This window comes from Populus nigra, chromosome 1 (genome assembly GCF_951802175.1).
Source record: "Populus nigra chromosome 1, ddPopNigr1.1, whole genome shotgun sequence".
In the NCBI taxonomy this organism is placed as follows: Eukaryota; Viridiplantae; Streptophyta; class Magnoliopsida; order Malpighiales; family Salicaceae; genus Populus; species Populus nigra.
Window position 1 is genome coordinate 23,017,710 of NC_084852.1, and position 71,780 is coordinate 23,089,489.

General features: G+C 33.2%; 6 protein-coding genes across 10 annotated transcripts; 3 read left to right on the forward strand and 3 right to left on the reverse strand.

The window, feature by feature from the left end:
• Positions 1-2,255: 2,255 nt before the first annotated feature.
• On the reverse strand, positions 2,256-9,394 carry LOC133690669 (1-acyl-sn-glycerol-3-phosphate acyltransferase 3). 2 transcript variants are annotated; one of them, XM_062110919.1, is made up of 12 exons: positions 9,241-9,394; positions 9,036-9,134; positions 7,928-8,050; positions 7,293-7,332; positions 7,122-7,195; positions 6,457-6,516; positions 5,186-5,263; positions 4,941-5,099; positions 4,458-4,583; positions 3,518-3,610; positions 2,802-2,888; positions 2,256-2,710 (listed from the first exon to the last, which is right to left on the reverse strand). In XM_062110919.1, exons 2-12 carry the CDS (start codon positions 9,114-9,116, stop codon positions 2,483-2,485), a joined length of 1,149 nt encoding a protein of 382 aa, XP_061966903.1. In that variant the 5' UTR covers positions 9,117-9,134; positions 9,241-9,394; the 3' UTR covers positions 2,256-2,482. The 2 variants fall into 2 exon arrangements, with proteins under 2 accessions (XP_061966903.1, XP_061966909.1); XM_062110925.1 differs by lacking the exon at positions 9,241-9,394 and having other exon boundaries at positions 9,036-9,230.
• A 6,251-nt stretch (positions 9,395-15,645) lies between these two features.
• LOC133693154 (aldehyde dehydrogenase family 3 member F1-like) lies at positions 15,646-19,538 on the reverse strand. 4 transcript variants are annotated; one of them, XM_062114328.1, is made up of 11 exons: positions 19,123-19,538; positions 18,925-19,017; positions 18,611-18,679; positions 18,244-18,340; positions 17,917-18,123; positions 17,548-17,672; positions 17,331-17,435; positions 17,054-17,226; positions 16,636-16,726; positions 16,329-16,492; positions 15,646-16,179 (listed from the first exon to the last, which is right to left on the reverse strand). In XM_062114328.1, exons 1-11 carry the CDS (start codon positions 19,318-19,320, stop codon positions 16,077-16,079), a joined length of 1,425 nt encoding a protein of 474 aa, XP_061970312.1. In that variant the 5' UTR covers positions 19,321-19,538; the 3' UTR covers positions 15,646-16,076. The 4 variants fall into 4 exon arrangements, with proteins under 4 accessions (XP_061970312.1, XP_061970295.1, XP_061970317.1 ...); XM_062114311.1 differs by having other exon boundaries at positions 16,329-16,478; positions 19,123-19,533; XM_062114333.1 differs by having other exon boundaries at positions 16,329-16,478; positions 18,954-19,017; positions 19,123-19,532.
• A 9,952-nt stretch (positions 19,539-29,490) lies between these two features.
• On the reverse strand, positions 29,491-34,723 carry LOC133704990 (uncharacterized). The gene is made up of 10 exons (XM_062130077.1): positions 34,279-34,723; positions 34,114-34,188; positions 33,678-33,731; positions 33,329-33,407; positions 33,103-33,230; positions 32,334-32,417; positions 31,421-31,504; positions 30,811-30,962; positions 30,382-30,532; positions 29,491-30,179 (listed from the first exon to the last, which is right to left on the reverse strand). The coding sequence occupies exons 1-10, from the start codon at positions 34,642-34,644 to the stop codon at positions 29,814-29,816; spliced, it is 1,539 nt and encodes a 512-aa protein (XP_061986061.1). The 5' UTR covers positions 34,645-34,723; the 3' UTR covers positions 29,491-29,813.
• Positions 34,724-34,802: 79 nt separating this feature from the next.
• Positions 34,803-37,747, forward strand: LOC133704981 (nucleolar GTP-binding protein 1-like). The gene is made up of 3 exons (XM_062130066.1): positions 34,803-34,904; positions 35,137-37,194; positions 37,565-37,747. The coding sequence occupies exon 2, from the start codon at positions 35,155-35,157 to the stop codon at positions 37,183-37,185; it is 2,031 nt and encodes a 676-aa protein (XP_061986050.1). The 5' UTR covers positions 34,803-34,904; positions 35,137-35,154; the 3' UTR covers positions 37,186-37,194; positions 37,565-37,747.
• Positions 37,748-54,233: 16,486 nt separating this feature from the next.
• Positions 54,234-56,817, forward strand: LOC133700511 (transcription factor MYB46-like). Its single transcript, XM_062124067.1, has 2 exons — positions 54,234-54,764; positions 55,810-56,817. Exons 1-2 carry the CDS (start codon positions 54,487-54,489, stop codon positions 56,534-56,536), a joined length of 1,005 nt encoding a protein of 334 aa, XP_061980051.1. The 5' UTR covers positions 54,234-54,486; the 3' UTR covers positions 56,537-56,817.
• Positions 56,818-66,895: 10,078 nt separating this feature from the next.
• Positions 66,896-71,124, forward strand: LOC133680754 (dicarboxylate transporter 1, chloroplastic-like). Its single transcript, XM_062103735.1, has 3 exons — positions 66,896-68,172; positions 69,773-69,994; positions 70,240-71,124. Exons 1-3 carry the CDS (start codon positions 67,075-67,077, stop codon positions 70,600-70,602), a joined length of 1,683 nt encoding a protein of 560 aa, XP_061959719.1. The 5' UTR covers positions 66,896-67,074; the 3' UTR covers positions 70,603-71,124.
• The last annotated feature ends 656 nt before the right edge of the window (positions 71,125-71,780 follow it).

The window sequence follows — 71,780 nt, forward strand, 5'->3', positions numbered from 1 at the left end:
ATGTTTGAAAAAATCATTTCAAATATTAAAGAAAATTATCAGAAAAGAAAAATTTAAATTTAAATAATTAGCAAAAAAACCAAATAAAGAATGACAAACAAAAAGACTCGAGATTACTAGATCATTTTCAAAACCAAAAAAAAACTCCACAAAAAGCAAGCTAAAAAAAAGAACCTAGTCTTCAATTGAATAAATAGAGGAAGATGAAACCAAAAATAAAAAGTAGCTTAGACAAAGGGGAAAGAATCAAATGAACCTGAGCAAACATCCTAAATCTGGTCAAATATTAAAAACTCACAGCCCGTGAAATCTTAGATTCGAGTCCAATGAAGAAGTTTTTTATGAACCAATTTAAAAAACCTGTCAATGCAAAAAAAAAAAAAAAGAATTGGCAATTAAAAAAATAGGGATTAAATTTGATAAGAAATAAAAATCAAATGAGGGTGAAATCATAAAACAAAATCAATTTAAAAAATGATTTAAAACAAAAAACTAATAATCCAAAGACTAAGGACCAAATTTGAAAGATAAAAAATAATAATAAGGATGGAATTAAAAAGGCATACCAATTTTATATATTATTCAAGATAAAAAAATTCATAATTAAAAAAAGATCAAATTCATAATAACACTTATTTTCCACCCAAATTTGATCAATCTCATTTTCCTCATGATCTCAATTTCTCACTCATCCATATTTACACTTTCACATTCTTGTCATTTATAATGTTTATAACTATTTCCTTTTTCATTCAAATTTCCATTTTAAATCAACATCACTTCATACGATTTACTTATCTCTTAATTTAACCAAACTCAATATTCAAACATATGCTTAGCCGAATTCCTTAATTATAAAGGGAGTAAAATTTCCTTTAAGATTTTTCCATTCCTAAACCCTAGAACAAATCCAAGTAAACATATATATATTTCCCTACATTGACAAGGTCAAGACTCAAACCCTCCTCTTTTTAGTAATCTTGGCCAAAAACCATTGGAGAGGGTATGGAAGGATTTTTTTTTTTTTTAAGATTCGCATTTTTTTTCCATCCATTTACATTTATATTCATGCAATTTAACACAATTTTAATTAATTGTATAATTCTCCAATTTTCCCCAGTCACATCCTCTCAATCTTATTTCACGCTTATAAAAATCATTCAAACATGATTAAGCAATTCTCCCCTCTTTAGCATGAGGACTTGCCGACCATAAGAGAAGAAATTGAGTATTTATATACCCAAATTCTTATTATTTGCATATTTACCCCCCTATTTCATATTTCCCTTTTTGCCCCACTAGCTTTTTCTTTTTTACATACTTTATACCATAACACTTCTTTTATTCAATCTTACCCCTCCCATGTTAACTAAATTTCTTCTTCTTCATCTTCTTCTTCTTTAAATCTAACCCTATTTTACTTCTGGATTGGAAGAAAGAAATATTTCTCTCATTGTTACTCGGGTTAGGTTTTTAGCTTTTTCCTTTTTACATACTTTATACCATAACACTTTTCTTTTTTTTTCAATCTTACCCCTCCCATGTCAACTAAATTTCTTCTTCTTCTTCTTTAAACATAACCCGTATTTTACTTCTGGATTGGAAGAAAGAAATATTTTTCTTATTGCTACTCGGATTAGGTTTTTATCCGGGTTTTACAATTATAAATCTAAAAACATGTGTTGTGTCAAGGGAGCTGAGATCTTCCAAATACCATCCTAAAAGGTGGCTTTTGATGGCTAGAAAACTCCGCACATGTTGTTTGAATATGTAATGCAGGGTTGTCCATATGTTGCATCCACTAATACATTTGTTCTAAAAAATAATATTTGTTATATTTGAATTACTATAATATCCATAAGCAACCTCTAAAAATAGTATTATTATGTGCGTAAAATGATAAAAAAAGCGAATTACAATAAAATTAATGTAAAATGATAAAAAAAAAACCCTATGAGACAGTTATATTGTTTTTATCTCAAAAAACATCAAAATAATTACACTATTTTGAAATATCTGAAATGACTAAAATATCTATAAGTGAAAAGCATTATATTTTTTTATTTTAAAGTTGAAGTAGTAATTTTACATGCAAAAAAAATAACAAATCTAACTCTATATTTAAAAACAATTGTGTCATGGTGAAAAGACAATAATGCATCTAAAACCTGATTCAATGGGTTTTTTCAAGGATAAATTAATTAATTTATCTCTTACAATGAATAATAATATGTGTCACCAACGCATTCTCCTCATTGATAAAAGCAAAGATGAAGGGATCAAACTATATAAGAACAAGCCAGAGTTTTACAAATACAAGAAAACAGTTATATACAAAGAACACTATAAATTATTGCTTACCAAGTCCATGATCAAGTTACCATACACGGCAACAGATCATTTCTGAGCAGATGAAATCACTTTTCCCGTCTTTGTTTTCTTTCATTATTTTTTTTTGTGTGACAGGCTCCACATCCAACAATTATCTTGGAAGGAGCCTCTGCCTCGTTCCTTCCGATAATGTGAAATTGGTTGCGGGCGTAGAGCGCTCTGACTCCGATGATTGAATAAGAATTTGCATAATAATTGTCACGAGGAACAAAAAAGCAATTGAAAATGCAATGACTTCCCATGAGGCTAGGAATAATGACAGCCATTGGAATAACCTGACAGTGGCATAGGCAAGCAGACTTGACCAGAAAATCATAACCTGTTCAGATAAAACAACATGAACAGATGAGAAACAGAGAAAAATGAAAGCTGCAGCTAAATAAAACCACATTATTGTAGCATCTTCTTACAAACAAAGACTTCTTAGGTCGGCCAATGTCTTGAAGTTTCTTATCACTGAAGATGTCCTTGGAAAAATATTTCTCCAACACAGCATCCTGTTTTGATAAAATAAAAAAATGGAAACTTGAACATCCGGTTACATCTATGACAAGGGAAGTGAAAAGTGTCTGGTATATCTCCTTAGTGGCATGGGAACACTTGGAGTAATGTACAAAGTCAACTTGAGCAGGAAATGCAGTGGATTCAAATTTAAGGTGGTTGGTTTCAAGCTGTGAAATGGGAGTGTATGAAGTTCCCCGACACCATTTCCTGGGACAACTTTAGTTTACAAAACAAGTCTCCATTCAATAAAATGATTTTCCACCATCTATTTTCTCTTGATAGCTAAAAATTATTTATTAGCATTCGGTGCTCCTTGCTTTGCGTTTCAAAAAGATGATTTCAACCGAGTGTGCATTATGAAATGAGAAGTTGTATGGGAAACCCAAATCATGCCCGGCTGATTGTATTCGGGTGGTGTTAAATTACAAATTTAACAAGAAAAATAAAATCAAATTAGCTGATGAGCAACCTCTAAATGATAAAGCATATGGAAATGTTTTGCTATAGCTTTTTCTTTTATGAAAATCACACAGTAATATAGCATTAATCCTTCAGTGGAAAACATGTTTCAATTCTCAACTTTTAGATGAGAAAAACATATAATTGCAATTAACTTCCATACCTTGGTCACAAATGCATCTTTGCACCATTGAGCTATTCCATCGGCTGTTTCTGGAAGTTCCTGCATTGAATGTCGCTCCAAAAGCACCTTTATCTGTAAGAAAGGGACCACAAATTAGCCACTATCATGATTCAAGAATGAAACACAGAGGGTAATAGAGAAAGGGAGAGAAATTGCTGCGAGCTATAATCTTGTAGTAGTTGTCTTGTATTCTCCTCAATAATTAATATGTACATGTGTGTGTGTTAGACAACTAATCCTAGCTATCACCAATAGGCTTTGTATAATAGGCATGTGCCCAGAATTATGTTTGATCATATTGCTTTAATAGAGGGGATCCAATGGCAAATTCAGCATTCTGTTGGATCCAGCTTGAGGTGTCCAGAGTGGTTACAGGGTAGTCTGGCTAGTATTTATTCCTTCACTTGGTTTGGAGCATCTTAGGTTAGTTTGGCATTCCTAGCGGCTTTATTAATCATCCATCTTAGATGACCCTACAGCTGCAGGTTAAGTTATTGCACATCATGTTTGAAAATAAATGCATGTGCCAGCTTGGCTGGATATTCTTATCCAGCCCAGTCTAGCTAGACATGCTAGAAATTTTGATGCTCCAAGGGAAACAATTCTAAATTCAAGACAACAGAATCCAATCATTCCAACAGTCTGCGATTGTTTTTCAATCTAAATCATTAGCACATATTTTGAAGAAAATATGGAGATCACTCATTTCAATGACAAGTTGAAGCACATGTAAATATTTCCCAGAATATTTTATGAAACTGAAAAACCCAGTAATGACTAAAAAATCTGAAGGCAACTTTGGAAGTTTATAATTCAGAAATTTGTTAGACCTTTTTTTAGTGTTGTTATATGCAAAATGCAAAGCACAAGACATTCTATTTGCCCAGTATTATTATTTATTATGGTTTTGTTAGCCTACCACAGAGGATTGACCCCTGAATATTCTCAGGAATGTTGGTGCAGGCTGACTATTCGCAACAGCCACTGTTGCATCATAAATTGCTGGAACAAATGAACGCAAATGAGTTACTGCTGACACGAAACCCTGAAAGCAACACAACTCAATTATAAGTGGATACTTGACTGAAACCTCAAATTATACATGGCAATATCAGTCTGCTATGCATGTCTTGACTATAATTTTCTTAAGCAATGAACAGATTGGCGACAGACCACAGATTCTGGGTTTGACTAGAAGTGGTGTTTTTACTTTCAAAAAATGAAAAATCAAAGCACTTGCTAACTTTGGGATCATTTCTAGATTTCTGCAGGAAGATGCAAACAGGAGGTAAATACTAAATGCGACTCTACAAGCTTGGCTTGAAGGATCTACTATTATGACATGCAATCTGAAAAGTGCAAACTGCTACTTCACTTGACAAAATGCTCAACTATTATTCACCTTGGTACGTGGAATCAAAACATTTCTAGGAACAGGAATTCCTCTGGAAGCAGCAAATTCCTGTGCCGCTAGAAGTTTAGCCTGTGTGAAGCGAGTTCCCTCCACAAAAAGAGCCAGCCAAAAAGGCATCGGAAAATCTGCTAGCCGATCAAAACCTGACTGCAATGCCAAATCTCATATGATATAAATAAGAAAAACAGAGAAATTATATGAAATTCATGTGACATCCATTACAATATCCGTACCTGCAATATTCTTTCATCCTTACCCCAACTTCTTTCCAGAAACACATAATCAGAAAACCACATTGACCAGCCAATAATCTGTGTCAATTAAGATGAATGAAAATTCAATTCAACCTAAAAAGTTGGGATGCGATAGAAAGAAGGGAACGGTTTCCTAGAGAATTGCTCAAAGATTTGGTCATTTCGAAACTTCTATAGGAAAAAATAATGCCTCAATCTTGATCATAGATGATGATTATGAGTTAATAAATAAATAACGCATGCACATCAGTGTTTAAATTAAGGAATGGGAGAGGAGACCCATGGCTTTGAGGCCCAAGCAGAGCAGAGTCAAGACTTCTATTCCTATTGTATTAATTTGAGACAATTAGTTATCCCCCCACCTGATGTGAGTGTGTTAGCAAGCCACAAGTCAGAACATCACCGAGTTGCAAAACATATCGATGAGGGAAAATCACTTTTGTTTGGCTATACAGATATAGGCAAGGATGCATTTGGTAAAAAGAAGAAACATCATTGATAGAACAAATTATTTACAAATTGAGTTTGGGGAATAAGTGATCTTGTCAGCTAAAGAAACACCCTCGAAAGGCCTCTGAAGCATAAAGCCAAATTATGCATATACTAGCCTATTTCGTTACAATTGTTTGTGTTTGACTATTTCGTAAAAATACTAGCCTAGTTTTAGACGTGAAACAACTACTAAAAATCCTTGCATTCCCGTCCAAGCAAATACACCAAAACACTACTCTGAAAACAAAATGCCATAAAATCAAGCAATATTTTGGTGTTTCAGTTTCCAAAAGAAGAAGAAGAAGAGAAACAGCATTCAAATCTTTCACTTAGGAAAAGAACTTAAGTGGGATCAATGAAACTGCAGAAGTCACGACCCCTCTGAAGTTTTTCTAAGGTTCGGAATACTGAAATGACGAGACTTGAAAATTTGTTTCTACTTATCAAAAAAAAAAAAAAAATGTCTTTCCATTATTCCAATTAGCAAAGCACAATCAACATAAAACTAATATGTTTGAATTTAACAGCCATAACGGTTTTCTGTGCACACAAATTATATAGAATGGAGAATTCAACGAAACCACCTTTTCTAAATGCAGACAATGGCTTTAAAAACTCTAGTGTCAACTGCCCTGACTGCTAACAAATTTCAGCAACTGAGATAGATTGTTTTCTCTTAGTTATTATAGTAATATTATTACAAGGAATCATCTCATATCAAAGAGAATGAAGGAATGCTGGTTCAATTGAAAACTCACAGGCAGGACTTTAGCTTCTTTCTTCATGACAGCCAGTGCACTGCCAAGGCAACCTGAGCGCTGTTAAGAGTTCATATTCAATAAGAAAGGGTAAAAGTTAGAAAAAAGAAAAGCATCCGATGGAACTTAAAGAATCCCAAATGTCTTACTAGAATACTTTAAACAAGGCATAATAAATCACTATAATCACGGTCACAAAGATATCCACACACATTGCTGTTAATTATACAATACTCTGACCATACTGTTCCTGAAAGCTATCCCTGTATTTGGAAACTTTACCACTGAAATCATTCTTGGCCAACATTACAACAACTTCCCTTTCAAGACAAAAGAAAGGTTTTGCGACAACAGATCATTTTATTTGAGAGCAAATTATTTCAGGAGAGCAGAAAGGAAGTTACGTGGAAAATTATGAATCCTGCGACAGATAAGCCAATTTATTTCTTCCTAGAAGATTTAGATTACCATATTTATAGACTTGATGGACATGCAAATCAACCATTCATAGTAGGCGGCCAGAAGTATAAATGTTGGTGGAAAGAGACAGACTATTGATAATTATGCCCGTTGGTCTCCAGAAAGCAACGTACAGGAGTCACTATTTCACTCATACATGCAAAGAATACAAGTTTTATCTAATTGCTTCAAGCAGAATTCAGCACCTGAGCTAAGATCCATCCAACAAGCCAATCAAGGTCACTGTTGTGATTGCTAATGACAAGCGCATGTTCTTTACCTGGAAAGTTCTCAAATAAAAAATAATTCTGAACATGGGTTAAAAGTTAAGATTATACTATGGAAAGGAAAAGGGAAGAGAAACCTCAGGGTTACACCTAGCAATTCAAAAGTTTCATCTTCTGCATACACTTCAATCTGCATTGAGAAGTTCTAACTAGTTAGACCACAAAGGGGGAAACTCATCAGGCAAGTCGGGGAAAAAACTGCAGATTCATGGTTACATATAGAACAATCCGTAAGCACTCAATTGCAAATTTTCCAAGCCATCAAGAAAGTAGGTGGCAATGGAGTACATAAGAAAATTTGAACGATAATAAAATATTAACTCCCACAAATTATTCGCAGAATAAGAAATTAAAGAAATGCAAAAAAAAAAAAGGAACTTTCATCCCAGAGGTGCATGCCTTCTATTCTCTAATGACTTCAAGAGCATCAAGGGCATTGCATGAAAAAAAATGCCGGAGCTAATGCACATTACATGTTGAAAATCCTCTCTTTCTTTTCTTTTCTTCATTTTATTTTATTTTGTTTATTTTTTCTGTGGGTAAGTGGTGGTGGTGGTGCGGATTCTAATGGGGATACTCATGTCAATGACATGAGTTCCTGACTCTAGAAATTAAGGAGGTTTTCTTGGAACTTATTGTATGGATGATCTATGAATAACTGTCAGATAAGATGAGAATCAAAAGCTTAACACCATAAAAAGCAATTTAAAGAAGAATTTAAGCACCTTCAGATTTGCCCACCAATCAACGAGCACTATGAGCTCCAACCAAAGCAATTCTGCAACTATTTTGTTGATCCTTCTGTGCAGACTCTTGGACACGGGACGAACAAGGATGAAAAGAACTGCCTGCGAAGTGCAAGATATGAGTAAAAGCAAGAAATAGATTACGATAGCAAAAGGTTAAAAGATATCATTCATAGCTTTAATTTAACGGGGAAAAAAAACAAAAATTGTGTTTCTTATTTATGTTTTTATTTTCCCCTGACTCGTGACGGTGGTGCTTGGAGGTCGGGAGCTTGAGAAGGAAAACAAAATAGAGAAACATAGACCATGATAAAAATTCCATAAAGAAGTGAAAAACTAAACCCATGATTGACAGTCATATTCAAGACCAAGGATCCCTGTTTTTCAAATAAAAAGAAAAGCATTGGAATTTAAGGGGAAATAACTAGAGACATACATTATGAAGTGGAACAAAACCCATATAACCTTAGTAAATAGACAGAGTCATTAGAAAGATACCATGAGGCCAAACAAAATAAGTCACCTATACAAGATATTCATTCACCTCATTACAAGATCTGCAAGATCTTATTTTGTTTTTGCTGATTTAGGCAGTACAGAAAAAATCCCAGACCAGAGATCGTATGTTTCATTGCCAATGGGTTCATACGACTCTTCTTAATAAAGTTCTGAAACCAAAATCGTATACTGCAATAATGGGTAGAATAATCAGAGCCAATCAAACACGGAAGAAAGGCATTTTCCTTGGATGAACTAGATTTAGATATTGAACAATCAGAAACAAGAAAATTACAGGTGCGTGACCCAGAGTCATCAAAGATCACAGCTTTATATCCTTAATTGATTATGCGGCATTCCCAGAGGACACATTTAACTTGCAAAGGCGTATATTACCGTTTGCCTCAATTGGGGTGATACACATTATTTAGATCCGAACTTCTCCAGTATTGACAAATTCCCAAGTAACGCAAACTTGATAAATCCCAGAAAGACAAGAAAGCATCAAAGAAACATCCAAATAAAAACCAAGAAGCATAACCAACGACAAAGAAACCAAGAAAGTAAAGGGTGATTAATAATGAATGACCTGGATGAGATTAACAATGAGACCAGAGAGTATGAAAATGATTCCAACAGGGACAATAACGAGTACAGCTGGCCACGCCATTAATATTCCTCACCAAGCCTGCAATATGCAATGCCAACGCAGTGATGGAGCGAAAAAGAGAAGGAAAAGAAGGTGAGATGAAACATGAAAAACAAAATATGCGGTTTGTGTTTGAAGGAGATACCGATTTGACGCAGTTGCATGGAGTGGGATGGAAGGGAGACTTTCTTCGCTGTTGCCAGCATTTTTATATTTTAGCTCTCAAATTATAACATTCTCCCAGTACAAAGTCAGCTCGCTCTCTCTCCCTCTCTCCCTCTCTCTCCCTCTGTACATAAATAATTTTTCTTCCAAGTCCTTCATAAAAATTTAATTTCTCGAAGAAGAAAAATTATTAGCAATGTCACATTTCGATTGTGATTAGTAGTTTCACCTTTTTTCTTGCATCTTTTAATAAATAAAAAATACATTAATTATCACCCATGAATTTCTTATTTTTTTATCGACGAAAATATTTGCTCTCCTCATCAAACTAGTCACATCCCTCGTAATAATATAATTTTAGTTATTTAATTATCTGTATATGATCAATTGTTTATTGGCATAGTCTTGTTTGTGTGATCTTGTAATTGTTATAATTATGTGTATTTGAACAGAAATATACTTGTATCTATAAAAATTAATATTTAATCTAAATCTTGATATAAAAAATTATATACTTGTATCTATAATTTTTTTTTGTTAATTTTACCTTGACAAAGCTATGTTGAAGAGTTTTTTTTCTTCACCGTATGGGTCGTGATTGGTGCTAGCAACAACTTTTTTACCCTTTGAATGAAGCATTTTTAAATCCCATTTAAAGTGAAACTGCGTCCTGGAAATTATGGTTTAAAACAACTTACACCTTAGGAAAATGTACAAGGTTTCTGCAAGTTAAATATTACTAAGCATTCATGGCCATACCCAGCAATTAACAGCTTGCACTTTTGGCATTCAAGTGCATCACTCTCATCTTCAGTCGGTTTCTGCAGCCTTTTATTCAGCTCCTGCATACACTGCACCAGTCCAAGTGGTTTCAGCAGATAGTGACGTTACTAATTCCACAATAAGTTAGGCAGACTTCAGTTTTTTGCTGGTTGTTTCTTGTGTATTTCTCTGACTATCTTTTCATATTGCATATCTTTGTTGGTAACTTGGATCCTATTGTCACAGAAGAGGACTTGAGGCAAGCCTTTCTGCAGCTTGGGGAGATTGCCACTGTCAAGATTCCTGCTGGCAGAGGATGTGGTTTTGTACAGCTTGCAACTAGGTTTGTTAGTATAGTACTGTAAACATTTTCTCTTGCTACACTATTGTCCTTAGATAATATGTCATAGAAGTAGCAATATTGCTGCATCGTGGCATTTTCATTTGTCCTTTTGATTAAGCATTTGGTGGTTGAGTTAGAATGTTTGTTCAAGATCATTTCTATTCGGCAGCACTGTCGTATGGGTTAGCCCTTCACTTCTCATATTAGTCAGAGAAAAGGAGAATCACAAGCAACAAGGACGAGGGAGGCAGACAGTATTATTGTGAGGATAGTAAAATGGGGTACCCCTTATTACTGTCAAGGTTTCTCCAAATACCAATTTTATCTATATAGGAAACTGTATGAAGAAGTCATCGAAGGATGCCGGGGAATAGGATTTTTGTGGGCTAGGTGTGTAAGAGAGAAATACGAAACCATTAACAACGGAAGTTTTTGAATTGAAATGGTTAATCTTTTGAGCAGGTCAATAGTAATTCCTTGTAATATAACTCCTGCTATGTAATAGTTTCTGACCTTTTTCAGTGCTTTCTGCATAGGACATCAGCTGGAGAAGCAATACACAGGATGCAAGGGCATGTGATTGGTCAACAACTGGTGTGCATTTCTTGGGGCAGGAAACATGTAGGTTTCACTTCCAGCTTTGAGAATGTTTGACTATGTACACACCTCATCATGCTATGCTTCTTTCACATCCATAAAAACAACACAATTGTTTAATTTCCAACATCCAATTCGATACCATGAAGAAAGTATCGTGTCAATATTTATTTGTTTAATCTGTGAATTAATCATTAATGGCCTGTTTTGAATTTTAATCAATGTCTCGTCTATCTAAAGAAAGTTGAAGTCAAAACATCAGCATGGGTTGAAGTCATTATGGAAGAGACTATCTAGTCTTGCACTTATTGGCAGTCTTTGACTTTAACATGCTTTTCAAATCATTATTCTTATTAGTTTGCTATACAAGTAGATCCATGGAATGCTGATTATGGTTATGGACAAGGTTATGATGCATATGCTTATGGGGCCACACATGATCCATCATTATATGCATACAATGATGTGTTAAATTGGCTTAAACAGTTGCTCTCCACGATGATATTAGAACTTCTTGATCTTGTCCACTTTGGCCATTTTAAACCTTTTTGCTTCTCCTGCATGATTCAATATTGTTAGAGCTTGGGATGGTGATAGTGCTGGTTTAAGATGAATCTGGCATTCCACATTCTTACCCCTGTGATATCTTGTGCCTTCCATACTGTCTGTTTTAAATGAATTGGGAAGGGTGAGCCAAAACTGTATGGTTCAGGCCTCAGGGCCCGTTAAGGCTTGCATGTGTAATGATAAATTTTAAATGTTCTACAGTTCCATCAAGCATAATCTTAATAGCGCTGTTACTGAGGATAACAGAACCTGGTCAGCAAGTGCAGAATGATAATTTTCGAGTTAAATGACATATTTCCAAGCAGGGGAGAAAAGTCTTTAATTTTACGATAGCTTTCATGCCCAAGGAAAAAGATGGAAGGAGAAGGGGGAAGGAGAAGGGGAAAGGATAAGAAAATGATGATATGGCGCATATAAAACAGACGACTATCAAGAAACTAATTTTGGATTACTTTGTCATCATGATGTTAGAAAGTTAATGCGCATTTACTAGGAGGGGTTCAAGCATGATGTTGAAAACAACAGCCTATGTTTTTCTAGTCGTCTTATGGATACATAAGATGTAGAAATTGTTAAATAATATTTATGTAGTTTTATTTATTAAAGGTAGAATAGTATTTTCAGTTTGACTTATATATATTTTATTTATATTTAAGTTAAAGACTAAGTATTTATAATATATAGATTATTCAGAATTCTAAGGTCCTTTCTCTATTTGATCTCAATTAATTTCACATAAATGTATCTAATCACAGCTGGAAATGGTAAGAATGGACTCTGTTACATGAGTTTTGACATTTTCAGACTGTAAATACTATATCTGAATTCTGTCAAGGAAGAGAAGCTTGTGCTTATTTCAGTTAATCCTTGGTTTCCTTTAATTGATTATACAAAGATGATGCGCAAGAAGTTCACGGAAAAAACCGAAAAAAAATGAATATAGCTTGGATCTATTTCAACCAAGAAGGTATCAAAAGACAACTAGCCGAAAAAGTTGCAGTGCTTTCTCTTTAAAAAGAAAAGGAAAGAAAACGATGCAGGATGACTTGACGGACTTTCAAAGGATATCCCAACAACCAGGAAATGCTTCTGCGTTGCTTGTACAAATACATGAAACAGCCATTGCCAACTGCATATAGAAGCAGCTTTCAGAAACATCAAACAAATGTGTCATAAACCATGCATCAAGATAGAGAGCATTTATATAAAACACAGTCGGAGCAACAAAAAGCGGCTGCTAGGAAACACAGGGCATGGGTTACAGTTGATCAGATATGTTTTAACAGTAACCATAATATATTGAAGTTCCCTCCCGCTACAGCTAAGTTTTCATAATGTCCACAGTTTGACTGTCACTATTGTATGCAGAAAATGTAGTTTTAAAAGATGAAAGATCCGAATATTGGCTTGTGAGACTTCCTAACTTGGCCGGGACACATTCATAGTGTTGTCAATACAGCATTTAGTTTCAGAATATACAGCATTTAGTGTGGTCAATGCAGCATTTAGCTGGAAAATCTCGACAGAATGGTATTAAAATTGAAGATGATAAAATTTTATGTTGGTCTTGATTTATAAAAATTATAATTTAATCTTTAAATTTTGGAAAATTATAATTTGACTCCCGAAATGTATTTTGAAATTCTTGGCAGTATTCTTAAGAGGTTAAGGATGATGTATCTCATTTTAATAATTAATTTGTGTAATTTTTAGTTTAATCCCCTCATTTTAGAGATTTACAGTTTAGTTACTGAACTTTAAAAAATTACAATTTGGTCCTTGGAACGTAAATTGAGATTCTGGACAAATTTGAGGATGGATTATGGATGAAATTTCAATATGGTTATGTATCTCTAACATTTACAGTTCGGTCATCCAATTCAGGTAAAATTATGTTTTGATCTTTAATTTCTAAAAATTGTTATTTTAGTCCCTTAACCTAGTTTTCTTTTATGCATTAGAGTCTTTTATTTGTGTTGTTTTTTAGTATATTTTGTATATTCATTGTAGGTACTTCAAACGATCCTCAATAGGATTTTTAGGTCTTTTATTTAATATTCCTTTTACTTCTATATTTTTCAGGTGAGTGAGATAATTTTTAATATGTTTGTAATATAAATAAATATGTATGTTGATTATATGATAAGTGCAACTAGTTAATTTATTGAATATTTATATATGTTGTTTTATTTTTCGAATACTCATCTATTCTTGAATTTGCACTCATATTTTGTCGAACTAAATTCTATTTAGACCTCGTTTGTTTGTTAGAAAGTAGTTTTTTTTTTAAAGTGAATTCTAGGAAAGTGATTAATTTATTTTTCGATGTTTGGTAGTGTGATGGAAAATAAGTTGGAAAATATTTTCCAGTGTTTCGTTATGTCATGGAAAATGAGCTGGAAAATAATTTATTAATGTTTTATTTTCTCAAGTTTATTAAAATAATGAGGAATAAATCTTACAAATTAAAAGGTTGAATGATGATGAAATTGAAAAAAAATATAATTTCACAATTATCTCAAATAAAATAAATAATAATCAAAATAATAGAAATCAAATCTAAAAAATAAAAAAAAATGAAAGATGAAAAAATTAAAATAATAATAATTAACATTTCATAAATTATTTCAAATAAAATAAGTAACAATCAAATGATGACCAAATTTGATAGATAAAAAATTTCAATAAGAAAATGATAAGGGAAAAGCAAATAACAATTATAAAAATGAGGACCAAAGTTAATATAAAAATTAAATTTTAAGAGATGAAATTGAAAAATAAATATTCAAAATAATATATATATATATATATATATATATATATATAGCAATCAAAAGTTTGAGAACCAAATTTGATATAATCAGCAAATAATATGACATTTCTAAATTTTTTACAACTTCCGAAAAGTGTTTTCCACCCAAATTTTCCAGGAAAACACTATCTTGGAAACCAAGCCAAATTTTCCTTTGATTGGAAAGTGTTTTCCGTTGACCAACTTTTCTAATGACAAACAAATACATGAAAGTTTAAAAAATGGTTTCCTGGAAATCACTTTTCGGAAAACAAACATGGCCTTAATATGATATACATTGCTTTGATAATTATACAAATATCTATTATGTCTTGATATAAGATTTGTAAGTAACTATATGCTAACGAAGAGTAGTTAGTGTATGTGTACATAATAATTTGTATACATAGCTGGTGAGAGAGACATTAGTCTATAATGACTGATCCTCCCACAATAGTCATATTCGGGTGTCATCTGATCTCTAATATATATTCCACTACTTTATAATAATATGTTTATTATGTATATGTATCTAAAATTGTATATTAAATATTATTCCCTCACTGAGTTGGTTGAACTCACCCCTCATTTTGAATACTATTTCATGTTCTTAGTTTTTGTTAGCACGTGGACTTTGTTGAGTGTTCTTACTTTTTTAGTTTTGGTTAATATGCCTTACTCAGTTACTTGTTTCTTGATGCTTTTCTTTTAACTTTGATTCGATGTTTTAGACGCTCTACTATTACTTTATTTTAATTAAGTTTGGATTTTGACAATATAATAAGTATTATGGATTATTGTTTTTGTTTTAATTACTAATTAGAAGTTTTGAACTATCATTTGGTTTCATTAGTTTTTAATAATATAATAATTTGAAAGATTATGAAATGTTGTGTCTTTTTAAATAACTTACTCTTTGATATGTTCTTTTAATATGTTTGTTGTGAGGTTTAGGATAGATAAGATGCTGTTATAATACCACTCTTGCATTGTTAGTCATGAACTCGGAATTCAGGTCATGAAGAGGGTCTAGTGTTCGTGGGATTTGAGAAATGGCTGAAAATAAAGAAGGAGATGTGAAGATAGAAATTTCATAAGAAAAAAAATGAAGATAACACTGGAATTAATATATAGACCAAACTTTTAAGTGGTCTAGGAAGCAGACATGTAGTACTTGTTAACACTGGAATTAAATGGATTGCCTGTCTGGGCTCTGGAGAATAGCTAGGTACTTAGGATGTGGCAATGCATGGACTAGCTGCTCAGTTCTTTGTGTTATTTTTCAACCAAAAGAAATGGAATTTGTAACACAATTTCTCAGCATCTAAAACAATCTCCAGCATCATCTTGGACTAGATTCTGGTTTTATAGGAATAGCTAGGGTCATTATTACAAATGACTAGATTTGTGAACAAGATACAAAGAAAATTTGCACCAATCGAACAAAAGAGTCTTGTACTTAGATACAATACACATTACGAGAATTAATATATATAATCGGAAAAGGTTCATTGACGCTATTCCGGAGTCATTATTGCTGATTTTGGCTGTGCAGATTCATCCAGGGAGACTCAATATTGAGGCAACAGAACTGCTACATGCCATCGGAGTCCTGTCTATCTTCGCCTCTTTAAGCCAAGAATGACCAGGAGCATTCCAAGATAGTCATAATTGTAAGTCGCTTCCAAAAGCAACAGCTTGTAATCATTCCATGGAGGAAATCTGAACCAAAAATCAGTTAGGAAGCTTCTTCTTGTCACTGCCTTGTAGTGGCTAAACGTGTCGAATGAGAATTTCCCATGATACTTGCCAATCCCACTTTCTCCAATCCCTCCAAATGGTAAGGCATCAGCTGCATACTGCATTTGCATTTAAGAGTAAGAACATAAAAGGAATGGGAAATTTTTATTTAAGAGAAAACTTGCTACAGTTTTCTCTGTTGCAATCAAGAAATTTTTTAAAAAAATGAAACGAGAAGATTAGTCTGGTACTGGATGAATCGAAGTACCTGAATAACTGCATCGTTGAATACCAAGCTTCCTGACGATGTTTCAGATAACATTCTTCTCCTGAATTTTTCATTGTTGGTGAAGGCATAAATTGCAAGTGGCTTAGGCTTTGAGTTGATAAAACCAATACTGTCCTCAACCTTGTCCAGCTGTAGAAGCAAAACTGAATTAATCATTAATTATAAACTAAGATTAATTATGAAAATAATTGGTGGTTAATACTCTAGTTTTCTTGATTATTGTTGGATGGAGTTCTTGAAGAATACAAGTATAAAGATAAAAGGAGATGATTGGTATGTAGCTCACTGTGATTATGGGAAGCAAAGGACCAAATATCTCTTCTGTCATTATTGCTGCATCAAGTGGAGGATCTACCAGGATTGTTGGCTCAACGAACCTGCATGGAGGTTTCCACAAACATGTTATCAATAGCTAGCAGCAATACTTGTATTGTATGAAGGACTATATGGCCAGATAACTTGTCAGTCATATCTAATCAAGGTCAAGAAAATCAGATAAATTGCATTTTGTAAAGAACAGTGAGTTATAATTCGTGGGTAATAACAATTCATTTACTGTTGCTGTCTAAACACCCATTGAACAGACCAAGACAATCTACGGTATAATTAAGTCTAATAATGCATGTTTATAATGGAAAAGAAGGGCGGAGAAAACTATATCATAGCATTTAAAATATATAGAAAGTATAAATAGTGCATCATACAGATTCTTTTCATCCATTGAACCTCCATAGACAATGGAATTTTGCACGGCTGAGTCGCTTAGAAGATTCTTCAATCTCAAGAAATGCTGTTCGTTGACTATTCTTGCAACAGTATTTGTCTCTCTTTGGTTTTCACCAAACATTTTCTTGATCATAACTTTCATTAATTCCACCTGACAACACCGTAGACACAAGTTCAAAACTGATCTCTTGTAGAGAAGACGGTACTAGAAAAGCTCAAGTGAGTTCAGAAACCTATATTTCCCTACAAGCTCACCAAGGTGGAAGCAAATCTTTTTTCCACTAGGATATAATCAATTGCTATACATGCTTGACCAGCACAGGCTCCAAATTTTGACACTAAAATTCTGTTCACAGTTACCTAGCAACCAACAGGGATTGTATTTTAGCAGCAGTGTAAGTTCCTACTACGTTACATATTAATCGTGTTCATTACAACATGATGCATTTACATATTTTAGATAAAAACCAACCTTTGTATCCCATGAAGATGATACAGAATCTACAACAGCAGGGCATTTACCTCCCAATTCTAGAGCAACAGGTGTGAGATGGTTCACAGCTGCTGACATAATTATTCGTCCTACTCGTGCACTTCCTAGGATAGATTTGTAGGAAAAAGATGGGGAAGAAGCATTAAAATGAATATCAGACAGTTAATGAAACATAACCATGTAGGTAATATTAGTCCATTTCAATAGAAACGAAAAGCTGGTCATGAGTTTTCTAATGGTATACAAACAAACATGGAATTTTATGCAGGCATTCACATTCACTCTCCATGTATATATGCTCATTCATATGCTTATATATATGTGTTCGTGTTATAACTGTATGTACACCTGTAAAAAAGATCTTGTCCCATTTCTGCTGTAGGAGGCGTTCACCCACAGCTGGTCCTCCTTGGATAACCTTGACAGCTGAATTGTCTAGGTAAGTTGGCAAAATATTTGCTAGAAGAGAAGCACTTGCAGGAGCTAATTCCGAAGGTTTTAAAACCATCGTGTTACCTGCAGCTATTGCTCCTATCATTGGTTCCAGGGATAGTCCTGCATATTTGTGATAACACATCGATCATTGAGCATAGCAATCTTAGACAATATCCAAGGACATAATAGGCCTGTCCTTTTTTTTTAATCTTCTTCTCAGTTACGTCACAAATAGCTTACCAAAAGGAAAATTCCATGATGAAATAATTAGGACAAAACCAAGAGGTTCAGGTACCAATTCTGCAGATGATAACAGGGCAACTCTTGGCAACTTGGCCTGTCGTCAATTATGAACGAACATTGTATATAGTTAGTAACTTTACACACAGAAACATGAATCTATAGGCATAGGCACAGAACATGGTACTGTTGAATGTTGAGCCTTTGATATTTGACAACATCAAATACTAATTTAAATGAAGGTCAACTTGTAAACACACCACATGAAATCATTCCTTGAGAGTACCGATCGACGTTGGTGGGAAAGAAGAAATTATAGCAATTTACAAGAGATCATCTGTTGCCGAAAGAGAGCAATAATGCTTACCTTCTTGCTTGACATCCATTCTTTTAATCCGTGCAGTGCAAAATTGATGGATTTTGTCAGTATCCCTACCTGCAAAAACAATCCACGTCTTTTTGGATTTCCAAATCACAAATCTTATTTTCCTTTTTCCTGAACCAAAAACATCTCCTATGACAAGAAACATTCCTACATTTACATTCGGGGAACCCTTAATTTTAAGAAAATATATGATTCCGTGTATCAAATAACAAATGGTGAACTGTGAGTTCTAGACATAATAAATAATTGGTCAACCACAAGAAAATAATTAACAGTCATGTAAGAAATTTGTGTACCATGATTTGTTTATTTGTAGCATTACTACCTTTAAACCTGGAAGCCACCTGATAAAATCTAACGAAGCGAAGATCGAATAATAGGAGGGCGGTCTTTAGCATGCATTTAACAATAAAAAGGAAACTTGTTTGAAATTGCAGTTCTCTGATGATGAAAAAAAAAAAAACAAAATCGCAGCATATTAAGAAACAACATACCTCGTCTCTGTATGCCTCAACATGATGCTTCCCTAAATCTTCCTTTAAAGCCTTGGAGATCTCTCTCTCTTTTTCCTTAATAAACGAGAGCAATCCTTTCAGTTGGGATTGCCTCCAAGCTACATCTTTGGTCTTTCCACTCCTAAAATACTGTCTCATGGCCTCTAAATCACTCTCCAAACCCTTCACACCCTCCATATTGCTCTAATTGACAAGAACACTCTACTTACTCGACCTTCGATGCTGATAGTGTGTGTGTGTGTGTGATTCGTACTTCTTCTGGCTCTATGACGTAAATCTGCTAGCTTTAACTTGCCATAGACACAATGATACGGGCACGTCCATTAATGTTGTAGGACTAAGATGGAGAGTTGGGACAACTCGTTTCCATTTATTGTAGGACCTTCAGAATTGATAGGCACATTGATATTTCTTGCAAACTACTGCAAAATTATATGTAATTTGAGGAGCGCAGGGACCGTGTTAACATCCATATGATAAATGTACACATTTATCGATGCTTGAAATAAATGTATAGGATCATGTCATGTATATATGGCATGCAATATGCCTGCCTGGATAAGTTCTTCTCCAAGATCTGTGTATGTAGTTAATACTGGTCATTGGCCCCGCTATGCAGTACGTAAATCCAGTTTTTTTTTTATGTAAACAAAAGTTAAGAGTATCAATAATTTTTTAATAGTTTCATTAAATTAAATCCGGTGAAGTAATTTAATCTTAAAATTTTCGAGTTAATTTTTTATTTGACTCAAGATTTCAATTAAATTACGTGGAATTGTTAATTTTTTAATTTGACTCAAGATTTCAATTAAATTATGTGGAATCTAAACCAACTTAAATCGATTGATTTTATGTGTTTAAATACAATATTGGTAATTAGTAAAAACATAACTTAACTTTAAAAAAGAACTTCAAGATAACAACTTTTTTAAAAAACAATATTGAAATAATGACAGATTAGATTAACTTTGGTACCCTCACAACTCGGGTCATAAACTCTATTGGATTTAATAATATTTTTTATAAAAAAGAATTTATTTAATTATATGATAAAAATAAATGCTCACAAAATTAAGAACCAACCTAAAAATAGACACTTATATGAGTAAGTAATAACCTTATAGAAAACAAATAAAAATAAATAATGTAGTTTATTTCATAATCTATTCAATATTGAAGGATGAAATAAAAAAACAAAACAATTAAAAGACCCAAAACTAAAAAAAAATATTATATTGATGGGTAAATTCATCAAACTTGCAAATCAGGTACCCAAAGCTACCAAGCGAAACCTATGAACCTGACTATGAACTCCACTAAAATTTTAATTTTTTTTTAGATTCTGATTTTAATTTCTAATATAATTAAATTGCTTTTGTAACCTATAAAAAAAACATGGTAAATTTTTTTAGAAAGCAAACTCGATTAAATTAATATTTCAGCTTTTAGAATTCTTTGTGTTTGTTAAATTATTAGATCTCTTGAAATTAAATTTAAAAGTTGATATTTGAGTCAATTTTGATATTTTTCTTAGATTCTGATTTTATTTTCTAATATAAATCGTTTTCCTAGCCTATAGAAAAACATGATAAAATCTTTTATAAAGCAAACTTGATTAAATTAATATTTAAGCTTTTAGAATTCTTTGTGTGTAGCCCTATTTCAATCATTCTTCTATTATTTTTTTGAACTCGGCACTGCTTTGGCTTTCATCCTTTTGTTTCGAGTCACAGTGCAATAAGGGTCACCTTCCATTTGAGGCGTCATTAGTCACGTAACCACCGACATAAAAAGAGTGCCGTTTAGTCGCATATTTTTGGCATAGTTATTAAACCCGTTCACGGTTGATTTATACAAGAAGTCTGGTTTTGAGTTTTATAGATTAACTTGAAAAAATTAAAAAAAATAAAATTTTAATATTTTATATGAAAAAATTAAAAAAAATCTATATAAATATAGGTTATACATATTGTAAATAATTAATTTTAAAAAAATATTTTAAAAAGTTTTTTATCACACTAAAAAGATATTATGTTAAGTTTTTAAATTAAAATATTTAAACCAAAAAAAATTTTTATTCTACATTGAAAAAACATAGTTTTTTTCTTGTGAACATAGAGTATATATAATAACGAGTTTGAAATCCCACATTGAAAAAACATAGTTTCTTTCTTGTAAACATAGAGTATACATACTAATGTGTTTCAAATTCCACATTGAAAAAAAAAATATAACTTTTTTCTTGGAAACATATAATATATATACTAATGTGTTTCCAATCTCACATTGAAAAATGTAGTTTTTTTCTTGGGAACATAGATCCCACATTGAAAAAATATAACTTTTTTTCTTGAAAGCATAGAGTTTCAAATCCCAAAATTAAAAAGATATTATGTTATCCTTTTAAGTTGAAGTATTTAAACTAAAAAGTTTTTTATCCTATATTGAAAAAATATTTTTTTCTAGGAACATAGAGTATATATACTAATGGATTTCAAATCCCATATTTAAAAAAAAAAATATTGGATCTTGTTCGGGTCTTACCCAAATTGTCTAGGTTATAGGTTGACCAAATTTAACTGTACTAATCAATCTTTTAACAAACCCAAACTAATTGAGCACGGAACCACTTCTACCTACATATTCAATGTATGTACGTCTCTCTCTCTCTCTCTCTCTCTCTCTCTCTCTCTCTCTCTATATATCTATATATATATATATATATATATATATATATATATATATATATATATATATATATATATATATATATATATATATATATCAGTATGAATTTTGAAGTATTGTATTTTGACTTCTTTCCGGGGTGTTGAGCGATTTTATTTTAACTTTTTTAAAAAAAAAAATATTTCTAGTTTAAAAAATATTATGTTAATATTTAAAAAAATATATGATTTTAATTTGTTGATGTGAAAAATTATTTTAATATTTTTAAATAAGAAAATTTATTTTAAAAAAAAAAGTAGCATTCACTCCATTCTCAACAGAACCCCGTTCGCCATTGATAATGATATCCAACTACTTGTGCGGTTTTATAATGGCATTTACTACTCTTATTTTGAAAAAAAGCTAACAACCACCAGTATTGATGGAACACGAGTCAATTTCTATTTTTATTTTAACGAATTTGGTAGTGTTTCAAATTATAATTATAGTTATTTTTTAATGTATTATTTATTTATTTATTTTTAATATTAATATATAAAACAATTCAAAATAGGTTTAAAATTAAAATTATAGTTGTTTTTTCAAAAATATTTTTAAAATGTAAAAATAAATAGGTATAGATTGAAAATCTTTGTCTCGTGCTCCTATGCCGTGTGATATTAAATTTTTTAACATTAAAGTGTTATTAACGAAGTTTCAAGTATATGTTAATTTAATATAATCTAATTTATTTGATAGATTTAAAGATAACTCGAATAAGAAGTAAGAATATAATTTAACTAAATGAGTTAAAAATCATATTTTTTTAATATTAAGATGACAATGTATTGGGTTGATATTTATCAACTTAGGTTAACTTATCAAATTTATAACTTGGATCATGAGATTATAATAACTGTAACACCCCGTAATTGAATACATTCGTGAAACACTTTGAGCCTTAACTTTAAAAAAATAGGTATTATTTTTTTTTCGCACCTAACTTATCAGAGACTTGCCGAAATTTCCACTGAAATTTCAACAGAGTTTCCTTTATACTTGGAGGTCCCAAGTTATTGTCAATCATCTTGTATAATTATACTCATTTCTCAATCATATCATAATCATATAGAACATCAACATCACATCATTTATGGTATATGCATAACATTTCGCATGTTCATTTCTTTTCCATTAACGCCCATGATTCATAATAATTGAAAGTAAACAAACAATAAGATTACAAATACAAAATAATATATTTTTACGTGCCGACACTTAATATAAAAGGAGTACTATTACATATTAAGTCATTAAATTCCTTAAGACAAAATACATTAATGTTCATTTTCTTATTTAATCATACAAAAAGAGACTGAAGAACCTATAACAATACTCCTTGCATGAATCTAAAGGACTTGTAATTTCGTAATGTATAGAATAAATATATGAAGAATAAAATATAACATAAAAGGAAAATCAGACAATACATGCACAGGTAAGTAAACATATATTCAACGATATGTAATCATAGTTCCTTGAAATTCTCATTTAACTTTCCATTATTACGTCTCTATTAGTCATTCCTAGAATTATTCAACATTTTCGTTTTGTATCTTGTTTCACCTCACGAGCGCATTTAATTCATTATAATATCTAACATGTGATTTCTCTCTCTCTTACTCTTTATCTCTTTAAATCAATTTCAATCCCAATATCTATTATACCCATTATGGCTTTTCCATATAAATCGTCAAACTCGTCATGTTTTCGGTCCAATTTTAGTTTATAAATATATTCAACTTACATATTTATTGTGCCCATTTCGACACATTCCAATGTTTCTTTAGATTTTCAGTAAAATCTCCCTTTATCATGGAACCTATTATCATTTTCATAATATTCATATCTGATCCATCTTCAAATAATATAAATACCATACATACATCAATATATTTAATTCATCAACCTAATCTCATTTGGCCATCATAATTAAGGTCAAATTTCATTATCTATCACTATTATTGGCATTTTATTACACTGTTATAATTACCACCAAATTCTTTTCATGTCAACAACAACACAAAACCTCAATACAACGTATTTACATTATTAGTCATAATTTCTTTGACATCCTCCATGTGCACAGTACACAATTCTCAAATTGTATCAATTACAATTCATCAATTAATTTAAAATACATCATGTGTGTGTGTGTGTGTGTGTGTGTGTGTGTGTGTGTGTGTGTGTGTGTGTGTGTGTGTGTGTGTGTGTGTCATCGCATTCCTCAAATATATAACACCTACCATAGTTAATGAACTTCTATTCACACGTCCCAAGCGATACAATATTTGCCTCTATCCTTCACAAGGATTAGATTTTCGTCAATTTATTATTATTTTATTTATTTATTTCTTCAATAATCCATAACATAAACACATTTTACTATTTTTGGTTAAGAATAAGGTATCATCCAACATTTCATTTACAATATGACAAGTTAATCATCCCAATAATATTAACACCACACAAGTAAGTTTAACTCAAGTTGCATATTCTAGTCATTAGAAAACAAAATTGATGCCACTAGCCCATTATCGGGTAACTAGTTCCTCCGCCCATCTTATTCCATAATTTCTAATCAATATCTGCCTCTTCAAGGCTGAATGAATAATCCTATTAAGATGTCAATCCCCATTTCATTAACACTTTTAATTATTCCCTATAAAAAATACCATTATAATACATCTCCCCCAAAACTTGGAAGGGAATGTCGACACTAATAAATTTTTATTAGTGTCATTAGTCGTCCATATCAAGAATGACTAATCAAGTTCATTGTAAATGTTAAAATCAATGTTACTGATTGATGTCATTGACTATTTCTAACCTGAAATAGCCAATCAAATTTTTTTTCTTTCCAAAATACCTTGGAATATTTCCAAAAATATTGATGTCAAGATTCCTGACATCATTAGCTTTCACTTCAAGAATAGTTAATCAAGTTTCATAATTCATATTGTTAAACCAAACAAGTACTCATATCCATTTTAATTTCTTGTTTATTTCACTTTATCCTTTCTCTTTGTGGTTTCACCTATAAATGCAAAGACTAAGAATTTAATAAGTTAGTAAATTAACGTTACGTAAAAAGTGTAGGTATAGAACACTTACCTGTTGCAGAAGCTTGACTCGCACTCCCTTGTTATTGTTGTGCCCCTCATGCAGTCTCTCCTCAAGCTTTTACTATACAAACTCTTAAGAAGTTGGGTCCCCCCTTTCAAATGATTCTCCTACATTTTAATATAACATCCTAGATCAAATTTGAATCTTCCCGATTTATTCATAAATTCACAAAATCAAATGCTTTCATGAATAATTTTCATGAATTTATTTTATTTTCTTACTTGTCATTTAAATTCATTTACACTAGAATTTATTTACACTAATATTAAATATCTAATTAACTCAATTCTTCATCAATGATTTTCAATTTTCAAAAGACATGTTCACCAATTTTCTAATGTCCAAAGACATCCAAACAATGTAATTTAGCTTAAATTTCAGCAATGACTACATATGCCAAATTTTTCCAGTGCACTCTCAAAATGATTCCTTATATCATAAATCAATTTACAACATCCCTTACCATGATTTCCTATTCATTTGTTTATCAAGATATGTAATTTACCAAACATTTCGGCGCTTATTTAACTAACATGGGTAATTAGAATAAGAGTTAATTTTCCAAAGTTGGTTTCAATTTATCCCAAACTACTTTACCATATCATGTTTTCCATTCCAATACAACCAAAGTATTAATCCACAAATATTTTTTTATATATAGAATTTAACTATACCATCACTTATCAACACATCAAACATGACTCAAACACTTTCATCACCATTAAACCCATTACAATTATCCTTGGTCCTAAAACATACTTTTTATGCTAAATATCATATTCTCATTCAATATTTCTCAAACCAAAGTTAAAACATCATTCTCTAAATTTAGAATTCAATAAATCCAAATGGTGGAATTATACATCATCATCATTAGAATAACATATCTAAAATTAACATATATCCAACAATTAAATCTCCCTATATCATAACAATACCGAACTAACCTGAAAATTAAAGACCTATTGTTCAGGAAGTACAATATCTGGTAGGAGTGTTTGTTTCTGATCTTAACCATTCAGGATTTATATAACATCTAGATGAATAACATATCCAAAATCCAGACCAATCCAACAGTGAAAAGATGATATAACGGTCGATGAATGAGGCTGTCTTGAAGGGTGATTTTCCAGAAATGTTCCTCTGATGATAGCTCTCAAACGAAGTCTGCTATTGACAATCTCTTTGGTTAGAATGTAGGTGACACTGATCATAATAACATATCCAAAAAGCAACCTAATTCAACGATGGAAAGCCAAGATATGGCTGCCGAAGTTCCTGCTCTGTGGCCATCCCAAAACCCATAGTTTCAAATCAATCTATTCCTTCTATTTTTCTACAAATCAAGCCATTATCGTGCAATTAATCTCGAAATTCACAAGAACAATTATTCCTCCAAAATATTTACATGAACCCTATAATTTTAAACTTGGAGGTTTTCTTCTCCTCGTGCAAGAAAAAGAGAGAAAAATAAAATTACTTGAGGGTATATCCCTTACCTTTGCTACTTTAGCTTATTTGAGTGAATTCTTACAAAAATCATGTCTTCTTCTTCCAATTTCTAGCTTCTTCTCTTTGTTTTTCTCAAGCTCTATGACTCTTTAAGTTTAGTCACTTAATATGTTTTCTTGGATATAATCCTCCTAAGAACACTCCCTCTTGATTTAGCTTGAAAAAAATGAAGAGAAGATGAAGAAAATGGGACAAAAATATGGTCTCCCTCCTGTTTTCCTTTTGCATAGGGCGTGGTCTGTCTTTAAAGGAGGAGAGGAGAATATTGTTTTATATAAAATTATCAAAATGCCATTATTAATGCCCCTTGTGTCATCTTCTTCAATTTACCTGATTTTGAGCATTCTTGTAAAGCCTTTCCAAACTCCAATTGACATTAAATTTTAACCTAAGATAAATCAATAAATTTGGAGATTTCTTATAAAATTACAGTCCGCTCCAACGGTTGGATTGAGATATATCATCGATATCGTAAAATTAGACAATCAATGTCTTTTACACTAAAATCCGAATTTCATGCATTACTTTATTTACTTAGATTCTCATGACATTTCCCCTTAATTTATAATCAATAAATTCAATATTACCATATTTATCACTAATTTGTCAAACTAAGTTTTCTGACCGGGGTTTACATATCTTCTCGTTTTTCTTATTCTTTTATTCATTGAAACTCGTCACTGGTTTTGTTAATGCTACGAGTTTTAAACTAAAAATCATGACTTTCATTTCGACTTCAACAATAGCTTTAAATTTGTTTATTGAAATCATTCTCTCTCTCACTTGACATATTTATTATCATTCCTATTGTTTATTCATTTCTTTCATATTGAATCTTCATTACTCATCAAGACCTCATTTCTTTCATACTGAATCCATGAAAAATGAAACCACCTTCTCTTTTAATTTTGGTTAATTCTTCCCTGGCTAAATTACCCAATCAGAACAGCTATTAAATTATTGATAGGCGTGGAACCTCCCAATGGTTTCCACAAAAACGCTTGGATTACTGGATTTTTTTCCCCAGTGGCAATTGTTTTTAACAGGTGGGGTTTCAATTATCTAACAGGTAGATAATTTAAAATATTTGTATTTTATTTATTATATTTCAAGTGTTCATATGAATATTTATTATTCTAACATTATATATATAGAAAAGTCTCATCATCCTCATCCCAAAATGGTTGTAACGTAATGAAAGTGTCGTGTGATATCCCAATCTCTTGAGATTATTATGGAGGGGCGGCAATACTTCCCTCCCTTGGACACTGTTGTTTTCTATTTTTATTTTTTATCATTAAATTTTATTTTTTTTTCTATGTTTTTTCCTCTTTGTATACCATAGAAATTCTTAGTTTGTATTGATTTTGAGGCCAATTTAATTAAATAAGATTTAAATTTGTAATGGAAAAACAATTAAAAAAAAGGGACAAAAAAGAGGGTTTTTTCTAGATTCACATGAAAAAATTATTTTTACATAGAAATTCTCCCATCAATCATTTTCTATCCTATTAATTTGAGGATTTACGTATTTTTTTTTACTTTCTAGTTTCTTAATTTTAAAAATAAAAAAAAACAATCGAAAAATAATAGATAATAGAGAAAGTAGCCATTAGTACTTCCAGCCATAAAAAATAGCAATCTTGATATCATTAGATTTCTATTATAAGAGGATTGTTATTGAATTTTCTATTTTTATTTTTTATCATTAAATTTTATTTTTTTTCTATGTTTTTTCCTCTTTGTATACCATAGAAATTCTTAGTTTGTATTGATTTTAAGGCCAATTTAATTAAATAAGATTTAAATTTGTAATGGAAAAACAATTAAAAAAAAGGGATAAAAAAGAGGGTTTTTTCTAGATTCACATGAAAAAATTATTTTTACATAGAAATTCTCCCATCAATCATTTTCTATCCTATTAATTTGAGGATTTACGTATTTTTTTTTACTTTCTAGTTTCTTAATTTTAAAAATAAAAAAAAAACAATCGAAAAATAATAGATAATAGAGAAAGTAGCCATTAGTACTTCCAGCCATAAAAAATAGCGATCTTAATATCATTAGATTTCTATTAATAAGAGGATTGTTATTGAAATATTTTTGAACATTCATCTCATTAAAAAAAGTAAATCGATGTTATATTTTTTTTAGATAGCCATTAGTACTTCCAGCCCGGGTTACTATCCCTTTTTTAGATAGCCATTTAGTTATAGTTTTTTTTTCTTAATTTTTAATTAAAATTAATTATAAATATTATTTCATCAAATACCTTTGAATAAATAAGACTATATCATTTTTTTTTAGTAATATTAGCAATCATTTGGTTAATTATTATATATGAGCCTAATATGTAAAAACAAAAAATTGAGTTCATGAATATTTAATGAACATAAGATTTTTATTTTTTATTAAGATTACTTATTTTTTTCTTTAATGGCATACATAATACCAAAATTGTCAATAATTTTTAATTAAAACTTTCTTTTCATAACATGATAATTCCTTTTTATTTTAAAAAAAACAATTTTTTTAATAAAAAAATTTTTTCATTAAGAAAACAAATGCATTAATAAAAAAAACATGGTAGATTAAAGAGATACATTTTCCCCTACTTATTTTAATTTTTTTTTACTAAAAAATAATTTAAATTGCCTTTACTTCTAAATAAAAAAATGCTACTAATAAAAAAAAATCAGTGAAAAAATGCATGTATTAGAAAAGAATAATTAATTTTTTTGTTACTAATTTAAATCATAGTTTTTTGAACAAATATCTATTTTAATTGTAAAAGAACTAAATAATAATAGATGTTGAAAACTACCTGCGATATCGCATGGGTAAATAATTAGTGGGAAACTAAAATCTGATTGTACACACACATTTCCAAGCCTGTGCACCACTTATGGGTGGTTAATTCATTTTTGTTAGCTAATTGATCAGGTGGTAGGGATGCATGCTCCGTCCTTGTCACGGCAAGAATTTGACCTCCAAAATTTGTATACTTTTTAAGTCGATTATTTTCATGAAACCACAGGTATGTCATCAAGGAATGTTCTTCTAATTATACACAGCCCGCCCGGTTATAAATGGCGGTTGGCTCTAGTCTCTAGGAAACTACAGCATGCCCTAGGATCCAGAGGGTTGATTGGGAGACCAATGTGCTAAAACCTACACTTCCATGCACGAACTATTCCTAACGATTTGAAGACTGGAATATCTGCAACCAACCCTGCTTCATTTTTATGCAACCAACTTACTGGGAATCCAGATATTGCTTCTCATTGAAATATGCCCGACTTGTTTTAACCTGTGACAGCAACCCGTGGTTCAGCCAATCCTTTATCAGGTTCTATGCCATCCTTCTGAACAGATTCCTGGTCGGAAGTCTCTGGTTTTACCTTTATCTTAACTGGTTTCCCAAGCTTTGATTTATCTTCTAGTCTAGCTAATTCAAGAGCCTTTTGACATACAGGAAAACCTTTATCATCCCAGGACTCCAAAATCACACCAGAACCTATGCAACTTCTTCCCTGGTAGAAAGCTGTAAACTGCCCTGCTGCTAGACCTTGATCATCTTCACATAAGTGGACAGCCACAACCTCTTCAGGACTATCTTCACCAAGTTCTATCTTTACACTGCAATCATAAAATGCGGGGCCATGTCTGACCTGAAAAGTTTCAAAGAGAGTTGAGCTTCAAGATATTAGCAATTGACCGCAACGTACTCTAATAGGTAAGGCATAAATGACTCAAATGTTGGATAAATAGGACTACAGGGTTGCCAACCAAATAAAAAAGAAAACATTCATGGAGGGAAATGTGCAATATTGGTTATCAAATAATGAATTATGTAAAACACAATTCCTATACCTTACACTGAAGCTGACTGGTCATATCAGGTGGAGACCCGCTAAGCCATTTCAAGGAGCCAACACGGAATGAGCGCCTTCTTTTGTCTAACGAGAAATAATTTCTTGACACAAACACTACATTGTTTTTAACATCCTTCTCAACAACATACCTGCATAAGATGCACCACGCAGAAAAGCCTTCAGCAAACAAAGTGGGAAGAGCCCAACATAAGATAAACCATGGCTTTATAATTCAAAAAAAAAAAGATTGGAGAAAACACTAGAGGAGAAATATGGCATCTTTAAGTGCACGAAGTTAACAGTGGTAGAGAAAGAATTTTGGCAAACTCCATTATTAGAACCATCACATTATATCCTATGAAAAGCATAATATGAATGTTGCCACGGCTATAGATAAGCTATAGATCAACAATTTGGCAAAGCATACCAGGGTCCCCCAGGAAGGCGTAAGCCTTGACGTTGACCAATTGTGTAGAACCAAAAACCCCGATGAATGCCAAGGAAATCTCCTGTCTCAGCTTCCAAAATCACACCTTCACTCTCTCCAATATGTCTCCCAACAAATTCGCTAAATTTTATCTACAAAAAGAAGAGTTCTAAGATAATGCAGTCTCAAGTCACTATTAAGACCAGGTTCAACTTTTTAAAGATTAAGCATGTTTCAAATTTGAAATGGCCACTAAAAATAGAATAACAGCAAATAAAGAAAGTTTAGAACCGGTCAAGGCTAATATCAGAAAGTTCTGAAAAATGAAGTTCGATGAAGGATATTTCTTTTGTCATCCATCCAAATTAACAAGGCATTACAAGCTAATAAAGGACAAAGTTATATGCAAATTAAACTTAACTATACATTAGTTAAGAGTTAACAGGCATCAGTTTGCTTGGTTTTCATTAATAGGCCAGGTTTCCAAAATAAAATGAATTGCTATCAACAGCACATTTGTTGAGCAGATGTAGCACATAAAATATCACATCTTAAAAATGTTTCCTGCACCATGTAAGGAATGTGGCAAAAAACTGCCATTAGGAAGTACCTTTCCAAGGAAGCATATTCCTTGTGAATCCTTTCTGTCTTTGTTAGGCAAATCAAATTTTGAGGCAAGATTGCGAACTTCTTCCTACAACAATGGAGACAGAAATATTCATTTTTTTGAAATAGAGGAAGAAATAAAAAAATACTTTAGGAAGACTTCTGCAATCCCAAGAAATAGAGCCATGCAACGAAACAACTGTAGCATGATATACTGTAATATACTTTCAAAATGAAGAACATAAAAAAATTAAAAATAAATAAATAGATGGAAACTTCAGTTCCAAGAAGACTTTCCAAGAAAATATCAGCTTTAAATTACAAGAATTTCATGTTCTCATGTTAGACAACACATTTAAAATGATATAGTCAAGTCAACAAGTCATTTGAACACTTGCATCTATCAATTTACTATTATATTGTATGATGAAGCCACGTTGAGCTAACTTATTGTTGGCATACACTGCAACGCTTCTTTATCTCACCTAAGTTTTCAAATCATATGCACAAACTAAAAAAAAAAAAGGGTAGAAAAACAAAAAGATCCATGAGCTAATTGAATAATACATAACTATATAAAAAAATACAAACTCTTAAAAAAATTTCTGGATGATTATAATACTTTTATATTTTCTCTTTAATATCCATCCCTACTTTTCCCACCATTTATTATTTTGCTAATGAGAAATATGTTACTTTTAAAAGTCCTATGTGAATTCTTCACATCACAGCAATCTAATACAATTTTTTTAAAACTTACACAGAGAATCATAATAAGTATTCCAATACCCCCATGTACTGAGAAACTAAATAATAGTCTTCGAATTGATGAGTTAATGATATAAATGCATGGAAGACTATCAAACTCATATTATAAGTAAAAATATGGCACCTCAGTAAGCATATAAACAACTCACCTTTGGAATACAACCAAGTGGAAAAATAAGACGTTTAAGCTGAGCTTGTGTCAAATGTGAGAGAAAATACGTTTGATCCTTGAGCTGTAGATCATACTTATTGATATTAACAACACACAATAGACAAATGCTTCAAGTAATCTGTTAGGCACCAATCCTCATGATAGAAATAACACAAAAAGATCATACAAGCATAAATGTAATTTGAACATGGGCAGTTAAATTTATCAGAGTTTCAGGATAAAGTTTATGGAACAAATATGATAAGTAGAATTTTTAGCTATCAAATGACATTGAAGATCTAAGTGATATCTCAACCTGATTCCCCAGTTTTACTCTTGGTGAGAGATAATGCAGAACTTTTGGGGAAAAAAATCAATGATTTCCGTCCACATATTGCAAGGAAAAAAAATGCTGAAAACAACGGTCTTCTTTTCTTATGTGGGCAACTAAAACTCTTGACAGTACCTAGATTCACACATTACAAATTCTAATATGACTTTAAACCATATAATGAGAAAAATTCACATATTGGATTCAAAGAAACTACTAAAATATGATTGTAAATTTAAAACCCCATTTACCGTAAGGTTTCCACCTTAAAGCATCAACAATGTCGTGATTGTGTTGATGAAACAATGTATTGAGCATCTTAGAAAATGAAACACAATTAACCAATTACAGTTTTAAGACAATACTCAAAAGACTGATAAAAAGCAAAAGAGACAAAAAAAGCAAAAGATCAGAAGATGTGTTCTCACTTAATTACCTTGTCCTTTGAGAGTTCTAAAACAGATGGCTTATTTATTTGATCCGACACTGGATGAATGACATGGGCATAATGTCCTGAAGCAACATAATCAAATTCCATGTTGTTGATGGCATCCATGAATGCACCTGAATTTTTTGTATTTCGATGAAAAAGTTAAGCACAAAGATAGTTTGAATCAACTAATCAAAGGATAATTCACGTGTTCAAGCTCAGCTAGAGGTACCAAACTTAATTCTTGTATTGCAAAGCACATCAGGATTGGGAGTGCGACCACATCGATACTCTTCAATAATATATGACACCTGGAAAATTAACCATCATTTCATTACTTCACTGACCATAAAAATGTCTTCACAGCTTCATCCGGATTCTCCAACAAGAAGACAGACCAGAAAAAGCAGATTTTCCACTATACAACAAACAGAGCTAATAAAATAACAGAGTTTCCTTTTCTTCATTTTTAGGGGGAATGGTATCTAAAAAAAAAGCTCTCTGTTCAACTATACAGAAATAACAAAGTGAGAAAGCAAAAAAATAATAGAAGGAAATGTTCTTTTAGTGGAATTACATACCACATTACTCCAATATTCGTCAGTCAAATGGACAACTTCTAATGGGACACCAACCTGAAAGCCAATGCCATCAAGCTTCAGTTAAACAATCTCTCTCTCCTGTACAAGCTTATAGATTATAAACCAAGCAAAGAACTTCTCCAACCTAAAAAGTAAGCAAGAAAAATCCTTTCATCGAAATCTTTCATTTCAGAAGCATTATTTTTATGCCAATTTTGTAACTCATAAGAGCAAAGAAAAGGTAGAATTCCAAACAATGAAATGAAACCGCTAAAACGGAATATATGTAAAACATCATCTCAAACTTGACCAAACGAAAAGAATTTGATCAAAGCTTGGCTTTCGAGAAGGCAAAAGAAGAAATCTACTTACTTAAATGCAGCTGTAAATATTAAAAGCTCGATGTACAAAAAATGAAGAAAAGAAAGTGATTAACCTGATCACAGACGCCTTTTGCAAACTTCAAATCCTCTTCCCATGGACATTCTGACCAAAAGTTGTTAAAATCTTCCTGGAAAACACGAACTCCGAATTAAGACTAATTTCAGACAAAGTTTCAAACTTTGGAGTAAAAAAAATTGAAAGAAAGAAAATGAGTTACTTGGAACCAAATTTTGAGGTAGAAAGCAGTGCAGTGGTGCCCAGCAGCATGCAAAAGCCGAAGGGCAACGCTACTGTCAACGCCGCCGCTGAGGAGGACGGCAATTCTCAGAGGCTTATCTTTGTCAGCCATACAGCAGGATAAATAATAAGGGTCAACAGAGATGGCATTCTTGCCACTATCGAAGAGGGTTGTTGGTTTTGGATTGAAAGAATGAGATACCAAAGACGATTGAAACGGTGCCGTAGAGAAGGAGGAGAGAGAAAAGAAGGGTTTGGCGGTTACTAAAGGAGAAAGAAGGATGGGTTTCGGAGAGAAGAGAGACGGGCGGAGAAGCGGTGTCAGCGCTCCCAGTCTCAGCAACATTGCGGTGACAGGAAGCGACTATCTGAGGTTTTTCTGATACCCCATGAGATAAGGAGGCAAGGGGTGAAAGGTGGACTACGTGTCTCCTAATGTGCTCCCAATATTTTTTAAATGAATGACATGTCGTTTCGAAGACAAAACCCTTGCTACATAAGCCGCCTCTCTTATTTGTTATCATTTCCTTTCTTTCTCTCTTAAACCCTAGAGAGAGGGCCTCCTGCTTGCGGCGCCCTTCTTCTTTCTCAGTTGCTCTCAACAAGGTGAGTGAGAGCTTCCCCTCTTTTCAAACTTTCAATTATTTCTCTTTATCTTCTGCAACTGTGTTCTTGCTATGTTGTTATCACCTATTTTTTTCCAGTTTTTCAATTTTTTTCTGTTTTTAGTTCCTTCAATGGATAGTTTTTTTTTCTTTCTTAATTAGTATATATATGTTTTTCATCAAGAAAATTGCTAGTGATACCATTTATTTGAATATGTATGTGTGTTTTACAGTGTGGAAAGAGTATAAAGATGGTGCAGTATAATTTTAAGAAGATTACTGTGGTCCCTAATGGGAAGGATTTTGTTGATATCATCCTTTCTCGGACCCAAAGGCAAACACCAACAGTGGTCCATAAGGGTTATGCTATTTCTCGGCTTCGTCAGTTTTATATGCGGAAGGTGAAGTATACTCAGCAGAATTTCCATGAGAAGCTTTCAACAATCATTGATGAGTTCCCTCGTCTTGATGACATCCATCCGTTTTATGGTGACCTTCTTCATGTGCTGTACAATAAGGATCATTACAAGCTTGCCCTTGGTCAGATTAATACTGCCAGGAATCTTATTAGCAAGATTGCTAAGGATTATGTCAAGTTGTTAAAGTATGGTGATTCATTGTATCGATGCAAGTCTCTGAAGGTTGCTGCTCTTGGGCGAATGTGCACTGTTATGAAGAGGATTGGCCCAAGTTTAGCTTACTTGGAGCAAATTAGACAGCATATGGCAAGGCTACCTTCAATTGATCCAAATACCCGGACAATCTTGATTTGCGGGTATCCTAATGTTGGGAAGAGCTCTTTCATCAACAAGATCACCAGGGCAGATGTGGATGTGCAACCTTACGCATTCACTACCAAGTCATTGTTTGTAGGCCACACAGATTACAAGTATCTGAGGTACCAAGTGATTGATACACCAGGGATTTTGGATCGGCCTTTTGAGGATCGTAACATTATTGAGATGTGCAGCATCACAGCTCTGGCACATCTTCGAGCGGCTGTGTTATTCTTCTTGGACGTCTCTGGGTCATGTGGATATAGCATTGCTCAACAGGCTGCTTTATTTCATAGCATTAAGTCTTTGTTTATGAATAAACCATTGACCATTGTCTGCAACAAGACTGATTTGCAACCACTTGAAGGGATTTCTGAGGAAGACATGAAGTTGGTCATGGAGATGAAATCAGAAGCTATGAAGACACTGGTTGCTCAAGGAGGTGAAGCTACCAATGATGCTGATGTGCTTTTGACTATGAGTACCTTGACCGAGGAGGGGGTGATTTCTGTGAAGAATGCTGCTTGCGAGAGATTGCTGAATCAGCGAGTGGAAATGAAGATGAAATCCAAAAAAATTAATGACTGCTTGAATCGGTTCCACGTAGCAATGCCAAAGCCACGTGATCAAAAGGAAAGGCCACCTTGTATACCTCAAGCAGTTTTGGAAGCTAAAGCTAAGGAGGCAGCAGAGAAGGAGAAAAGAAAAACAGAAAAGGATTTGGAAGATGAAAATGGTGGTGCTGGTGTATACTCTGCCAGTTTGAAGAAGAATTACATCTTAGCCCATGATGAATGGAAAGAAGATGTACTCCCAGAGATTCTTGATGGTCACAATGTGTATGACTTCATTGATCCTGATATTTTGCAAAGGCTCGAGGAGTTGGAACAAGAAGAAGGTATCCGACAGGCAGAAGAAGGAGATGACGATTTTGAGATGGATGGTGAGGAATTAACTCCTGAAGAGAAAGAAGCCTTGGCTGAGATCAGGAAAAAGAAAAGCTTGCTCATTCAAGAGCACAGAATGAAGAAAAGCACTGCAGAGAGCCGGCCTACTGTACCTAGAAAATTTGACAAGGACAGAAAGTTCACAACAAAAAGAATGGGCAGGCAGCTGTCAGCTATGGGAGTGGATCCTTCTAAAGCAATTAATCGTCTTCGTGAGAGGTCACTCTCTGCGAGGGGCCGCAAAAGAGAGAGGTCAACTGACAGGGGACACGATGATGGTGATGCTATGGATATGGATGTGGACCAGCCAAATAAGAAGCTGCGTTTGAGATCCACATCTCGGTCTAGGTCAAGGTCACGGCCTCCAAATGAGGTTGTTCCAGGAGAGGGCTTCAAGGACTCGGTTCAAAAAAGCAAGGCTCTTAAGCTTTTCAAGAACTCTGCTAAAAAGAGGAACAAGGATGCTAGACGTGGAGAAGCAGATAGAGTTATTCCTACACTCAAACCAAAGCACTTGTTCTCTGGGAAACGTTCCATTGGAAAAACACAGAGGCGTTAAATATTTAAGGTAATATTGCATGTGTTGCTTTGGAGTGTTTCCCTGATTACCCCCCTTCCCCTTCTTAAATGTATTGATAGTACTCTGTTGAGGTCTTTTTATGCGAATGGAATCTCTAGATCAGACCTTTATATGATTCAAATTAAGACATAATAGAAGGTTTTCAAGTGGGAATCCCTCCCCAAAAAATAAAAAATAAAAAAAATAAACAGGGCATTAATTTTACTAGTCTCAGTCAAAGTTATGTTGTTATCTTCCCCGCCTTCATTGTATTTTAAAATTTTCGATGCCATATTCATAACATGTTCTCGTAGCAATCTTGGTGGAAAGAGCACAACTAAAAAAGTTAATGCTGGTGATGTGCTTTTTGTTCTTGCAGGGATTGTTGGTATAAACTGCAACAGATTATACTGAATCATGGGATGCATATCCATGCTTGCTGTTTAGGCAATTTTGAGAGATTTAGTTACATGTTTGATGCTAGGTTCTGGACCTTCCTGGATAATGTATTTTTGTTGATTGCTTTTCTAAATTTTGCATATTTGAGATTTATTTGGGTGAATCTAAGTTTTGCTGCATGTTCTTTCCATAACATATTTTTGCTCATGAATTTTGGGTATCTCATGTTTTCAATTGATAATCCCTTTGTTCTACTTGTTTCATGCGCTCTGCCCCTCACTCCGTTTTTGATGCCATCTATTAATACTCTTATGAGTCACTGTTCTGTTTCAGTTTCTTGGTGTTGCTGTTTTTCAATTGTTTTATGTCGTTTCTTAGTATATCCTATGTAAACTTTGGTCTTTGGAGTTTAAAGATCTTTGCTGTTTTTATTTTCTCGGTGATTTTGGGGGATGGTTTTTTTATTGAGCCATCAAGAGGTAAAACTTGCTGATTTTGTTGGTGGTGACAAAAGAACATGAAGGATTATTTCTGGGTATCCATGGACTTCGACTGGGGTTGGGCTAGCTTTGGGCTAGCTTTGAGCCTAGTCTGTTAGGAAGTGTGATTGCAATTGCTTTTCAAAGTGTTTTCATGTTGAAATACATCAAAATGATGTTTTTGTTTTTTTTAAATTATTTTGAGATCAGTGCATAAAACGATTCAAAATATATAAAAAACAATTAATTTTTAACAAAAAAAAATTTGAAAAAATTATATATATATATATATAGAGGTGTGTTCGTCCTGCTGGCTCAATAACTGTCGCCGCTGCCAGCTTCTTCAATTTCACTGCTTGCTGGTTCTTTTTTTTTCCCCTCCTATGCGCTTAAAGCAAAGATCCATTTTCAATTTTGAGGTGTTTTCTTGGTTTTCTCCGTAGTGATCTGATTAGGATTGATGCATATCATTTTGAGTTTGAAGATTTTAGAGCCTTTCTTATGCTTGGATGAAATTGTTTCATCTAGGACTTGGATTAATTGGGTTGTTCAGGCATTAGCCATGTTAGACATGTTGGATGAATCTCGATAGAAGTGCCTCCACAGCTCATAGAGGGTGCTAATCTTGCCTTTTTACTCTACAATTGCTTCTATTGTATATGCTTTACAATTGACATCGGATTTCAAGGAAATAAGAAATTTTTTGACTTGATTCATATCCCTGCATTCAGTAAACATGAATCCAAAACATTGTTTAGAAATTGATTGACAGCCTCAATCCAGCAGCAGCCTGCTGTGTTCTTCAACTCCACGCTACTCATTTCATTACATATTTTAGTAGCATGACTAGATAAATGGCCAGCGAAATGTTGCGGACAAATTAATTCTGTCTGTATGAAAAAAGATATTCATGTGTTAATGTTTTAAAATGAGTACGAAAAATCTAAGATTTTGATTACTGAAAAAGATTGCACAGGCTAGTGAATCGAGCATAAAATGATAAAAAAAAATTATAAAAATAAAAATTAAATTTAAAATATTAAAACATCATAAAAAAAATTGAACACGCAAAGTTTTTCAACGTGTTTTTTTATATTAAAAAATTTCAGATATAAATTGAAAAATTTGTACACGTATTTAACTAAATAAATCAATAATTAAAATCATCAACAACAAATAAAAACGAAACTAAGAAAACTAAGAAAAATATAAATCAAGATATTTAATATTCAAACACAAGTAATTTACCCGATTGTGTTTAATTAATTTATTAATCAAAATAAATGTTTTAATATAAAACAACATGCACATAAAATTTATTGAATACAATAAAAGAAAAAAAAATATTGTGTGAAGGTGCACATATTAAAAGCTTTATGAAAAAAATCAATATTTTAAAAAAAGAAATTTAATCTATATAAAGGTTTTTAAAAAAAAAATCAAAAATAAATCATACCAACCTTTTAAAAAATAAAACACACCCAATATCATTAAAAAAAATAATTACAATCTAAAAAAGGATAAGTAAGTGAAATCACAGGAGGGGTATTAATTAAAACATAAATAAAAATATTATTTTAAAAAATGCATAGAAAATAATGCATTAATTAAAAAAATCAAAAAAATAAAAAAAAAATAGACCAAGCACTGTTGAGCCTGCCAAGCCACGCCTAACACCTAGCCCATCAAGCAATGACTTGCTTGTGGGCCTGTTGGGCTAGGCCACGCACACGAGACTATTTTTTTATATATAAAAAAAAGTTAATGGAGTGGATGACATGTCGCTTGCCAATTCATTTAAAAAAAAAAATGCGTCACATGCATCAATAGACGACGCGTTGTTTGGGAATCTCCAAAATCTAGTCACTGTGGTGGCTAAAAAATTAGACTTCTAGATTTTTTTACAAACAAATCCATTTTAAAATTAATTTTTGACCAAAAACACCTAGAAAACACTTTAAGAACCTGGTTAAACCAATTCATGGCCTTTCAAAAACATAAAAAACCGACACAAAATCCAAAATCTTCCCATGCTCGGATATGTTTTTTTTTTTTTTTTACACTTTCAAGGTAAAAAAAAATGCCTCATCTCAACTCCTGTCATCATATAGAATCATTTGATATAAAAATCGCATGTTTTGGTGGCCATAATCGTCACCAACTATCACTCTCTTTCTACACTAGAATCTAGTGACTCCCTCTCTCTCTTCTAACCAAAAAGAGATAAAAAAAATAAGAAAAATAACGTTCGGTTTTTGTTAATGAAGCTTTTGTTTAGGTTTTTGTTAAAGCTTCAATTGCATATTTATTTTAACAAAAGCTTCATTAATAAAAACCTAAAGCTTCATTTGATGTTAAAAGTCATTATAATAAACAAATGAAGCCTCATGGCCCAACATGAGGTTTATAATGATTGTCAGACCCATAACTACTTAGACTTGGCATGATGCCAAACCCATGGACGATGTGTATAGCTGAACCTAAAGGTGTTGAGTTTGACAGCTCTCCAGACCCATATGTACTTGAGCTCAATACATAGCTGAACCTAAGAATGTTGGGTTTGGCAGCTTGCTAGATCAATTTGTATTTGGGCTTAGCACGTAAGTGAACCCAAGAATATTAGGACTGACAACTTGTCACACCCATGTCCACTTGGACTTGACACGTAGCTGAACTTAAAAAGGTTAGGTCTAACAGCTTGCAACATCTATGTCCACTTGGGCTCGACACATAGTTGAACCCAAAAAGATTGAGTTTGACAACTCGTCATACCTCCATATACCTAACCTCAACGCATAACTAGAACCATGGATATTGGGTTTGGCAACTCGACAAACCCATTTCTATTTGGACTCAATGCGTAGTTAAACTCAAGAATGTTGATTCTAACAATATGTCATACTCATATGTACTTGAGTTTAGTGCGTAATTAAAACCTAGGATATTGGTTTTAACAACTCGCCATACTCATAAGTATTTGAACTCAGCGCGTAACTGAATCCAATGACGTTGGGTCTGACAACTTGCTAGATCCATGTTTGCTTAGGCTTAATACTTAATTGATCTCAAGAATTTGGACTCGAAAGAAAGTTAGAACCATGCCATTTAAGCCTTGCAGTTTTCCAAGTCTATCTATGTTGGATTATCACCCTACTTTTGACCTTTTTAGATTTGATTTTAGGCTAAAAGTTAAAAAAAAAAATAAAAGGACCAATTAACTAATAGTTAAAAATTATGGGGGATTAAAATGAGTTTTTATAACAAATTTCAAATCTGCCACTTATTTTACCTGTTTTTTTTATTTCAGTTCTAAATTTTTCAATTCAACATTCCTTCCAAAAATAATACACAATTAGGAGTTAATTTGAAATAAAAAAAAAGAGTTAAATCATGCAAAATAAAAATTAAAGAATAAAATGTTTGATAAAAGCCACTGCTTCCTCTAGAGCCCACAATCCTATCTCTAACTCTAAGCATGTTGATCTGATCAATTTGATCGTGAGCTTTGATCCACTATCCCTGCATGGCTACATGTGGATCATAAGCCAGCAAATGTTAACGAACTAGAATTCGGTCCTTGCTTTTGCAGTAATCTGATCTCAGTGCATTAATTTCACCTTTTGCTGCCTTCTCATCATGTTACGTACTCTTGTAAAAGCAAGGGCTGTCTAGTCTTTGTCAATCCATGATTGATATAAAAGGATTGCTTTGATTTTAACACAAACGCTCACATCAAAAGAAGGAAATCCATAAAATTGTGCATCACTACAACTTCTGTCACTGAGTATAATTTGTGTCAAATGCTTCGTGATGCGTAGGCTATAAGGCACCCTTCATGTAGTGGATTGGAGAAGGTTACTTCAGAAAATGCTGCAAAGAAAGTGACTCACAAGTTTTTGAATATTTTGGCGTCTCATCATACTTCTGAGGTGAAAGAAGACGCTTTAAATCTTTTTTCCTTTCTCCTTTTCTTTTAAAAGAGTATTCTGACCTTTTTAGCTTGCTATATTATCCTTTTCCCTTTGTATATGGTGAGATTATGACGCATTATCTATCTGTGAGAGGAAGCTTGTGGAATGCCCACTTTTGGTGTCCATTGTGCAATCTTCAAGTTGCCCTTAAGTTAGGCTTATACATTGGGTCAGCCCTGTCAGTCAACCTTCAGTTCATGCATGGTCTAACTTTTTTTTTTCCCCAGTTAATTTGCAGGAAATGTTGCTGTCTGTTGACTGACGCTGAGAGCAATGGAAGTCAAGAATTAGGTGATGACTATAGGTTTGCAAGAAATTTCATGGTGCAACGTCCTTGCGCGATTAACTTGAGTGAGTTCCTCCAAAACACGTGTCAAGATTTCTTGCCAATCAAACATACAAGAAAGGTCATTTGCCCGATTATGTCAATCCTTGTGGATTCATGTTGGATAGTGCCCCAAATTATATTACATCCATGGAGTTTAGACAAGATACATAGAAGGCAGCATCAGTAATTTAGGATGTTCCTTTTGAATCAGAATCAAAGATTCAAATCGGTCAGCAGCCTTAACCAATCATAGCACTTGTATGTATATAATCATACTCTCACTGTTTGCTCAAACTACTGTCCCAGATTCATAAGATAAGGGCACCACCAGGCCCCAAATGATTTATTGAGCTAGCTTTCAGGTGCAGAAAAATGCTCCTGCTTGGCTTTCCTGTCGATACAACCTTGTTATATGCTTTTAAACCTTCGCAAGTTTTTCCCTTTTCAGCTTGATTTCCACCAGGAACTTCAACTAATGCCAAAACCACCTCTAGCTTTTCCTTCTAAGAACAAAATTTGAGGCAGACCTCTATTTTATTCTGGTGCCTCTCACGATGGAAAGAAAGGGTAGCACACTATTGAGATTTAGCTCAGAGCAACTAAAACATGAGATTTTTTTTTGTTTGTTTGTAATTTAGTAGTTACAGTAATTGGTTGGTATACCTTTCTAAATTGCGAAGTCATCAACTCTTCTTTTTAATGCAAAAACAAAGTGTTTTCTACCAACACTGTGATTAATATTTGACAATGACCTTATATTCTGTATTAAGAAATTGAGCACTTCCAATTACTACTTGATGGAAAAATTACAGAAGGCACTTATTTGTTGGAGGTGATTTCATGCAAGCCTTTCTAGAGTTATCTTTCATGATTAACAATATTTACCTAAGTTTTGCTATATATATTTATACACTGATTGTAGTTTTTTTTTCTTCTGTTTTTTAAATTAGTTCAGGTTGATCCCACTATTCTTGTTAAGCTGGTGGCAAATTGGCAATGAGCTGAAACTGCTATCTGTCAGCTATGAAGAAGTTGGAGAGCCTATTTCCTTTGAAAATTCTCTCTACTAACTATTTTTTTATGCTGTGAAACATCATTATTGTGGACCTGTGGTCATATCCTGTCCTTGTTGTTCAAAATGAAAGTGGGCTATTGGAAAAAATGCATACTCCACATTCATTTGGCATACCCTACCAATATCTCTGCCTTTTCATGGGTTTCTTTTTTATTTGTTTTAGCTCAAATGATCAAGTGTCCTCGTCCTGCTGAGAATCTTTCTCGTTTGATCCTCCATCTTAATTTGCTTTTGTGACTTAGAAGGCCTTCCTCACTGGCCCAGTCTCATCACCATAAAGGCGAATCTCTTTACTAGTAACCATAACAGGTAGAGACAAAGCTTTGGAGAACAGTGAAGAGAAAGCATGGAAAAAGTTGGAATACTATGAGTACCGTCCAATATTTCCCTAGACCTTTTCTCCTTTCATCATTTATGTACGTGTCTTTTACTCTAGATAGCACAGGGATACTGCTGCAAAAATAAACGTTAAAAAAATAATATTTCTAATGGTTGATTTTTTTTCCACTACTTTTTTTTCTTCAATTTGGATACCGTTCGCTCAGTATAAGGCTTAATTAATCTCTCACCAGAAATACTGTAATCATGAAATTATTTAAGTCAAAGCAATATGATGTGTCATATGACTTCATGGATCAAATGGTGAGCTGGCTATATATTATGATTCTTCAACGCTAAACCCCACAAATTATAAATTTCCATACATGTTAGTTCAATAAGCAATTAATGTGATTGTAGAATCCTTATCATCTTCTCCTCTTAATTGATTTTTGGCCGTCTCATATGTTTTAAAATTCAATATACTCAAAATTAAAGTTTTTCAGTATTTAGACAATAGATAATCACATGTTCACATCAATATCCCCTTCTCTAGAGTTCACAAAGTTGATGGTAGAAGGTCTAACACCTACAAAACAATCCATTTTGGTTGGATTTAGGGATCCTCATATGATAAATTTAGTGACTTTTAGTAAAAGATTGCAATAAATAAGAGAATGAGCTTTAAATTCTAAGAACAAGAGTGTTTGCTTGTTTTTGTATGATAAATGCTCTGAAAATTAAAATATAAATACTTAGATAATAAAAATTATGAACTCTTTACCTTGTTAGTTCAAGTGGTATTTATAGCTCTTGAATCTTGTCATGTTGCTTGAATGGAGGGGTTTGGAATGTCATTTCCTTCTGATAGCATTAATGAGAGATAAGTATCTTTTATACAATATCAATAAGGAATAAATATATCTTACACAACATTAATGAGGGACATATATCCCTTACATAATATGATGTTGATGGAAATATGGTAGGCCCTTAAAAGACTTTTATACCCCCAAGGGTGTAGAGATATGAGTATTATTGACATTAACATTTTATGTTACAAGTTATAAGAATAAGCAAACAAAACCTCATGACCCAACATGAGGTTTATAATGATTGTCAGGCTCATATCTGTTTTGACTTAGCATGATGTCAAGCCCATAGGTGATGTGTGTAGCTGAACCTAAAATTGTTGGGTGTGACAACGTGCGTGGGTGAACACAAGGATATTGGGACTGACAGTTTGTCATATTCATATCCATTTGGGCTCAGCGTATAGCTGAACTCAAGAAGGATGGGTCTGGTAACTTGTCACACCTATGTCCATTTAGGCTCCATACGTAGTTGAACCTAAAAAGGTTGAGTTTGACAGCTTGTCATACCTACGCTCACTTGGGCTTGACGTGGAGTTAAACCCAATAAGATTGAGTCTAACAGCTCGTTAGACCTATATATACTTAGGCTCAGCGCGTAGCTGAATCTAAAGATATTGGGTCCGATAGCTCGACATACCCATGTGTACTTGACTTTAGCACGTAACTAAATCCAATGATGTTAGGTTTGGCAACTTGTTAGATTCATGTTTGCTTAGGCGTAATGCTTAGTTGATCCCAAAGATGTTGGGCCTAGAAGCAAGTCAAAACCATGTCACTTAGGCCTTGCAGTTTTCCAAGCCTATGTATGTTGGGTTATTACCCTGCCTTTGACCCTTTTAGATTTGGTCTAAGCTAAAAGTTGATTTTTTAAAAAATACATTGATCGATCAGAAGCCCCTAAATTTTTGTATATTGAATGCACAAAGGTTTAAAAGGTTGACAACTTTCACGTGAGACTTTTTACCTTCCTTATGAGATAAACTATCCTAAGCAGAATTGTTGGGATTCTTATAGCTAGGTGTCTTGTCCTTATTTGAAAGAGATGACCAAATGGCTTATCCTCAATAAAAGAAATGTTTATTTAGAAACAAAATGGCACCATGCATTTAATGCAATAATCAGGTGGATTTTTAGAGATTTGTGGTGACATGAAATGTTATTCATCCAATGATGAGGATGAAAAGTTATTTTCTTTATAACGCTAACCGCTATTGCTTCCATTTTTCTTTTACTTTCACTCTTAGTAACTTATCTGTAAAAATAGTTGAAGAAGCCTTTGAGCAAGATTTGCTCTATTTGTTTAAGAAAATATTGCCATTTTAGGTATTCCTTACCTTAAAACATTTCTTTCATCTTCTTTCTTATAAAAAAAATTGACTCTAAAAGAGTTAAATCTGACCCTAAAAGTAAGGATGTTACTTCCTCTGATAGTAAGTTTAGGTTCCAACTAGAAACTAGAGGAAGTAGTAAGAGACAATGGTTTATTATACTAGGCCTTAAAACTAGAAAAAGTGGAACTTCAGCATCCAACTCTAGTTGGGAGTAAAGTAGTTCTCAACATCGGAGAAGTTCTTCCCTTATTGCCTCTGACAAAGCCCGAAGGAGAAAAATGTTGCTTTAAATCTCTAAGGATGATGCTTCTAGCACCTTAAGCATAAATGAGGTGGACTTTGTAAATGATCGGTAGCCAAGAGATTATATAGCTCAATTACTTTTCAGGGATGAAAGGATTAGCCAAGCAACATTGGCCTTTTGCCAAGGGCACTTTGAAATTATTGCCCTAATATATATATGTACGAATTAAAGGTATATCTTCCCTTTTTAAAGGTTTGCAAGGGAAATTTTTCAGTATTATAGATTAAGTCTAGACCAGCTGCATCCTAATGGATGAATAATCTTATCTGTTTTTCACAAGTTCATTAGGTTTATTAAAATTGAGCCTATTATAAAACATTTTATGACTTGTTACCATTTGGTTGCTTGTACTAATGGCAGAAAAGATGCGTGCTAGTTTTTTGTTTTACCTTCACCAACAAACCCACTGGATCCATAAAAGGAACTTGCATAGCAAGCCTGCATGTGTCAATAAGTGGAAAGAGAGGTGGGTGGGTGATAGTGAGATATCATAAGACAATCAACCCTAGAGATAACTAGCAAAAATATAGGGTTATGCCTATTATTGGAGAGTATCCACCTTTGAGGTGAATAATAGGCCTTGTCTAAACTTGAATGAGAAAAAAACATGTGTTGTATTGACCTGAACCTCAATCAAGCACAAGACTAATAAGATGGCTAAAGATCATTACTAGACCTTGTTGCAAAATATATAGCCTTTTTTCCCCTTGTTTTTATGCATCTAAGTATTTATTCCTAGCTTTGTTTTTGTGCAGGGTTAACAGATGAAAAAGAAAAAGAAACTTCAACAAGGTTTGCAAAGGAGAGCTTGTCTACATCGAGGATTGGGTCTTCATCTTTTGACTTAATTAGAGTTAGGACTGGAGTAGAGATGGAACACGATCCCATTAATATAGATGGGTTTTTTCTATTCTTGAGGAAACAATGGTGGGAGCCATTACTCTCGTAAAAAAAAAAGGAACCACCGTTGGTTGAGGGTCAATTGCAGTTGACCCCTCCTGAAGTGCTTGCACGTGCTGCTACCTGATTTAAAAGAAAAAAAGTATCTACTTCTATAGAGTCTAGCGTTGTAGACTCAACTGTTGGGACCATTGTCCAAGGTGTTTTTTTAAGGAAATTGGCAGCTTTGGTGTGAGGATGACTTTGCCGACCTTGTATTTAGTCAAGACCCTTATACTTTTCCCACATTGATTGAGAAGGAAAGGCAAGCCATAAAAGTTGTTATTGGTGAGAGGTCTGGCCTCTGGAAGAATGGCCTAAAGATGGTGAAGCACTTGAAGAGGGTTCTGACATTTTCTTGAGACATTCTTATGATGTTTGATGAGAGCTACAACTGTCAACTAGCCCTTACTAGGTAAACGACCTTCAATGTAAGAACTATTTTATCTAATCTCATTATTTTAGTTTTATGATTATTGTTTTTAAAAATTATTTTTAGTGGACTTTTATGATACATGCTGTTTTTAAAAGGCATTGAACGACTGAGAGGAGCCAGGTAAGAGAGGTCATTGCCTAGAACAAAGCAAAAAACCAAACTATCCTTTAAAGGCTAAGGGATTAAAAGGCTGTAGTAGAGGATGAACTAAGGAACCTTAAGGCAACTTATGTAGCACTAAAGGACGATATGAAAGGTGATGTCCTTCAGTCGAGCTCCATTGAAAATGAGCTTTGTTTAGCCTGTAATGAAATGGACATTTTGAAGCAAGGGATAATTGAATAAAGGCATTCTAATATGCTCTAAGAGTTGGGATCATTACTGTTAGGGAAGAAGCCCATAGCTACTATATATGGTTGGGAGCTTTGAGGAACTCTTTTGATAAGTTCTAGGAATTTTTTTGAAAGGTCTACAACACTGACTGAGAAAGCTGGAGACAAGATATTTCTTATCATATTCAACTTGTATTTCTTCAATCAATCAAGAGGAATACAAGTAAATTTCAGTGCTACCTTTCATTTAGTCATTGTGCCTGACTTTGCAGGTGTCTTCCTTGCTATGGTTGTAACTGCCTAATATGAATAATACCTTATTAAAAAGCATGACCTAAATATTGAAGCCTTAGCCCCTAACTCCCTTTAGCCTTGTAAATAACCAAGGTCATGTGGGGTTTGCCCTTTTGTAATATACTAGAATTTTATGAAAAATGCTATTTCATTTCCATGCTTTCATTGAGAAATATTTGGTGAACTTGTTTAATTTGGATGGGCACAATACCCATAGTAAAATATCTAGAAGGAAATCCTTTAAACAATTTGTATAGGCTCAACACCCATACTTAGACAAAAATATTTAGAAGAAAATCCTTTAAGCAGTTTGTATGGGTCCAATGCCTACACTTAGAAAAATTTCAAAATATTGCCTTTAAATTTTGGAAAGATTTGAACTTCGCCTAACCTTCTTAAAACTCGACCCCTGCCTAGAACCTAGAGGAAATCTAGGTTGTAGTTATACCTTTCTTTAGGAGTTCTTGCTTCATTAATCTAGTTGTCTGCGAACATATCCTTAGTGAATTGGTGAAAGCCCCTAGGTATCACCTGAAGGTTGATGTTATTGTATTAGAAAGGCCTGAAACCCATCCTTTGAAGAGTTATGCCATAGCACTAGGGAGATCAAGTCAATCCATTCCTTTAAGAAATATGCAATCGTACTTGAGAGATTCTTGATCAATCCCTTCCAGGGTAGTGATATCATACTCGGACGACCATGTCAATCCCCTAGAGAATTGTGTTATCACGCCAGGAAGAAGCTATCTATGGTAGTATCGCAAGGCCGGTTCCTCCAAAGCCTGAAGAGTATCTCCATCCTCGTTCGGATTGGACTTACCTCTTACGATCTTCCGAAGGGCTTTACCTATAATTATAAAAGCTTTAAATTGACTATTTCTGAGCGAGCTTTTTCTCGTAATGCTGGATTCCCACAAGAGGGCGAAAACCTTTCTAGCCATAATTCTTCCCCCGGTTCTACCTCCTTCTGCAATAGTGATCTATCTCATCCACCCGCGAGCTATCCATTACTAGGAAGACTAAATCAACCCCTTTCTTGGGGATATGTACAATTACATTAAGAAGATACTTTATCAGTCCCTTCTAAGATGAGTTATGCTATTACACTAGGAAGACCATACCAATCCCTTGAAGAATTGTGTAGTTGCACTAAGGAGACTGAGTTAGTCCCTTCTTTAGAAAAATATACAATCACACTAAGAATAATTTTTATCAATTCCTTTCAAGGTTAGTTGTTAAAAGGCCTTTAGGAATCACTTGAAGAAAATAAAAACATGGTCATTTTAAATTAATCATTCACATATAAAAAATTTACATTCTATCATTGACTATCAAGCGTGAAGGAGATTCTTCACTTTCATATCTTGTAGATGGTAAGTATTTGTCTTTACCACCCTTATGACTTTCAAGAGACCATTCCATTTTAGGATTACCTTACCCCTACTTTCTTTGTTGCTTGTAGTCTTAGGAATGAGGTTTTTAAGTGTATGGATAATGGGTAATCATACATTCACGTCAATATTTCCTTCTCTAGAGTTCATGAAGTTAATGGTTAGTGGTAAAACGCCTAACACCTGCAAAACAATCCTTTTTAGTGGGGTTTAGGGACCCTCAAATGATAAAGTTGGTGACTTCTAGTAAAAGATTACAATAAATGAGAGAATAAACTTTAAGTTCTAAGAACAAGAATGTTTTTTTTTACCTGAGAAATGCTCTAAGAATTAAATTATGAGTACTTAGAGAATATAAATTATAAACCCTTTACTTGGTTGGTTCAGGGGGTATTTATAGCCCATGAACCTTGTCATGTTGTTTAAATGGAGGGGTTTGGAATGTCATTTCCTTCTGGTAGCATTAATGAGGGATAAATGTCTCTTATATAATATTAATGTTGACGGAAATATGGTAAACCCTTAAAAGACTTTTATACACCTACAGATGTAGAGATATAAGTTTTCTTGGCATTAACATTTTATGTTAAAAGTCATAAAAATAAGCAAATGAAGTCTTATGGCCCAACATGGGGCTTATAATGATTGTTAGGCCTATACCTATTTGGACTTGGCACGATGCCAAGCTCACGGATGATGGTCTAACAGCTTGCCTGGTTTATATCCACTTATGCTCAGTATGTAGTTGAACCCAAGGGTGTTGGGCTTGGCAGCTTGCCAGACCCATGTCCACTTGAGCTCAACGCGTAGTTGAACCCAAAGGTCTTGGTCTAGCAAATCACCAGACCTATATGTACTTGAACTTAACGCGTAACTGAATCCAAAGATGCAGGGTCTGGCAGCTTTCCATACTTTTGTCAACTCGAGCTCAGCATGTAAATAAACCTAAGGATGTTTGGGTCCTGTAGCTCGCCAGACCCACGTCTGTTGGGACTCAGCTCATAGTTGGACCCATGGATGTTGGGTCTAACTGCTCATCAAATCTATATTTGTTTAGGCTCAACACATAGCTGAATCCAAAGATATTGGTTTTGGTAACTCGCCAAACTTATATGTATTGTGGCTCAGTGCTCAGTGGTCAACGCTCAACTAAACCCAAAAATATTGGGTTTGAAAGCACGCCAGATTCATGTCATTTGGACCTGATATTCTACTAAACTTAGATATATTGGATTATCACCCTGTCTTTTATTTTTTTTAGATAGGGTAGAAGGCTAAAATTTTAAATTTTAAAAAATACACTTATGTGATCCATAAATAGACAATTTTTTTAGCTTTTCAGTACTGACTTGAACAACTTTATGACCTTCCTTTAACCTTTTGGAATCTGGAGAGGAAGTGGTGAAACAATGAAAAAGAACAATCATGCACAGAATTTAGCATGGACAAAGTACAGGATCATGTATGTATGGCACCTGTCATCACATTACTCATGTTTCTCTACTCCAATATATCCGTACTCGTTTTGAGCCTATAGGGGTCTACATGTACGTATTCAATTTGTTGGTTAGAGAGATTTGGTGCGAACATGTCTGAGTTTAGACAATCATCTCATGCGGTGTCCACCATTTATGCATAACATGTATGATCTGGCCTTTAGATCTTGCCAATCCAGCGTCGAAAGGCATTGGACTTTTCGCATTATAACTTGAACTACCACAGGTATTTGTTTGGCATAAGAGAAATGATTTGCATGCAGTAATAGATGGGAATACAGCTGCATTCTTCAATAATATCAATTCGGGGCTATGGGGTATGTTTGGTAGAAGAGAAATAATTCAAGCATGTATCACTTCCTCGCCTTCTAGAAGATGATTTTCCGAGTCCAGAACGTAATTAGAGAAAAACCTACCCCATTTGCTGCTGGCTACCGTCAATATAAATAGCTCTGCATTCTCATCATAGGTTTAAATGTCAAGTCTGCTATTCTTAAATTCTTAGATAAAACAGATGTGCTTCTTTATGTTTGGTTGGCAATAAAACAGAAGCAAAGTGATTTTGTTTTGTATGGAAAAAGTCAGAAAAAAAGGTCAATTGTTTGTTTCGCCATTTCTTTCATCTTTATTTCACATCGTTCATCTCTTGCGACTGTATATTGAATATGTCAATGGAAAACTGAAAGTTTAAGGGAAAAAAACCTCACTTGCTTGAATTACAATGCATTATTATACTTTGTTTAAAGGAATCCGATCGAGAAATGTCCACATATGGAATCCATGCAACATCTCAATTAAGAGCTACATAGCTCAGTAGAGCCTTGGTAGAGAAATTTGCCCTTCTCTTTTAGCATTATTTATTTTGTTAGCTGCTGATAAAGATATTTCGTGAGAGAATTGAACAGTTAAGGCAAAGATATAATCTCATTTTCCAATGCATTTAAGTAGTCTATTCAGTAGAATCCTGTGCAGATTCTGATATTTTCCTTAGATCAACAGAAGAGTAATTATACAATATATTTCAAGAGATCGGGCTTTTTTTGTTTATTGTTCACTCTATCACAAATACTATGGATTAGAGTAATATTTTTTTTAAAAAAAAATTTAATTTGATTCCAAAACTTTTATTTTACATGATTTAGCCTTTTTAAGCTCAAATTAGCTTCCAATTGCATATTTTTTAAGGAGAGAGGGTTGAATTAAAAGATATAAATTTTTAAAAAAAAAAAACGAGTAAAATAGGGGTCATGTTTGAAGTTTGTTGTGGAAGTTCATTTTCATCCCCCATCTTTTTGAGATATTAATTAGGTCACCGATGCCTGTAATTTTTAAAAATCCTATTTTGATACCAAACTTTATTTTCATTATTTTCTAATTTTTTTTTATTGGAGAAGAGAGAGGGAGTCGTTGGGTTCCGGCATAGAGAGATAAAGTTATTGTTAGTGACGATTACAACTACTAAAACAGTTGTTCTTTATATCAAATAGTTTCATATGATGAGGGAGGTTACGATTAGGTTTTGTACCTTGAAAACACCTAAAAATATATGTGGACTTAGAAAGATTTCTGGGTTTGAGATTAAATTTGGGTTTTTAACTATTGTTTTGTATTTTTAGAGGTCATGGATTGGTTTAACAATGTTCCTAGAGTAGTTTCCACCTAAAAAACATATATGGACTTAGGAAGATTTTTAAGTTTCAGGTTAAATTTGGGTTTTTTACTTTTTTGTGTTTTTACAGGTCATGGATTGGTTTAACAAGATTCTTAGGGTATTTTCTAGGTGTTTTAAATAAAAAAATAGGTTGAAAATGAATTTTTAAGTAAAAATGCCTCATTTTCCCGCCACACCAGCAACTAGATTTTGAGCTCATGGACGACATGTCGTCTGTTGATTTAGAGGATGCATTTGTTTTGTTTGGAAATGACCGGGACATCGACGTTCACTCCATTATGAAACTAATCAAAATTTAACCAAGTTATCGAATTTCTCTTACTTGTTTAAAAACATAAGTATCTCTTGAATTTTTTTCTTTCAGGTTAAATAAAACTGGAGCTCACATGTTTTATGAATAGTGTACAGATAAGATCATTGCGATGTTTTATGAATATTATACAGATATATTTTTATCATATTAAAAAGTGTTCATCTTTTGCATTGAATTGTTTTTTTTTTTTCCTCTTTATTTGTTATTGATATCTTATTTTCTAATTATATTATTAAATTAATTAAGTTTATTAACTTCATACAACTCAGTAATCATAATCTTAGATTTTTTTAAAAAAATAATAATTATTATATCATTTGGATAAATTTTCTTTAATAAAAAAAAATCATAAATCACAGCACATAGCACAAGTCACTAGCTAGTCATCATGTTAATAATGTGCTAGCTTGATTAATTTTCTGTACGAACTCGAGAATTAAGCTACCCAACAGAAAGGAAAGTCGTAAATCACAGGTCGGGGTAGGTAGATAACTACTTTTACATGGTTTCCATGGATGGAAAAATGGCCTGAAGGTTTCATATATATGCAACTTAGCGATTTATAAGACTGTGAGTATTTTAACATATTATATATTATAAGATGGTGATTGAAAATGTCATCTCTCTCCTTTCCTAACCTTTCTCACATGAAAATAATTAAAAGTTTGTATTTCAAATGTTGAGTCTTTTCTACTCTAGCATGCCTTTTGATGAACTGATCGAGGCCTCAACTTGTGATCACCAATAAAGATGCATATTGATTCTGTGGTCCATTGAACATTTCCCGAGTGTTTTTGCAAAATTATTCTCTTATCCTATTCAGTGTCTTCAATTACACGTGTGGATGCTGGGCAGGGAGAGAATGGCTAAAGATTATGTGAAGTGGAAGCAAGTATCTTGGCTTGGTTATGAAACAAACCCTTTTTTTGCCTCCCTTCCGTGGGTGGGTGTTCTGGCTTCAGTCTATCTTACGGTACAATGTATGGTGATTACCTTGGAGTGAAGAAAATGTAAAGGAAAAGGACAAGAAGATCACGCAGTCAAAGACAAGACAAACACCTCTCTCATTTTCCCCTGCAGTCCCTCTCCAAACCGTTTTACTGCTCAGACCTCAGACTCATTCATCAACCAACCCCTCTCTCTCTCTCTCTCTCTCTCTTTCCTATATTCTAAGCAATACCCACAACCATCATCACCATCATGATCGGCATGCCCACTCTGCCAAGCTCCTCTCTCTCTTTCTCATAATCTGCCATTCTATAAAGCCTTAACTGATCTACATCAAACCAGTTGGGAAGAAATATATATAGATCACCTTTCTAGTGACAGGGATCCAAAGGCTCTCAAAATGAGGAAGCCAGAGGCCTCTGGGAAGAACAACGATATAAGTAACAAGTTCAAAAAGGGCTTGTGGTCACCGGAGGAAGACGACAAGCTCATGAACTACATACTAAACAATGGACAAGGTTGTTGGAGTGATGTAGCAAGGAATGCTGGTTTGCAGAGGTGTGGCAAGAGTTGCCGGCTTCGTTGGATTAATTACTTGAGGCCTGATCTCAAGAGAGGTGCATTTTCACCCCAGGAAGAAGAGATGACCATCCATTTGCATTCCCTTCTTGGCAATAGGTATTTATTTGCTTATATCCCTTATATCATGACTTGCTTTTATATTCACTTGCTTATTGACCTTATACCCTTAATTTCTATCTATGTTAATTAGTATATTGTTTCTCTTCTCTTTCGAATTCTGTTAAAAAGATTCCTTCACCCTTTTTCCACTTCTTTTTAAATATTGAATGAATACATGCATGAACTTGGTTTTAATTAGTGGGTAGGTTCAAATACATACATAACTAGTTACATTCTCTACACCGATAAGGGTATAGGAGGTTTTTCAAACTGTGTTGCTAATTCATGACCAAAATGAAGCTATAAACAAAAAGCTGTTATTAATCCCATAAGATACACCTGTGAAAGGAAAAACATGTCATCAATAATAATATGATGATGTAAGGAGACCGATGTAGCAAGAGTATATATATATATATATTGTTCTGCTAGTGGATCGAATACAAATTAAGTCCTTTTTCTTTGATCAATTCTTTAAATCTAATAAAAAATAGTGGAGAATGGCTACAAATCATGGAGAAATATCTTAGTTTCTCCCCACTAACTCAAGCTTTCACGCATAAACCTCTATCCTTAAAGGCATGCAAGATAACTGCAATCAAATCAATCGAGAAAGTTCATACAGTACGTACAGCTAGCATAAACAACTTGAGCATTTCTTTTTTCTCCCCCTCTACGCGGTATGTTGGACAAGCATACACAGATTAATTAGCTGTCATATTTTGATTATCTGTGAGACATACAAAGATTAGTCAGCTCTGCTGCTTAATTAAATCATGTTAGGAGTAACATGAGGGGATAGTCAAATCCCTTGTTATATTATGGAAGAATATAATTAAGCTCATGACAAAGACATTCCTCTTCTGGTCTTTATTTGTCTTTATAGAGTTGAAGACACTTCATCTATAACTGTTCTTTTTTTTAGGATTCAAGCATCCAGGCTATCCATTTTCAAATCATGCACGAGTAGAAAAATTAATAACACGTTAGTTGAAATTAACTGAACTGTTGATCATGTAATTTCTTTTCCTTAATTTCAAAGGTGGTCTCAAATAGCGGCTCGCTTGCCAGGAAGAACCGACAATGAAATCAAGAACTTTTGGAATTCAACAATAAAGAAAAGACTAAAGAGCCTGCAGTCATCCAACGCATCACCAAACACAAGTGATTCATCCTCGGAGCCTAGCAAAGAAGTCATGGGAGGGTTCATGACCATGCAAGAGCAAGGCATTTTGCCCATGAACATGGATCCGTCACTGTCATCTTCATCATCGTTGGAAACCTCCATGCAAGCAATGATTCTAAATACCATGACGGACCCATTATTGCCTATGCTTGATCATGATCATGGCCTCAACATGTATATTGGTGGTGCAAGTGGATACGAATTCAATGGTGCACCACCATGCATGACTCATCAAGTTCGAGTGAACAGTTCTGATCATGGGTTGTATGGGCCGGAAGGGATCTTTGGAGGTGTTAATGTTGGGATTCCTCCTTTAGAGAGTGTAAGCTGCATGGAGGAAAATGCAAAAAGCCAAACTACACAGGATAATAGCACTGACAAGCACCCATATAGTAGCTACGTGAGTAGTCTTAACAAAAATTGCAATAGCACTAGTACTGATCATAACAAGACAGATAACGCAGCTGCTGAGATGGGGAATTTTTGGCACGGAGAAGAGTTAAAATTGGGGGAGTACTGGGACTTGGAAGAGTTGATGAGAGATGTTTCGGCCTGTCCTTCTCTTGATTTCAAAGTTGAGTGAATGGCTATTCCCCCATATATATATATATTCAATTTTCTTTCTTCATTCAAATTGAGAGAGCTTTGCTATATATAAGCACCCTTCAAATATATTCTCTCTCAACCTTTGTATTCTACCGGCTTTCATCAAGAGATTTAGCAAGTTTATGTATAGCTTCAATTAGGTATAGGACAAAGGTGATCAGGAGACTACGTACGTACTGCACTAATTGATGACCAGATATTTCTTGTATGTAAATGTATCTTACGAAATGTTGCAATTTCATCATTACTTTTCGAGCACTGATATATTCCTCTTGAGAAGACACCATATATATAAAAGCTTGTGCAGACAAGGACATGATGATCAAGAGATCAGCTGGTAAGTGCATTAACTATATATCATTAGATGTATACAGCTCGAAAAGCCAGGAGTGGAAGTTGTTGTTAGCTAGTGGGATAAGTAGAGCTGGGCTGGCACCATATAAATTGATAAATACATGGAAATTATTCTGTGCATGCCTCCATATGTTTGTGGAAAATGATGGTTTCTTCTAGTGAAGTTCAATCAGAAATTAGATGAGATAAAGCAATCAAGTCAGCTTGCTTTCATTGTACATATGACGACTATTTATTAGTTAGTTACACCCCATTTAGGGTTTGCTTCCAAGACTATATAATCAATCATAACTCCACCTTAATTTCCTATTAGCCAATAATGTCTAAAGATAAAGCAAGGGAGAGTTATCATATTTAATTATTGCTGTCAAAATTAGAATAAAAAGACGAGGGAAATGCTATTATAACCATGGTGATGCAAAACCTAGCATGAGACGTGAATATAACGCAAAAATAAGATAAGGACTTCGTGTGATTTAGTTATATGACTATATATGGATACTGGGAGCAGATTAAGCTACGTTTCAAGTTGAATTAATGCCGACAAGGTCCCGTCCTGTGTATAAAATGGATCAGAGCTTTTCTGAATCATTTCTCTTCAGAATTAATATATATTTTCTAACAACGCAGAACTGACTTGTGCATGAATTGATATATCATTTGATATGCGAATGGAAGGTTCCTTTTTGTCTGTAAATGACGACATTATATCCCAGATAGCTTGCCTCCAGCACCTAACTTTTCAATGGCATTTGTTGTGCATATTTCACCTAGTGTGTGTATAATGCGGCATGTTTCACCTCATGATGAGATAAATCCGATTTCAAAGATGGAAGAAATGGTGTAGCCTTGGGTGACAGTAACCTTCTCCTTTCCTCAAAGCAGATAAAATAAGGCTCCTTTAAAGCTATGACAGTAACCTTCTCCTCATTGGGCTGGAATGGGCGAACTCTGAGATATATGGGCTAGTCCACATTTGGTGCAAGGAGCATGCAAAAACTAAACAGCAAAAATAACCCTCGCTTGAGAGGCCCCATGCACTCGAGCAGGCACACGCCTTAACCACTCGGCTCTCCTTTTCACGCCTTCCTTTTTCTACTTACTTCTCCATAAATAATTAGTCAAATAAAATATCTATCAAGACACTTACTAATACATTCTCCCATCTCCTTATTAATTTAACACTGGGACATTAAAGTAATTTTTGTATGATTAGTTAATCATTATTAAATTAATTGAGAATAATATTTATCTCAATTACAAAGTGAAATAACTAAAATACTACTAGAAGCAAAAAAAAAATAATTAAAACTAGCCTTGAAAGGGTTTTTGTATTTTAACAATAATTTTTGTGTTATTATAATATCAACTAATGATCAATTTGGTATTGCAACAAATATAAATAATAATAAACAATTAAAAAGAACACTTGAATAGATTAAAATGTCTTTAAAAGCAAAAATTTTATACCTGGAGTTAGGGGTTTTTTTAATCTTTTTACAATGATTTTTTTATTATTAAATATATTTAGGAGTAATTTGATATTTGACTAAATATATAAAAGAGTTGAGGTGTGTAAAGTGCACTCCCCAACGCGTGTGACACCTCTCCACGTCAAAAAATATCATTCTATCATGTCATCACTAGAAGCGTTACACGTTCTCTTCTTAGCGGAGTGGCTCATGTTAGGGATGGTGGTCGGGTTTGTTGTTGGTAGACCTTTTTTTTCTTCTTTTCTCTATTCTTTATTGAAAAGGTACAATTTGATCCACTTTGTTGTTATTATTATTTCAACTTCAATCCTTATTATTTTGATTTTTAATTTTGTTCCTAGCCCTTTTATAGAAGTTTTTTGTTTTCAATTTCACCCATCAATTCTAATTTGACATATATTGTTTTTTCCAAGTTGGTCCTTATTCTTTTTATTATTTTTTTTCCTTGATCTTTTTGTAAAATTTTATTGGTTTTCAATTTCATCCTTCAATGCAAATTTATGGTATTATATTTTTCAATTTGGTCCTCATTGTTTTGATTTCTAATTCTTTTCTTGGCCTTTTTGTAAAAATTTAATTTATTTTTAATTTTATCCTTCAATCTAAATTTATGGTATATTATTTTTACCAATTTGGTCCTCATTGTTTTTATTTTTTTTCTCATTTTGTTAAGATGATTTTTATTTTCAATTTCACCCTTCAATCAAAATTTTATTTTTATTTTTATTTGCCAATTTTGATGCTCATTCTTTTGATTTTTTTGTCATTTTGCTAAATTTATTTTTCTTTTCAATTTCACCCTTAAATCCAATATAAAATTTATTTTTTATTTCAATTTTAATTCTTATTTTTTTAATTGCTATTTTTTTAATCCTTCCATATAATTGAAATTATGTTTGGGGAATTGGACTACATAGTTCTTTTAGATAGGGTGTTTCAAATCTAATAACCCGAGTCATGGAGTTTGTAATTCTCTTTATTAAAAAAAAACAATAAAAGATGTGGGGCTTTCATTGTAAGAATCCATGATGAAAACCTCATTTTACACTTGAAGAAACTATCAACTTAACTGCTATTGAGAGTGAAACAGTTTTTTTTATAAGGACACACTTGTCATTACCTAATTAAGTGGGGTTAGAATGGTCTTTTCACATTATTTTGGGATAGTGTAATGACTAAAATAATCTTGAAAACAAAAAAATAATTAAGGACTGGTTTCTAGAGGCTTTATTGACATTTTCATTTTATAAGCACAAGTAAATTATTTAACTACTCTCAAAATAAAAAATATCAAAACATTCTTGCAGCATTTTTTATTTTTTTTTATTCATTTTCTTTTTGTTATAATTAAGTTAAATGAGGTGATTTGGTCTTTTAGTAAAGATAAAATATTAATAAAAAGAAAATGTGGCTTTTATGCACAATGAAATTATTTAAATGTCTTTGGATTGAAAAAATTTAAAACTTCCATGTGTTTTGGTATTTTTAGCTTGGATTTTTTTGTAATACTCATGTTGAATAAAGGGTGATTTAGTCTTTTAGTAAAAATAAAATATTCATAAAAAGAAAAAAAATGGTGGTGTGTGTGTGACACGCACCAACAAATAATCGTCATTGGTGTTTGGATGTCAAAAACCACCTTCCATTGTAGTGTTGGAAATTTACACTGTGGTGTGGTGCATGTGGACGATGACATAATAGTTGGGCTCCAATTGACTTTTTTCTTCTATTCTCTCTCTTCTCTACTTTCTCTTTGGCAAATTATAAAGGTGTTCTATTATTAAAGTTTTATATTCAATTTAGCCCTTTTTTATTTTCATTTGTTTCATTTTTTTTACTTCTTTTTTCTTTAATTTCACCACTATGATTTGTTTTAATTTGATTTTTATATCAAATTTAGTTCTCATTCTTTTAATTTTTTAAAATCTTTTATTAATTAAATTTTGTTTTCAATTTTATCGCACAATATTTAATTTTAATTTATTTTTTTATATTGAATTTGGTCCCTATTTTTTTGGTAATTTTTGTTGTATTTGTTTTTTCAATTTTATCCCTCAATATTTTTTATTAGATGTTTTCTTTGTTTTTTTGTCGTCTAAAAGGTTAAATCTGACCTTATGATCAAGGTCATACGTTTTAAAGATTAACACAATTAACTTTGATATTTTTTAGGTCCTTTCATAAAATTAATTTTTTTTTCAATTTCTTCCTTTAACATTAATTTTTTATATATAATTGATCTTCGTGCTTTTTTTTTCACTTTCCTTCTCATGGGGCTATCCCATTAATATTTTGCTCGTGATAGTAGAGTTTACAGGCTAACCCTGATCTTTTGTTCTTTTTTTAAAATTAATTTTTTTTCCAGTTTTGTCATTCAACATTAAATAGTTTGATAGTTTAGGTTTCATAATTTTATTTAGTTTGCTTTCATTAATGATTTTTTTTACCTTTTACTGGCATGAATAATTGTTTTATTAAACAAAAAATTTAGATGAATTTTATTAGCACAAATAATTTTTAAAAAATATTTATTTATGGATGATATTTATAATATATGCAACCTTATATAATATTTTTTTTCTTTTATTTTATTGAACCAATTTCATTTGTGTCTATTTCTATTATCATTTGATCAAATAAAAATTTGATTTTAGTAAGCAAAACCATTATATACAACTAGGTCAAGAGCTTGTATTTCGAGATCAAATATTTTGATTTATATATGTCTCTTGATTTTTCTATTTTCATCATGGTTAATTTATCGTTAATGACTTTTTTTTATTTGTTAACATAGTTCTTGATTTATTTGATTACATGTATGCATTAACTTTTTTATTTACACTTAGAATTTTTTATGTACAAATACGTGTTGGAAAACATGCATATACACTTTTTTTTATAGCAAAAAAAATCTAACCCACAGAGGAGCACGAGTCAAATAGCTAGTTTTTTATATTGAAGTATTTCAATCTCATGATCTAGGCTATCAATTGGGCGGGATATTCTGGGTTAGTTTATGTAACGCCCCACACTTTCATATGCATTTATAGTTACTTTTCTATGATTTGGTATATAAAAATACAGGTAATATTTTTATATAGTTCTCATATAAAAGTCTGCCGAAATTTTAGCAGAGCCTCCCCTGTACCGGAAGGTCCCAAGTTATCGACATATATCATGTTTATACTTTTAATATCTCACATCTCATAACTCAATCATGACTCAATCATCTTGGATCTCAATCCCACAAACATTACTATCATCACATCCACAATATTTATAACATACATTGAACAACAAATATCATTATAGAGAAATAAATGAGATAAACTTGCATACAGGGAACATGATTATATGAGTTTTAGAGTTAAGTTCATCTATTCAAGTTTAAACATCAATTTACAAATTAAGTTATATAAATTTTTTAATATTTCAAAATACAAGGATATATTCTCTAGAATTAGATAACAAAAAGTGAGCAAAAGCTAGGATCAACTCTTGTCGTGCATGCGATGATTCTGAAACAAAATACATATTATTAAGACATGAATATCATAATAAGCATAGTAATATAAATATCCAACAATTTAAAAGGGCAAACATGTATTCATATTCTATTCACTTCTCTCCTTTTGTTTCCATTGAAACTCTTTCTCATTCAACTACTAAAATCGTTTCGTCTTTTATTTTCAACTTTCATTCAAGATTTCATAAATCAAACACAACTATTTCCGCCTAACATAGTTGATATCAATTTCACTAGTATCATCATCACCTCGTAGGCATCCATGCATATCAATCCCCTTACCCAGGACCTTAACATACACTAAATATATGTTAGTTGATGCATGATGATCCCCTTACCCGGGATCCTAACATACACTAAATGTATGTTAGTCCATGCCCCATAGACATCAATGCATGGTGATCCCCTTATCCGAGATCCTAACATACACTAAATGTATGCTTGTTCATGCCAATTTCACCCATTAACATCGTCATTCTTTTTCTACCATAGTTATCATAACAAATTTCCATTTCAATCATGACTCGTTTCTTTTGGAAGCTAAGATGTATTATCACATGTTTCCTAAAAGGAAAGGACCCAATTTTCACCCTTAACACGTCTAAATAGTCGCTTTAGCGACTTTTCAAATCTACCAGCAGAGATCGCATTCCGCTCTCTTCTCAGATTTTTTATTATATACGGAGTTCTAGGACTCCATTTTAAGCAAGATTGGTCTCGTTGGAAATATAAGATATGGGGCTACAAGTCCCCTAAAAGGAAGAGAACCCAGTTCTGCACCTAAGATATTCAAAATTATTCATCAACAAATCAGACCTACTGCCCTATATGGTTTGTCATGACTCAGTCTCGGTTGGTAACCCATAACTGGAGTTCTATAGCTCTAAATTGAGTAAGACTAATTTTCTCAGTTAGTCAATATACAAAAATACAATTACTATGAAAGAACATGATCCTAATTCCCTCATCCTCCTACTCGAATTCTCTCTAAAAGTTAGCAAACGAATCTGTCCAGATTCATCAACCTTTCCATTTACACATAACATCCACAATTCAACTTTTCCTTTTATTTTATCTCAACCCTAGCCATATCACATATCATATAAGAGTCTTAACATTATCTTTTTAAGAGCCAATTTATCCAATTTATTTCAATCTTTCCTCTTAACGTCAAAATAGAACATTTTTATTGATTTTACTAACTTTCCTAACAATATTCTTCTAAACACAATCTTTGTCATTTCAACATGTATTTTTTTCTCATTTCGACACAATTAAACACGCGTCATCAAGCTAAATATGTTAAATTAAACATCCTCCCACCTTTGATGCATAATTGGCCGAAAGCATGGCCTTAAGGAACCAAGAGTTTCCTCATTCCTTTCATGCTAATTTCATTCAATTCACACACACATTGACATAAAAAAAACCTATTATAATAAATTCAATAAGAAAAACCATAATTTCTCCCTTTTCCTCTTTGTTCTTTTTATGACCAGCTAACTTTCCTTACCCCCACTTATATGGCTGACTTTTATATCAATCCGAGTTGTCCTTATAAATTAGGATAACAAGCACAATAACCTTATACAATTTTTTTTTTCCGGAATCACTTATGACACCAACTGTCATGTTTAATCATGTTTCCATTCTCAAATTTCTTATCCTTTACTATCGTAAATCAACATACAACATAAACAAATAAAATTTTAGAATGTATTAAACTCTTCAAAATATAAAGAGATAATGTAGTAAACACCTACTTGTTCCTTTCAGTGGTCTTGTTCTGCTAACTTGAGGTTCCGCAGTCGATGCCTCTCCTGCTCCACACAAGACCATCATTTAATATCATTCATTCCCTTTTTCAATGTTTTCTTATCAACTAGCAAGCATCATTATATGATTTCATGCAAGATTTTCATATCTAAATTAAATTATTATTTCACGTTCACATAACCACTCGTTAACCCAAACCGTGTAGACTTTTCCATGCTAATTTCTTAACTCAAACTTACCTCACCTTAATCACTTTATATGGGACTTTAATTTCTCATTATTTTTTGTTTTTGGGGTTGTCTAAATAAGCTCCTTAACACCCATTAGTAGAGCTGTCACAGCAGCTTTGCTTTAGTTTCTCGGAGACACTTTTGATCCCTAACAACTCTACACTTAATGTTGTCACTCTAGTCCCTGTTTTTTTAAGAGGTATTTACCCCCCTAAACATAGACTTTCAGGGCTGTCACAGCAACCCCAAAGTCTCCCAAAAATTAAGTTTCTCTAATGCTCAATTTCCTTTCAATGTTAAAGTTATTTCAGTTCACACAAAATCTATTTTGACAACCGTTGCAATCAACCATAAATCACAAACTAATAATATTCCAAATAATCAATACGGTCATGTTGTAAGTAATTATTATAAGTATAATATATCCAAATATAAACTTCATCCAACGGTTAAATTTTCAGAAACTTGGGTTTAACTGAACTAACCTAAAACTTGCAGACTTACTGTGAAAGAAGCATAACTTTGGTTTGGAGTGTTTATTTATAATCTCCACTGTTTAAAATCTAGATAGCATCAGGTCAAACAACATATCCCAATTATAGCCCGATCCAATGATGGACGATGGAGAAAATGGTCGGCGACTGAGAATGTCCAGGAGTGTATTTTCCCAAAATGTTTCCTCTTGCGATATCTCTCAAATAGAGACTGATATAGAAGATCCCTCTAGTGACAATGTACAAGACAGAAAGGAGAAGAACATATCCAAATATCATTTTGATCCAACAATGTAAGGTGGAGTTATAGCTATTAGAGTTTCTGCCATCAACATATTTTTCAAGCCTCTCTAAACTCTTTAAACCACCCAAATATCTCTCTTTTATCTCTTATTATCTGGTTAACATTTTGGTGTAGATTTTATCAAGGAATAAGAAGAAAAAATCAAAGAACCCTAACACCTCTCTTGCTCTTGCAATCCATCACAAGAGAGAAAATAAAATGGTATTTATAATGTTATCTTCTTATTAATTGCACCTTTACCCGTACCCCTTTTTATCATTTGTACATAAGCCCCTAACCTTTTGTTATTTGAACATTGACTCCTCTTGATCTAACGTATTCATTTTATCTCTATAAATTATTTTTTTTCTAACAATTTAGTATTGTATTCACTTTTCATTTCATTAATTTCACTATTTTTATCTTGATTTAAGTTTCTTTAATTTAATTTAACTCATTTTACTATTAGTTACATTTCTCATTTTTAATAACAAATTGTATCGTTTGTTCTCTTTTGAAAAAAATATTTTTTTTCTTTAAGTTATCCTAATCACGTTTCTTTTTAAATTTGATCCATCTATTATTGTTTTTTTAATTAAAATAAAGTCAACTTATTCAACTTAATCTAATCTATAGCCCGACCCATATATATATATTTTTCTTTTTAAAAACATGTTTGTGACAACCGAAGTTCATTTTCTATGCAAAAAATAATAATAATTTGGCTATATTAAAGGAGATTTGTATCGAGAGGAAATTGATGGAGAAACTATCATACAAATCTGATTTTATCACTAGAGATTAGAAATCAATCCATTAAAAAAAAAATCGAGCATCCTATTTAACTATATCATTAATTTTAATGAAAACAAATGATAACTATAGTTTAAAAAATCATAAAGATTATTTAGCTATATCAAAAAATGAAAACAATTTTTTTTTTGTATATTAATAAAAAAAATTTAATAATCATGGTTGTTATTGGTTTACCTAAAAACAATTAACATGACTTCTTAATTCCCCAGTCCCACATAAACATATATTTTTCACTATTGGATGATCCATGAATTCAATTAGCAAACTAAGCTCATCCATATCCATATAATAAAAGTTTTAACTCTGTGAATTTTAACTAGCTACGTTTTTTTTAAAAGGATCCAGTTAAATAATTTTAAGTAGGAGATTAAAGATGAACATTGTGGATTTTTTTTCCCTGAATTATGTTCATCTAACAAGTTGTTCCAAAAAGTAATCTCATGCTTACAGAATTAAAGAAAATAATATAAAAAAATCTAAATCCATGATATTAGTGTTCTAGTAATAAAAAATTAAGATTAAAAAGTTTATTTTTCATATAATTTTAGATTTGAGTAATGTGATTGCTAATATAATAACTATTAAAATTTTTTAATATCATTAACTTTAAAATTTATATAATTAATTGTGTTTGAACAAATAAATTCAAATATCTATATTAATAAAAATAAGAAGGAATAAAAATGTTCCCGCTAGTGCTTCGCTTAGGCGACTTTTGATGATACGATGAAAATTCACCTCTTGGCTCCAGAAAGGAGTCAGAATTTTCTTCCGTTGCTGTCATCAATCAGCAAACATCATCCCCAAAGGCATCTGTCTGCACTCACGTTCGTCCTTGTACTGTTTCTGACTTTATATTCGGTGTCCTTCTCTTTTGTTTTCACATTTCAAATAATAATATTTTTTTAAAATTAAATTATTTTAATATAGAATTTTAAAAAATAAAAAAAAATTATTTTAATATAATTCTAAATAAAAAAAATTATTATATAAATTAAACCTGCTGTCGGTACTCTCTCCCCGCGGCTGCTACCCCAGATCCAACTTCCCTTGTTTACAATCTTTGCACGTGCATTCCAGTGGTCACTCTTTCACTGATCAGGCCTCTGGTTTTCTAAATCTCTTGGCCATTCAATCCCTGTCAGCGTGGAAATATTAGTTACAAGCCAAAATTGCTGATTGAAGCCATGTCATCCAATTATAAACAGCCACGCGTAAGCTCAGTCACTTCATTGGTACACATCACCAAAAAGCATTGCTCCTTCGGAAACCCAATCCACTCATAATCTGCCACGCAGCAACGAGCAACTCTAGTCCCCCGGTGCATGTTAGCAACTACTCTCACAACGAATATTATATATAAAAAAAAGGGCCGGTGGACCAGGTGATCTCAGACGGACACTTCAACTTCAGGCCGATACTAACGAAGTTCACCCCCCAGAACTGAACTTCTCGTTCCTTCAAAACCACTGTACTGTACAGAAGGGAAGACTGGAAACCCAATTCACTTCCCTTTCTCTCTCGAAAGCCATAGATACGCAAAATGGCGTCGTTTGCTCTCACATCATCTTCTCTTTCTTTCAGTTCCCTCCCTTGTCTCAAATCCCGCTCTCTCTCCCATCTAAGGTCCACCTCACAAAACCCCCTCCCTTCTCGTCCAAATCTCTCTAAACTCTCTGCTGTCTCTCCCTTACTTCCAAAATTGTCCAAATCTAGCGTCACATCGACGACGCGGAGAATCTCTAACTTCGCAGTAAAAGCCTCGTCAGCATCATCCGCACCTACATCAATTGCACCAGCCTCACCGCCATGGAAAGGAGCTGCAATGAAACCGTTACTAGCATCAATCGCGACAGGTGTCATTCTCTGGTTCGTTCCGGTCCCTTCTGGAGTTACGAAACCAGCCTGGCAACTACTCGCAATTTTTCTTGCTACGATAGTCGGAATCATCACGCAACCTTTACCGCTCGGCGCGGTAGCTTTGATGGGTTTAGGCGCTTCAGTTCTAACAAAAACCCTCCCTTTCTCCGCGGCTTTTTCCGCATTTGGTGATCCAATCCCTTGGTTAATCGCACTCGCGTTCTTTTTCGCGCGTGGATTTATCAAAACCGGGCTTGGTAACCGAATTGCGTATCAATTCGTGTCTGTGTTCGGGTCTTCTTCGTTAGGGTTAGGTTATAGTCTTGTTTTTAGTGAAGCTTTATTAGCACCGGCGATTCCTTCTGTTTCTGCACGAGCAGGAGGGATTTTTTTGCCGTTGGTGAAGTCGCTTTGTGTTGCTTGTGGAAGCAATGTTGGTGATGGAACAGAGCATAAGCTTGGTTCATGGTTAATGTTAACTTGTTTCCAGACATCAGTGATTTCGTCTTCCATGTTTTTGACAGCTATGGCTGCGAACCCTTTGAGTGCTACTTTGACATTCAATACGATTCAGCAGACTATTGGGTGGACGGACTGGGCTAAGGCTGCAATTGTGCCTGGGTTGATTTCATTGATTGTTGTTCCGTTGATTTTGTATTTAATTTATCCGCCAACCGTGAAGTCCAGTCCTGATGCTCCTAAATTGGCTAGGGAGAAGTTGGAGAAGATGGGACCCATGACTACTAATGAGATTATTATGGCTGGCACTCTGTTTCTCACGGTATGGTTTGCGTTTCTGTTTTATATCTGTCTTTTGCTTATTTCATTCTGCTGAATTTGGTGCAATGATTTATATTGCATGCCTCAAATCCAATTTGTTGATGCTGATGCTCATTTTACTCTGTTTTTTAGGAATAGCTGGTTGGATCATCAGTTGTTAGTAGCGATCATTTTTCTCTGCTTTCATTTATTTTTAGCTGAGTCGTATTGTTCTTTGGGCATTTTGGAGAATAGTTTGAGCTACAAGACATGGCAATTGGGTCATTGAATTATCTTTGCTTGTATTGGGTCATTCTTGGTAGTATGCAATAACGTTTAGGGGAATGATGTGTTTTTAGAGACTGGAGAATTTTTGGCTATATTTTGTCCGCATTATTGATGATAAAATCTTATGTCGCATCAGTCTAGTCCTGCTAGTTTGCTTTTAGAGAAGTTATTTTGTGTCTTAGATGTAAAGGAATTCTGTTCTTAGCTGCTAAAGTAACACAACAATTCTGGTTTTGGGTTCTCATATCACCTCATTTGTTAGATGCAAAAGACTCCAAAGGTAACAGATGGTTGAGGAATTTTTTTTTTTGGAGGAACGGACATCTGTGTTTTGGAGTTGTAAATCTATACAACTTGATAGCCAATTCAGGGCTCAGGGAGATTTTCTTAGCACTTGCTTGTTCTTTCCTTAGAGCTTGGGTGATTTTTCAACAATTGAGCTTCATTTAGAGGCATATCAGCATTTTCATGAGTCTGACATTTGAACTTAAGAGTTCAGATGGGTTTCTATCTTGGAAAATGAGATTATTATGGCTGGCACCTTGCTTCTCACAGTATAGTTTGCCTTTTGTGTTCAAATCTGCTTGTATTTTGTTTTTAAATCTGCCTTCTTAATTTTATTACGTTTGAATAAATATGACTATGATAAATATTGTAGGATCTGCTTGATAATGTTGTTGTTAAATGGTATGGTTTTTGCTTTTACTGGTGTTGTGCGTGTAGCACATTTCTACCACAAGTGTAATCCAACTTCTGTTTATGCTTATGGATAGTTGAGTTTGTTTCTTGGTTTAAATGTAGTGATGTTACTAGTTCTGTGGCCATTGTTTGGGTAGAAACTAGTATGTCAGCAGTCAACATATTGATACTGACTTTATCATCGGAGGATTTTTAATTCTCCTCGATTGGGACTTTTTTTTGCAGATATTCAAAACTTCTATTGTAAGCCTAGAGTTCCTTAGATTGAGAAGAAGTCCAAGCACGTGAACATATTGATTAACCACTATCCCAAACACTAAATAATCTTTTATTTATATATCTTGGATTTTAAGTGTTTTCATCCAAATTTGATGCTCTCTCACAACAAAACTTTGGCAATTGAGCGAGCGCTATATCATGTGAATTACCTTTTTTTTCCTCTTTTGCTCTATGCTAATCTAATCACTACTATGATTACTATAAGTCTGTGCTATAGAGCATTGTTTTTGGTGCTACGTGCATAATTTAGCTGATGTACTTGTTTTTTATTGTCTTGAATTCTATACAGTGCTTTGTGAGTTGATCTTGCATTCTGCCTCCAATAATAAAGATTTCTTTATTTCTTCTCAATTTAGGTGGGACTTTGGATTTTCGGAGGGATGCTGAATGTGGATGCTGTTACTGCTGCTATTCTTGGATTGTCTGTCCTCCTTATCACTGGTGTAGTGACATGGAAGGAGTGCTTAGCCGAATCTGTTGCCTGGGATACCCTGACATGGTTTGCGGCCCTCATTGCCATGGCTGGGTATCTCAACAAATATGGTCTCGTCTCCTGGTTCAGCCAAACTGTAGTTAAGGTCATGTTTTCCTGTTTACTGGTTTTTCATTGCGCATGGTTATTTCCAATTATCAGTGAGATTATATTTATCATATATTTCAGTGCCCTCCTGCATGTTGACTCCCACAGAAGGCAAAAAATGAATTTTAAGTAACTTTTTTCTGAAAAATGAATGCATTTGTGAACTTGTGAATTGCAACAAACACTAGAATTAAGTATGTGGACCATGAAGTACTCGCTGTTAACTATTTGCACTTGTTACAGTTCGTTGGTGGACTTGGTCTATCGTGGCAGCTATCTTTTGGCATTTTGGTCCTTCTCTACTTCTACTCCCACTACTTCTTTGCCAGTGGAGCAGCTCACATTGGTGCCATGTTTACAGCATTCCTGTCTGTTGCCAGTGCTCTGGGTACTCCTCCATATTTTGGAGCCATGGTTCTTGCCTTCCTTTCTAACCTCATGGGCGGCCTTACACACTATGGAATTGGATCCGCACCTATCTTCTATGGTGCCAACTATGTACCTCTGGCCAAATGGTGGGGCTATGGGTTCCTCATATCTGTTGTCAACATTATTATCTGGCTTGGGGTTGGAGGAGTTTGGTGGAAGGCCATTGGCTTGTGGTAGGGAGCTGATCATGAAAATTTGCCGACCCAAAACCTGTGGTATCCGAACTCTTATTTGCCCTCGGAAGCGACTTTCACATCTTGATTTACTGTCTGGTGAAAGGCTTTTAGTTTTTGTTCTGAATCTTTTTCATAGAAATAATCTTTTGGTGGCCTTGGTAGAGACCTTGTTAGAAAGATGGTATACGCTTAGTCTTATTATAGCAGAAATTATAACCTGTACCTGAAATTTTGGCAAGGCGTAACAACTGCCTGGAATTCATTACAGAGCAGTCCTGATGCCTGAATATCTTCTCTCCGTCTCTATACATAGTTTCTTGGTGGCATGAGGAAGGGATGATCATGGAGACGTGCTCGTTCGCTTGGTAATTTACCTCCTTTCGTTTTTTCTTTTTTTGGGCAAAGTGCTTGGAATTTTACTTCAAGATTATGATTGCCGTGGAGGTGTTAAATCCCATTACAACCTTTTTATTTCCCATAAATGTGTTGGTTTTCCATAATTGCATGTTATTTGTTTCGATGACCTTTGACTCATAGATTCATGTCTACTGCATCGGAATTTCTGTAAAAAATTATGTACATCAATGTTCTCATTGACAATTGCTCAACATGTTTGTTCATAACTGGCCAATGCAGCGTCAAGGCTGGATCAAATTTGAAAAAAGAAAATAGAAATTTGATAATTGAGTTAAATTTTAATTAATTTAATAATATAATAAAAAGGAGACAACAATAATTAAATGAAAAAAAAATTGCAATGAATAAAGTTGGGTTAACTATATGGACGGAGACAACAATAATTAAATGAAAAAAAAATTGCAATGAATAAAGTTGGGTTAACTATATGGACATGAAATATGTTTATCGTGTGATCTAGATCATGAGAAATGAGAAAAGAATAATTTGATAGAAAAAAAAATTGATAATAAATAAAATTAAAATTGTAAAAAATAAAAAATAAATATAAATCAAGATATTAAATAGTGTAATACAGGTTATTTAATTATTGTATTTAATTAATATGTTTATTAAAATTAATTTATAATAGAAATTTACAAACACAAAATTTATTGAATATAATAAAAGAAACAAAATATTATGAGACAATGCATGTATTAAAAATATTATAAAAAATAAATATTTTTATTTTATAAAAATAAATTTAATTTATATGAAATA

Bases quoted from the DNA above. Each gene is read 5' to 3' on its own strand.
- LOC133690669 (XM_062110919.1), bottom strand. From the start codon at position 9,116: ATGGCGTGGCCAGCTGTACTCGTTATTGTCCCTGTTGGAATCATTTTC. The intron at 3,611-4,457 runs GTAGGCTAACAA...CCTTTCTTACAG, and splicing joins TCAGGGGTCAATCCTCTGTG to ATAAAGGTGCTTTTGGAGCG. The intron at 2,711-2,801 runs GTAAGAAGATGC...TTATCTGAACAG, and splicing joins GACCTAAGAAGTCTTTGTTT to GTTATGATTTTCTGGTCAAG.
- LOC133693154 (XM_062114311.1), bottom strand. From the start codon at position 19,320: ATGGAGGGTGTGAAGGGTTTGGAGAGTGATTTAGAGGCCATGAGACAG. The intron at 18,680-18,924 runs GTACACAAATTT...TTGTTTTTGCAG, and splicing joins CTACAAATAAACAAATCATG to GTAGGGATACTGACAAAATC. The intron at 16,479-16,635 runs GTGAGCTACATA...TTGCTTCTACAG, and splicing joins CTTTGCTTCCCATAATCACA to CTGGACAAGGTTGAGGACAG.
- LOC133704990 (XM_062130077.1), bottom strand. From the start codon at position 34,644: ATGTTGCTGAGACTGGGAGCGCTGACACCGCTTCTCCGCCCGTCTCTC. The intron at 34,189-34,278 runs GTAACTCATTTT...CGTGTTTTCCAG, and splicing joins ACCTCAAAATTTGGTTCCAA to GAAGATTTTAACAACTTTTG. The intron at 30,963-31,420 runs GTACTTCCTAAT...TTCTTTTTGTAG, and splicing joins GAATATGCTTCCTTGGAAAG to ATAAAATTTAGCGAATTTGT.
- LOC133704981 (XM_062130066.1), top strand. From the start codon at position 35,155: ATGGTGCAGTATAATTTTAAGAAGATTACTGTGGTCCCTAATGGGAAG.
- LOC133700511 (XM_062124067.1), top strand. From the start codon at position 54,487: ATGAGGAAGCCAGAGGCCTCTGGGAAGAACAACGATATAAGTAACAAG. The intron at 54,765-55,809 runs GTATTTATTTGC...TTAATTTCAAAG, and splicing joins CATTCCCTTCTTGGCAATAG to GTGGTCTCAAATAGCGGCTC.
- LOC133680754 (XM_062103735.1), top strand. From the start codon at position 67,075: ATGGCGTCGTTTGCTCTCACATCATCTTCTCTTTCTTTCAGTTCCCTC. The intron at 68,173-69,772 runs GTATGGTTTGCG...TTCTCAATTTAG, and splicing joins CTGGCACTCTGTTTCTCACG to GTGGGACTTTGGATTTTCGG. The intron at 69,995-70,239 runs GTCATGTTTTCC...CACTTGTTACAG, and splicing joins TCAGCCAAACTGTAGTTAAG to TTCGTTGGTGGACTTGGTCT.